The sequence below is a fragment of the Mytilus trossulus genome, chromosome 5, assembly GCF_036588685.1.
Source record: "Mytilus trossulus isolate FHL-02 chromosome 5, PNRI_Mtr1.1.1.hap1, whole genome shotgun sequence".
Lineage (NCBI taxonomy): Eukaryota > Metazoa > Mollusca > Bivalvia > Mytilida > Mytilidae > Mytilus > Mytilus trossulus.
Genome location: NC_086377.1, coordinates 14,305,929 through 14,378,017, shown reverse-complemented (window position 1 = coordinate 14,378,017; position 72,089 = coordinate 14,305,929). Strand labels below are relative to the sequence as shown.

Below are 72,089 nucleotides of genomic sequence, written 5' to 3'. Positions count from 1 at the left end.
TGATTCATCATACTGTACAGCTGTATAAGTCAAATAGCTGAATTATTGTGTCTGTACACTATAAATAAACAAACTGCCTTATTTTGTGAGTATAATATATGCATTTTCAATTTAATAATAAAAAAAATCTAACCGACAAATATTCCTTGAAAATCAACCTATCGTTCTAAAATTTTGAAAATTTGATAGAATATGCATAAAATTTCAAGTAATTTTCAAAGCTTTTTGATTTTTAGAATTGAATGTTTACAATTTCCACATTTTGAAAAGACCAATTTCGATCAAAATGCATCCCCATAGCCAAGTATTACTTGCCCTATGTGCCATAAGACATAGCAAGGACTAATCATCAATCATAGCAAAAAAATGTCTTGCCATAATTGCCATAAGGCAGGACTTATCATAAACCATAGCAAAGAATTCCTTGCCCTCTGTGCCATAAGGCATAACAAGGACTTATCATCAACCATAGCAAAGAATTCCTTGCCCTATGTTGTATAAGGCATAGCAAGGACTAATCATTAATCATAGCAAAGAATTCCTTGCCATGTGTGCCATAAGGCATAGCAAGGACTAAATAAATCATCAATCATAGCAAAAACATGTCTTGCCATAAGTGCCACAAGGCATAGCAAGGACTTATCATAAACCATAGCAAAGAATTCCTTGCCCTTTGTGCCATAAGGCATAGCAAGGACTTATCATCAACCATAGCAAAGAATTCCTTGCCCTATGTGGTATAAGGCATAGCAAGGACTAATCATTAATCATAGCAAAGAATTCCTTGCCATGTGTGCCCATAAGGCATAGCAAGGACTTATCATCAATCATTGCAAAGAATTCCTTGCACTATGTGGTATAAGGCATAGCAAGGACTAATCATTAATCATAGCAAATATCAAAACTTGTCCTTTGCATCTGGTCCAGTGTCATCACGTTGAGAAGAACATTTCAGTTTTAATTTGACCGCTATAATTATAAAAAAAAAAAAAAAATGATAAAAAAAATGATGCGTGTAGCCAATTGTTTGAGGAACATACAATGAAAGAATAGTTTTGTAAAATCATTTCAAAGGGAGTCAAATGGGACTTGAACTTCAACGTGTTGCTTTTACAACACTCAGTATATATATATAATGTAAAACAAATGGATTAAAGTTGGTAGTTAATGAATTCATAGTTTTGTGACACAATTTTGAATAACGCAAGAAATAACTGTGTATAGTGTTAAAAAACAACCCACTAGGTATGTATTAACTTGAGGCATAACTTGTTCGATCTCAATAATAATGTACTATTTTAGTGTCTTTTTACTATGCAGATGTATAAGTACGCTACCACGTTTATATATGTATATATTCTGGTTTTTAAAAAAAAAATATATTTCTTATTTGTATATCCATCTGATGAGTTAAGCCTTTTTCAATTGATTTTTATAGTTTTTTCTAAGTTGTACTGTTACACCACTGTCCCATGTTAAGATAAAAGTTTGCGCCTTTAAAATAGTTTGACCCGCCACATTCTACATGTGCTCTCCCAAGCCTGTAATTGAGTGATTTTCTTTCATTGCTGTATATCATATTTATTTTTCGTTCATTATTCTGAACCTAAATCGCTAGTTTTCTCGTTTGAATTTGTCATTTTGTAGCCCTTTTTCTATCTAACTATGCGGTTTTACACTAGTAACTTTGGGGCCCTTTATAGCTTGTTGTTCGGTGTGAAACAATGCTCCGTGTTAAAGGCCGTGCATTGACCTAAAATGGTTTACTTTTATAAATTGTGACTTGGATGGAGAGTTGTCTCATTGGCACTCACACCACATCTTCCTATAACTATGCGGTATAGGTTCTACTCGATGCTGAAGGCCTAGCGGTGACATAGAGTTGTTAATTTTTGACTATGCGGTATAGATTCTACTCGATGCTGAAGGCCTAGCAGTGACATAGAGCTGGTAATTTCTGACTATGCGGTATAGGTACCACTCGATGCTGAATGCCTAGTGGTGACTTAGAGTTGTTAATTTCTGTGCCATCTGTCTCATTGACAATCAGACCTCATCTTCTTACTTTTATATTAGACTGTTTATAAGTGATCTTTGTACTTTCTCATTGATATGTGTTTTCTTGAATAATATTTGTATCAATAATACAATACCATACAGTGTCCTTTTGACATATGGGCCAATAAATGTCAATACACACACACACCTTTACCTAGATAAGATAAACAAAAGTTTACCATCAAACCCACGCATACAATATAGTACGACTGTTATAGAATCTGCTTGTCAAAACTATGGTCAATTATATACAGATGATAGTATAAAATGCTAAGTCATATCAAAACGCTAGTTCATACCGACGAGGAATTACAAACAAATATTTGTTGTGGCATCTTTTACATATTGTGACTTGGATGGGGAGTTGTCTCATTGGTCTCTATACCACATCTTCTTATATTTATGTCAGGCCCAATAAAAAATTGAGACAACAACCCGACTACAGAGCAGAACAGTCCGAAGGCACTTCAACTCTTCAACGTATCAAGAAATCACGCACTCAGAGTTATCTGACCTTAAACAACATTGAATATTAATTCGGGGAAAGAGAGAATAACCCGACTACAGAGCAGAAAACATTCCAAAGCCACTTATGAATGCACTTTATCTCTTAAAATTTAAAGCCTAAAAAACACAATAATTTTGATTAGTACTGATAAGACACTGAAATAGCCCGATTTACTAGTATATTTGACTGATATTCTACTTTATATCTGCGACAAATATATTGGTCCTTGTCTAATTAATGAAACAATTATATGAATTTATAGAAATTGACGAATTCATTATTATTCTGTACATACACATTTTCGTGGATTTCGTGGTTTTACAAGTCAACCATACACCAAACGTTAAACGAAGTGCATATTTTCGATAGGCTTGAAAGTAGACTTTTGGTGGCCTTCGGCTGTCATCTGCTCTTTGGTCGGAATGTTGTCTCTTTAACCTATTCCCCATTTCCATTCTCAATTTTATTATGTAAAACTAGGAAATCAAATATCCACGTAAATACAATCTTTTTTTTTTAGGCCTTTTTAACTGTTTTGGATTCGAACGTCAATGATGAGTCTTTTGTAGACGAAACGCGCGTCTGGCGTATATACTAAATTTAGTCCTGGTATCTTTGATGAGTTTATTTTCCTTATCCACGAAAATTGGTACCTACGAAAATTAACGAATTCACAGTACTTCGTGTTTCATTTGTTCCCACCGAAAATATAATCACAATCATGTTGATCGATATAACATCATGTTTATCATATTTCTTACAATATTGTCGAGTTTTCATTATGTTTCATTATGTTTGTTTGTCAATGTATTTGCCACAACCAAAATTGTTTTTTGTATGTTTTGCAAATAAAGATATATAGTAATATAACCAGACGCCATGTCAAATTATTTATGCAAGAATTTATTGATATTTTATATACAACGTGACAAGAACGTGCCTGATAGACTTATTTTCATGATATATTTATAATGATCATTCTGATGTTTGGAAAAACTCCCTATTCAGTCATGATCATTCCGGAACAACGATAATTGTTCACCAAAACTTGTTACTTTGTTATTTACAAATATTCAGAAATATTTACCATTCACATTCGTTAATCATTTTTAGCTAAAACTTTATATCAAAAGTTTTATCGAAGAAAGTATTGTGTATAGTAATATTTTAGTACATTGTTTTATAATATGCGTTATATTTTTTTTTATTAAACTGTCCCATAAGTCAGTAATTTGTCTAGGTACCAATATTTTAATTGTAATATTTAATAACTTTTAATTGCATATTATGTAATTATGTATTTATTGTGTTTTATATTGGCATGTGACACTATAACATAAATTATTCTGATTCTGATTCTGTTAACCGAAACGAAAGAAGGAAAAAAAAGTATTGATTTAAACCTTTGTAATAAGATAAGGAATGTCTCCAGTAATTATAAGTTAATAAAAGATTTAGTTTATATATTTGAGGATTTTTTATAAGTTTTTATAATTTTTTTTTAAAATTATTTGTGTTTTTTTCTTTTCTCTTGAAGATATATTGATTTGGGTTTCAGTATCATTGTTATTGTACTACGAACTAACATAGAAAAGGCTTCCGTTTAGAAAATACATCATAAAACTGTCTAAACTAACGAATTTCTCATTAGACATCATATGTCCTAATCTTTTCCTCTTCCAGACGTTTTACAATTTCTTTAACTCACTCAAGCTGATACTGTTGTAAAGAAATCATTTCAAGATGCTTGTATGTTGTATGAAAAGAATAGGTCCATAATGTATGAAGAGAGCAAATAAACAAGGGCTTAGAGGGGGGTCTTTATTGTTTCTATTTCTACATTTTTAAAGTTTTAGACCATTTTTTTCTTAATTCTTAATTTGTTATCCGCTTCTATCTGTTCTTTATATTTTAGCATGATGAATTGGTTATATCTATTGACGTGAGCTCCCTTTACTTTTTTTTTTGAAATTTTAGATTTTCCGTTTCCAAGCTTTGGAGTTTTATTCATAAAAAAGGGGGATTTTCAAGTTTTGGGACGATATCAGAAGTGCTTTTAGTAGTTTCCATTTAACTTTGGTGACGAATTTATATCTATTATAAGATAACCTCCCATAAGTTTTTTTCTATACAAATATCTGATATGACATTGAGAATTTATTGAACTTTATTTTATGAAAATGAGACGGGCGTATCATGCGCCCATGGAGCAGCTGTTAATTTTATACAGATTAGACCGTTTTCCTGTTTGAATTGGTTTTTACTAGTAATTTAGGGGCCTTTTATAGCTTGCTATTCGACGTGATCTAAGGATACGTGTGGAATGCCGTACTTCGACCTATGACTGTTTAGGATTAATATGTACCCTTCTGTTGATTCAATGCTAAACATATGGAAATTTATAGAAAATCTACAGCCTTTATCCTTGTTCTATTGTATTTGGCAGTTTGATGACTGATAGATAGAGGATTATTGCATGCACGATTATTAATGTAGTTATTGGTTAAAACAAATAAAAATATGGACCAAATCAAGTACTCCATTTAGGGTGCTCGACTTTAGTGACTCGGCACTTAACAGGTTGGTTAGAAATTTGAAAAAAAACCACTAGCACATCATAGAAAAGCAAGTGAGTCATCTATGTTTCAAATTTAATAACAAAAATTTCTGTGTTTAAGGCTGTGGATTTTCTATAAAAATCTTGGTTTATTTGCCACAAAGTACACTCTTCTATTAAATGCAACGAAACAGTAAATAATGCTTTGCATCAAGTTTCCTCCTAGTATATGTAAAAAATAGCCGGTCTCAAATATTCATTATATCTGCAGTACAAAACGGCTACAGAAGGGGTCATACACCTTTTTATATATTGTGACTTGGATGGAGAGCTGTCTCCTTGGCACTCGTATCTTGTCTTAATATACGAAAGCCTAAATAGACACGACAAGACACTTACAATGATATGCGGTTTCGTGTAACATAGAACAGCACAATATCTAACTAATGTCAATATATTGTCATTCACTATTTAAGCATTTAAGCATGTAATTCATGGTATTATTGAGTTAATGTCAAATGTATTATTAACAGTTATGGTGATAGCACATACATGACTGATTCTTCCTCTCGCAAAACGACCATCGCCATTTAACAGTTTCCCATTATCATGGTCACTTATGGTAATTATTTTAATGCAGCAAACACGTTTCCCGGTTCTCTGTATGAAATGCTATATATCTTTTCACAGGGAAGTGCTATCCAAAGTTTGCACAGGTGGATAAAACAGAGATACCAGGAGACAACTACTGACCCAATCTCCGGCGCAGAGATCACATATCCGTTCCGTTCAATACTTTGTAACACTGCACTCAATATGTGCAGTATTGCGGAGCATGTATGGAACGCAGATGGAACGGATTTATGAACTCTACGCCGGAGATTGCTACTGACCTACGACAGGAAAACTGACAATTCTACCTATTTAAGATTTGAGTCAAACCTTGCCACGAGTTTGGCGCTTCCGCTCTAGTGATCACTGTAGAATAACCAGCTTTAACGCTATGTTAGCGAACTACCTTGGTTAAACAGATTTTAACACAATACTTAGTCTTGAATCGGATATACACTGTTAAAATAAGACTAACGAATAAAGATATTCCCCCCTTACGGTAGCTAAAATATGTACGATCTAATGATTTATACGAATAAGTAATTATTAAAATAACAAGATGTGGCATGATTGGTAATGTGGCAAACGGACCATCAGAGAACAAATGACATACCTTCATCTAAAAGCCACCGTGCATCCTACTTTGAAAAAAAAATCATAAGGGTTCCGCGGAAACCAGTGTATCGCCTACTTTTGCCGATATACACAGCCTCAACAAAAAAGGGGTAAAAATATTAAAAGATTTCCTCTTGGTACTACCTTTTGATTGTGAGAAGCTTCTATCCAAGTTTGGTAAAAATCCAATATGGTTTATAAATCTAATAAATATTTATTGACAAGAGTGCACACACTGATATGTCTCGCCTTCTTTACTAATCATTGATATTATGTTGATAGTCCTAATAATAAAGCTTTATTACAACTGTCACATAAACTTAACATAAACCATAAACATTGACCCTTGAACCATGAAAATGAGGTCAAGGTCAGATGAACCATGCCAGGTAGGCATGTAAAGCTAACAATCCCCCATACAAAAAATAAAATTGACTTATTGCTTAATGTTTAAGAAAAACAGACCCAAACACAAAAGCTTAACACTGAGCAATGAACCGTAAAAAATGAGGTCAAGGTCAAATAAAACCTTCGCGACTGACATGTAGATCATGAAATATTTCCATACACCAAATATAGTTGACCTATTGCGTATAGTATTAGAAAAAAAGGCCAAAACTCAAAAACTTAACTTTGACCACTGAACCATGAAAATGAGGTCAAGGTCATATGACACCTCTCAGGTAGAACTGTACACCTTACAACCATTCCATACACAAAATATAGAAGACCTATTGCATACAATATAAGAAAAACAGACCAAAACACAAAAACTTAACTATAACCACTGAACCATGAAAATAAGGTCAAGGTCAGATGACACCTGCCAGTTGGACATGTACACCTTACAGGGCTTCCATACACCGAATATACTAGACCTATTGCTTATAGTATCTCAGATATGGACTTGACCACCAAAACTTAACCTTGTTCACTGAACCATGAAATGAGGTCGAGGTCAGGTGAAAACTGTCTGACGGGCAAGAGAACCTTGCAAGGTACGCACATACCAAATATAGTTATCCTATTACTTATAATAAGAGAGAATTAAACATTACAAAAAATCTTAACTTTTTTTTGCAAGTAGTCACTGAACCATAAAAATGAGGTCAAGGACATTGGACATGTGACTGACGGAAACTTCGTAACATGAGTCATCCATATACAAAGTATGAAGCATCCAGGTCTCCCACCTTCTAAAATATAAAGCTTTTAAGAAGTGAGCTAGCACTACGGGGCGCCGAATGGGACTCTTGTGGTTTTGTACAAAATTCAATTCTGTCATAACAAAATCATTTTTGTCTTACAAAACTATGTGCTACAGACTTGTTTTGTGAGAACTTCAATTTTGTGATGACAAAATTCCTTTGTGTAGACAAAATTCATTTTTGTAGACAAAATTCATATTTGTCATGACAAAAGTCAATTTTGTCTTAAAGGTATGCAAATATAAACATATTTGCATACAAAATTGACTTTTGTTACCTGATATGGAAATTAAATCACAAAAGTCAATTGTGTACGGTAAGATTCAATTTTGTGAGACAAAATTGACTTTTGTGAAACAAAATTAACTTTTGTGAGACAAATTTGACTTTTGTGAGACAAAATTGACTTTTGTGAGACAAAATTCAATTTTGTCATTTTTGTTGAGACAAAATTCAATTTTGTCATTTTTGTTGAGACAAAAGTCAATTTTGTCATTTTTGTTGAGACAAAAGTCAATTTTGTTAATTTTGTTGAGACAAAAGTCAATTTTGTAAATTTTGTTGAGACAAAAGTCAATTTTGTTCATTTTGTTGAGACAAAAGTCAATTTTGTCAATTTTGTTGAGACAAAAGTCAATTTTGTCAATTTTGTTGAGACAAAAGTCAATTTTGTGACGACAAAATTCATTTTTGTGATGACAAAATTCAATTTTGTAACAACAAAATTGACTTTTATGAGACAAAATTGACTTTCGTGAGACAAAATTGATTTTTGTCATCACAAAAATGTAAACACCGCCGCTACGGGGCGCCGAATGGGACTCTTGTGATTTTGTACTCAAAATTCAATTTTGTACGGACAAAAGTGACTTTTGTTCAACAAAAATGAGTTCAGTTTAACAAAATTTGTATCATACTACAAATTTAAAATTTTGTCATACAAAATTATCTATCAGCGGACAAAAGTCACTTTTGTCATGACAAAATTCATTTTTGTTACACAGACTTGACTTTAGTTACCTAATTTGAAAATTGGGCGACAAAAGTCAATTTTGTATTCAAATTAGTATAGTTTGGTTTCTGTGAACTAATTTGCATACAAAATCGACTTTTGTTACACAAATTGACTTTTGTGAGACAAAATTGACAAAAAGTGACAAAATTGACTTTTGTCTCAACAAAATTGACAAAATTGACTTTTGTGAGACAAAATTGACCAATGTGATCAACAAAATTGACAAAATTGACTTTTGTAAGACAAAATTGACCAATGAAAATTGACTCACGAAAGTCAATTTTGTCTCACAAAAGTCAATTTAGTCTCATAAAAGTCAATTTTGTTGTTAAAAAATTGAATTTTGTCGTTAAAAAATTGAATTTTGTCGTCACAAAAATGAATTTTGTCATCACAAAATAAACTTTTGTCTGAATTATAAATATATCCTGCTCACAGGTGATTTTAACAATTCCGATAATGTTGTTGTAGATTATGCTAGTTGTTTAAATCAGTTTAACATGTTACTTAAGAGATGTAGTAAAGATGTAACAAAAAATTCATATGGTAACCAATTACTTGATATGTGTAAAAATAATAATTTATTTATATTGAATGGTAGAGTAAATGGCGATAAAGAAGGCATGTTTACGTGTAGACAGTCAAGTGTTGTCGATTATTTTATTTGTACATATCCATTGTTTCATCTTCATATTATTAGGTAGTCTACCTTTACAGAAAATTACAATTTTACTTTTTTGTACATTCACTTTCAGTTTCCACAATTTACAGTATTCAGATAAAGTATCCAGTTGCTTTTGTAAGTCAATCTGAGACTCTGATAACAAGACTGTATCGTCTGCATATAATATAATAAAAAGTTTAAGATAACAATCTAGTTCAGTTTCTAATTCATCTGATAGAGATTTCAAACCATCTATGTTCTTTTCTATTAGAAAATCTTCTAGATCATTTACATATAAAGAAAAAAGTATAGGAGATAAATTTTCCCCTTGCCTAACACCAACATTACATGGGAAAAATTCAGAAAGTTCATTACTATAAAAAATTCTAGATTTTATGTTACTGTACATATTTTTAATAGTATTAAACATTTTACCATTCACAGAGTATTTAAGTAGTTTTGACCAAAGTCCTGCATGCCAAACAGTACCAAAGGCCTTTGCAAAATCAATAAAGGCACAATACAGTTTTTTCTTTTTCTGTTTTAACAGTTCAAATAATAGATGAAGTACAAAAATGCTATCGGTAGTAGAATATTTTTTTCCTAAATCCAAACTGGTTTTCCTTGAGCAATAAGCAATTCTCTAAAAATGAGCTTACTCTAAGATTGAGTACTGAAGTAAAACGTTTACCCAAGCAGCTTAAAATAGTGATGGGTCTATAATTTTGTGGATCACACTGATCTCCTTTATTCTTGTAAAAAGGTACAATATTTCCAATAAGCCAGGACGTTATAAAAAAATTCAAAGAGAACACAGATTGTGCAAAGTTTGTAAAATTTTAGATGAGGAGGAACACTTTTTCCTTCATTGCCAAATTAACAGTAATGTAAGACATTTCCTTATAAATGCAATTAATACCCATTATCCTAATTTTAACCAGCTTGACTCAAACTCTAAACTTAAAACTATTCTAGATCCCAATAAAGATATTTTGTCTAGTGTTGTAGACTATATAAAGCAATCTATGGAATTGCGAAAATAAGGTCCACATTGGTCAATTATTATAGATTTATGTTATTAAGGTAGCACAATACAAAGATTTTTTAACTTCCAATCAATAACCTTTGAAATGCTGTAACTTGCTAATGGATGCATAGAAAATAATAAAAGAGGTATATATAGATAGATAAAAGATTAATCTTTTTAATGAATGCAATATTTTTATTATGCAATCATTATGTAATCAATTATTATGTAATTAGTGGCAAAATCTGGGTAAGTTCGCTTAAATGAATTTAGCTCTATCATCTCTATAACTATACAGAAAATTTTTACGAAATCTTAATCGACACATCATGGGCTTCAAAAGGGTGTCTCAGATTGTCTCTAAGGTATTTCATTCTCTCATAAATCTCTGATTAGTGTAAACATCCTAACCACATAAAAGACGATGGGACGATAACGTTTAATTAGGTGTAAAATTTGTTCTATACATTCTATCTGAAATCTGAGACACCCTTTAATTGTAGATAATGGCCATAGGAACAACATATAATAAAATCAACCCTCTAGGGATACCGATGCAGAAGCTAATTTCATTTGAAAATGGAAATTAGGTGAAAAATATTTTTAGACACATTTAAAATTATAATTGGTTACATAATTGTTGTATAATACTAACTTTGCATTAATTTGAAAGAGTAATATGTTAGCTATTCAAAACTACTTCTTTTATAATTTTTCAAGCATTATTAAGGAAGTTACAGCATTTTAAAACTTAGCAGTTGGAGTTCTAAAATCTTTGTATTGTGCTACCTTAATATCAACTTCACTTTTTTAAAACATTTATCATGTATTATGTTTCTTGTCATTTGTGTATATAATGTACTATGTTTGCATTTTAACCCGTCAGGGTTTCATGTTTTTTTGCAATAAAGTTATATTTTAATGTTCCGTCACCGTGCCAGATATAATTGATACCATCGAGTCCAAACATTTTTGCCTGCGATAGTTAAGACACAGTGGTAAAGTGACTGTTCTTGTTTTTCACAAAGTTCATATATATTCAAACGGGATAAAGACGGGGTTTACAGGCAAGAGAATATTGGACTACAAACAGAATAGTAGAAAATGGAATAATAATAAAAAACATAATAAGGGGAATGTAAAAGGCGATGAATATAAAGAATAGAGAATAATTGGACAAAAAAGATATAGAAAACTTACCCATACGAAGAACTGTTATTGATATATATATATTGCATTACATTAAAGGGCAAGTGTTGGTGTGTGTGTGTGTGTGTGTGTTTGGGGTGGGGATATGTCTTTTTTATCGGAGTCAGAAAGAAGCGCGAACAATTTTAGTTTCTCAACGCTATCAATCAAATTATTTTGTGTGAAACTTAACTCTATAAGCTATGGGTGAAATTTGGATTCAGATTGTTTTTCCCACTTCAACATGATACCCCCCCCCACACACACACACATTTTTCAAGTTATATAATCGTTCCCTTATACCAATTTTTATTAACCACGCTAATATTTTGTCTGACGTTTTGGTTGCGCATGTGTGCAATATCATTTATCAACCCATTGTATGCCACACACCCCAATTCAAACTATGTGTATTGTGTTTGCTCACGCATTAATCACATATAGAACCGTTCTGGTCGTGTATGTTGTCAGCCTTAATGGAATCGTAATAACTTGCTAAACATGTGTGTTGTCACCCTTAATGTAAACATTATTACATGCTTAACATGTAAGTTGTCATCCTTAATGTAACATTATGGGTGAATAGTTGACAAAGGTGCAAAATAATGTCATGTAAACTATCAATTACATGTGTAAATTGAATCGCATGTTGAGTGCAGTGATAATATGTAAGAAATGCTTGCTACGAAGGAGCACAGTTTATGCTATTTACAAGTAGCAGGGAAATCAAGCCGTTATCTCTAATTATGTGGCAGTTTAACCCTTTCCGGACCCATTTTATATATATAAAAAAAAACAATCTCAAAAGATGATTGGAAGAGTTTACGGGTCATAACCTTTATCATCTCACTGAATGATTCAAACTGCTCGAACAAGTGTTAATGATATTGACAAACCTTGTGGAAGGCATTCGAATGAAATTTCGTTAATTAAAATTGAAATTAATTTGGTAATCATTAAAGAAACGGATTCTTTCAAATGCACTCGTCGATTATTGGATCTATATAATCTCGATAGTTAAATTGTCAAGTTTAACAATGTCGATTGGATAAATACGATAATCCACTGGTACCAATGTGGGAATCTACATGTATCAAAATTCTGTGTACTTGTAATGTCTATATTTAAGTGGTATTAACCTTTTTACGCAATAATGTATTGGAGCATATGTTTATTTTATTCATGCATATCATATTGTTTGTTTGTACTATCATGCCTCATGTGAGTCATTTATCGAAAACTTTTTAATGCAACGTTTTCTGCTTTTGGAAAAAGTTGAGATTTTATGCATGATCATTTGAATGAAACACAAAGATCATATAAAATTATAAGACATTATTTTAGACAACAACAATAAATATATGTTTGAAAAGCACATGGCGCTTATTTCAACAATTTTAAGGTGGTACCTAACACTACAGGGAGATAACTCTGTAAAATCAGCAGAACGTTTTAATGACGTTGTGTTCATAAGGGAATATAAAGCTTCTCAATGATCAAAAAGGTGTTTGTCAAACTGCTTTATAACCATTGTAAGTTTTCTGATTAAGCGGTTGGTTCAAATTTCTTGAAATTCTTACATTTTTGTCAAATTAAAGGTCAAAGTAAATACTTTGTCAAAATTTTAAGAAAATTAAACGAGCCAAATTAATTTTAGTTAAAGTGTTAGGTACCACCTTAAGGAGCAGGAATTGCTAACCCTTTCTGAGCACTCAAGTTCACCACGGTTTTGTGGGAATTTGTGTCGCTGAATGTTGTTTTTTTTTATCTTTTGTTTGCATACTGATGTCGTCAGGGGTTCTATCGAATTGACGTATATCCAACAGGTTCATCTGTACTTATTTTTTCAAAGATGCGCATTGAAATTTTTCTAATTTTAGATTGAACTGTTTGTTAGAGGATTTCGTTATTTGTGGTAATTATGAAGAGTTTCTGTCATATTCATAAACTTCTATCTCATTTAATGTGTAATAACATGTCGTGATTAGCCGTCATTGCATATTTATGGGTAGCCTGACACCCGTAATACAATAAAATGGATGTACCATTGAAAAAGAGATAGACATGACATGTGCTATACAAAACAATTGCACAAGTATATGTCAATCACAGTTGTACTATTAAAACTTACACGACATAATTGTATATAATGGAACTCTAGACATCAACTGTCCGTGAATGCTGCCCATTTCATAACTTTACATTATATTTTCCATTAAATGCTTAACTCAATTGTTTGGAATAACGCATATATAAGTAAACCTAAAAATTTAAATATTATTATTCATTATTTTTCTTTTTTTAGATATGAGTAAATACATTATATATGCATGTATATGTTCCAGACCATATGAGTATTTGGACCATACGCGTATGATCGGACTATATGACTATAATAATTGTTTGGTTATCAGCGGGCCGGACCATATGAGTTGTTAGACCATTCAGGTTTTGTTTTCAAATTACCATCTAAACATTATAAACGTTTCAATAATACAAAAAAACAATGATGGTTACATGACAGTTTGTTAATTTTATAATTAAACAAGAGTGCACACACTTAAATGTCTAGCCTTCTTTACTAATCATTGATATTATGTTGATAGTCCTAAATATAAAGCTTTATTACAAATTTCACATAAACTTAGCTAAACAAAGACCAATGAAGCATGAAAATGAGGTAAAGGTCAGATAAACCATGCCAGGCAGACATGTAAATCTAACAATGCTTCCATATTACAACAAATATAGTTGACCTATTACTTATAGTTTAAGAAAAATAGACCAAAACACAAAAGCTTAACACTGTGTAATGAACCGTGAAATTGAGGTCATGGTCAAATAAAACCTGCGGGAATGACAAATGGATCATAATATATTTCCATACACCAAATATAGTTGACCTTTGGCATATAATATTAGATAAAAAGACGAAAACTTAAAAACTTAACTTTGACCACTGAACCATGAAAATGAGGTCAAGATCATATGAAATCTGCCCACTAGACATGTACACCTTACAATCATTCCATACAACAAATATAGTAGACCTATTGCATAAAGTTTGAGAAAAACAGACCAAAACACAAAAACTTAACTATAACCACTGAACCATGAAAATGAGGTCAAGGTCAGATGACACCTGTCGGTTGGACATGTACACCTTACAGTCCTTTCATACACCAAATATACTAGCCTATTGCTTATAGTATCTGAGATGTGGACTTGACTACCAAAACTTAACATTGTTGACTGATCCATGAAATGAGGTCAAGGTCAAGTCAAAACTGTCTGACGGGCATGAGGACCTTCCTATTACTTATAATAAGAGGGAATTCAACATTACAAAAATTCTGATTTTTTTCTCAAGTGGTCGCTGAACCATGAAAATGAGGTCAAGGACATTGGACATGTGACTGACGAAAACTTCGTAACATGAGGCATCAATATAAAAAATATAAACCTTTTTAGAAGTTAGCTAACGCCGCCGCCGCCGCCGGATCACTATCCCTATGTCGAGCTTTCTGCAACAAAAGTTGCAGGCTAGACAAAAATTACGTAAAAATTGAAAATGATGCCATAGTTAGTTTTCTTCGCTAGTTACATTCTTGCATGTAGGCTTGGAGTGACATTTACTACCACACGGTATCGTGGCTTTTTTGCATTTGTGAGTCTTGGTAGTGCACGATCCTGTTCAGTTACACCTTTTGTTTGCGAGTAAAGCTAGCATTTTTGCAGATGCGTACAGTGATACCGAGGTCTTTGGCAATTCTGATCTCTACGGTGTTTTTAATAAGCTCCCACTAGATCTCAAATATCGAAAAATGACTGCAATGCACCATACTAACAAGACATTTAAAATAAACTATGTTACTTTCCTGTTTTAAAAGAGTAATTGCCGCAGTTTGCGAGAGAAAAACTTTGAACCAATTGTTTAAAATACGCCGCATCTAACAATTAAAATACTCATTAATATATAATGTGTTCTGTTAATTTTTCATGTTTGCCAATACATTTATGTTTCTTGATTGCTGTAAAATTATTCATATTTGTTGTATACTTTTATAGATATAAAATATGTTTTTGTCACACACATAAATTTATTTATATGACAATAATGATAATCACCGGTCATGATCGGTTAATATTTACTATGTTATTTATTTATTTAAGCATCAAATAGAACTAAATAAGCAAAAGTCTAACATGAACAATTTTAACCAAAACATTGATGAGGTAGAAAATGAACTTATCATACATACCAGGACTAAATTTAGTTATACGCCAGACGCGCGTTTCGTCTTCAAAAGATTCACCAGTGACGCTCGAATCCAAAAAAGTTAAAAATGCCCAAAAAAAGAGGTTGAAGAGCATTGAAGACCAACATGCCTAAAAGTTTTGCCAAATACAGCTAAGGTTATCTATGCCTAAGGTAGAAAAACCTTAGTATTTTAAAAATTCAAAACCTTCGATTCATTTTTTTTTAACTTACTTTCGATACAAAAATTTACCAAATCTGATTATAAAATAAAGATCGTGTGACTTGGATATGAAAAACCCCATTACGTTTTGTGTTAAAGATTTTTTTGTGATCTTCTGATATTATGCGATGAATACACACTTTCAAAATTGTAAAGGCTGAACTCCATTGACTGATGTAATAATCACAAGAACAGAAAGTTTAACGGAGTGCAGGGTCGGATCAAGTCATTTTCAATAAGAGGGGGGGGGGGGGTCCCAACCCAGGATAAAAGGGGGGTTCCAACCATATGTCCCCATTCAAATGCATCGATCGTCCAAGAAAGTGGGGTTATACCCCCTGGAATCCTCCCTGGATACGTCACTGGCGTGACCCCTGATCTATATTATAACCTTATTACAACCAGACGTTTTATCGAAAGCTGTGCACACAGGATGTCATGATTCTGGCTTCATCATGAACTAATGAACATATAAGAGATGAAGGAACGGACAACCTTGTCCTATACCATATATCACAAATAAGTTACGTTTTGTTAGTGGTTAGTGTCTATTTCTTATTTCGTCCTGAACTTGCAAGAAATATTTGCCACCGGACGTTAGGCAAAAAATAATCAATATATTTCTAATTATTTTGTAGTGTTAATCTTCCAATGGATATCTTCCAATAAATAAAACACGTGAAACGTATTGGCGAAATACCAAGTTTCATTGGATAAAATCATGTGACTAATGAAATAGCGGGAGATATTTCGACATACAGAAACTGTTTTAGATTTGGTACAGAAAAGAAAGGTACATGTAGTGGGCGTCTTGTCAGTTTTATTCCAAGACAAGAGTAATTCACTGAACAAGGAACAAATCAGTCCAGAGAATAGGAATAATGATTTGAATTAATTATTTATAGTGTAACATCATGATTGCCAATGAGTGATGGATGACCGTCCAGAAACATAGACATGTAGTTATCATTTTATAGTTATTCGTCACTGTACGACAAACAAGGTTAAAGTATTGTCCGCCTTGGGATTTCCGACACACTACAATGGGAAGAAAATATCAGTTTCTAATATGAAAATTCAATTCTGAAAAATGACGAATTTTGAATGTGGATAAGATATATACTTTACCCGTATTTAAAGTGAATATTTTCGTATTTTCATATGATTCAGACTTGTTATGGCCACTAAGTGGACATTAGTAGTGGTGTTTACAATATTAACTATTGATATCACATATTCCCGCCATCTTTCTCATTTACGAAGGACTCAAAACGGAAATGCTAATTCTCTTGATTCTAGGAGTAGAACCAATTCAAATGGGAACTCTCGGAGAGGGAATATAATTTCACAGGTTTGTAATTATAAATTGTTAACATAGAATTTATGTTTAAAACGTTTTCTATCATCGGTTAACTTGAAAACATTATGTAATATAGGAGTGTTAAATTGCGTAAAGATAACTTAGTATTTTTAAAACGAAAAAGATGAATACAACAAAATCTTTTAATGGCCATACAAAAAAATACAGACAACTGTTGAATTTTACCCCCTACATGATCGCAAAAATCAATTAAACCATTTGTTTATAAAACTATGTATATTTTTATTATATAAATAAAAAGTAAAATCACAAAAATACTGAACCTAAAAGGAAAATCAATTCGGAAAGTCCATTATAACATGGCAAAATCAAATAACGAAACGCATTAAAAATGAATGGACAACAACTGGTATATTCCTGACTTGGTACAGCATTTTCAAATGTAGAAAATGGTGGATTAAACCTGGTTTTATAAAACACTGTTACAGATATTAGACATACATGTATAAACAAAAGTCCATTCCAATATATCGGAATACTATATCAGGTCCATTTTAAATTTATTTGATTAAAATAAATGAACATTTATAATCAAGGGCGACTGTTTCATTTTTTTGTTTTGCTAACGTAAAACCATTAAATCTACACAAGTTCTCGCAACATTAGCCACTTATCGAATAAAATCGCCAATCTAGTATTCTTTTAAGGTCGATACTGATTTAGGGAGTAGGTAGTGGGATATCAGAGTGCACCTTTTTTATGGCCCTACAAATATATGGTTAAAGTTGAGACTAAACTATTACAAGTCTCACTCCTTACATAGCCCCTTTTTTCAAAATTAAAAAGTAATTGGGTTTACCAACTAAAATTGTCGAGAGATGATACCAAAAGAGGACAATTTTCACGTAGTGTATTTTCCATGTGATTATGGACTTTCCGAATTGTGCATTATATTTGTGATTTTAGTTTTTCATGGTATATTTTTTTTTTTTAAATAAAGTGCATATACCTTTAAAACATATAGAATTGCTTTACACGCGAGTTAAGTTTAATTGCAGGTCCCGAAACGTGTTAAGACACCAACATTAAGGTCCTTCCGTTAGAAACACACACTGATAAGCGGAATGAGTGAGAACCATTGTTGAGAAAATATGGCGGGACAATGAGAACGTAGCTTCTTGTTCGCATCCGTTTCAGACTCGGGGCAATTTATAGCAAAACACATTGTACAGACACTTGTGCCGAAGCTACTTAAGGAGGCTCGATGGTTTAAGATTTTCAGAAAAAAAATAAACATTTATTTTTCATTACAAATTTTATTAATTACCTTTAGAAGTTGTTACTTTATCATATAGTACAAAAATCATTCGAAAACAAAAAATTCGTGTTGGCACCAGGTGACTTTTAAAATGTGGATATCAATGAAAAAGCTCTAAATTATCTCCCTTTGCTGCAACAATGCCATTTTTAGACATTATAATTGAAATATCTTTTTTAACTCATCGGTGACCTATATTTTTTATTGTTGTTTTCGAATAAGCTGTACATAAACTAAATAATTGTAAAATTTTAGCGATTTCTGTAATTTAGTTGTTTTTTATTTCGATATTACCTCTTTTTCTCCTATGAGTTCAACAGAAAATAAGTATTTTCACAAAAATGTATGCTTCTTTCGAAGGCAGATTGTGAGCGTAAATGGACGGTGACCCCATTTTTTTTTATTTCATTTTCTATTTAGTATAAGATAAAGTTAATTAAAGCACTGAATACATTGAATATGCAAACTTCATATCACTGATATCAATTTAGAATAACAAAGGCTGACGTAACACCAATATCTACATTAGTTTACGATTGAGTACCTCTGTACCTAAGCAAAGATGATTTATGGATGGAAATTTCAGAAATATTTATTTTCGATATTTGTTTAGATAAAAAGTTCTACTGAAGGCTATACTTTCTGATTAACCCATGTTCATAGAAAAAAGGAATTATATAGAATGCACTATGAAAATGATGTAAAGTTGGAGATAACTCCATGATCTGATGTGTATTCCTGATTTCTTAACTTGCAAGTCAAATAAGATCCATGAACAGGCAGAATAGTACCATTTTCGTGATGTTCTCACAATAATTAGTAAAATAACATAGCTTACACTCATGCCCGATTGTAATCCCTTACTTTAAAAATAATAAAATTGCATGATTGTTATGAGGGATGATGCAATGGCGGATCCAGAACTTTCTATAAAAGTTTGGGGGTTACTGACTGCCGTAAGAGGGGAGGGGAGGGCGCCACATACATCAATGATCCTTGATATTGTCAACAAAATTTTTCCCACAAAAGTCGGGGCCCGTGACCCCCAGCCCCCTTTTAAAACGCATATGTTGTGCTTTATTATTCTGATAAACACTTCTGTGTCTGCGTCATATTTATTTGCTTTTGGTCAGTTGTTTTGTTCTGATTACAATCTGGCGTAGACACACTGTGCAATGAGAATAAAGGTGTAATATACGAAATGACCTAGAACCCATTAAATATTAGTGACCATCATGTACATAAACCTGACATGAACCATATATCATCCGTCAATTTTGATCTTTTTATTACACATAGTGTTAGGTTAATGTTTATTCTAATATATATACTCTTTTATCTTACTATGGGCTTAACACTTTTATAATAAACATAGGTTTGAAATATTATTTTGTTGACCCGGCCGAAAACTGTGACATACTTATAACATTACAATTTTATATCAAAGAAACTAATTTGTCTCTTTTCCAGAATGAATATAATTTAGTGTCATATAAACACGGATCATGGAAGACATTTTGGCATAACTTTGCATTCTTAACAATAATCGAAATCGGCTATGATTTCCGTTTATAAGTTCTTCTTTGCATGATATTGGGTTGATTAGCTCTTGAAAAGTAGTTCTTCAATTAATACTATAAAAACTATCACCGTTCCGCCAAAAAAATATTTACACCTGGAAAGTTAAATCATACGTTTGTCATAAAAACTAGTTTGAAGTCATTCATTTGTGGTAATATATAGATCTTCTAAGATATTGGTTTATAAATAAGTGATACACTTCTCTTTTGTCTTATTGAAGTATTTTTTGTTTGCAAGAACATATATATATATGTTGAACTGTTATGTTTGCTATCTGATCTACATGTACACCCAACTCTCTAGATTTAGATGAAAAGTCTAGTTGCACATTCAAATTATCATTCTGTGAAATGATATAGTTTTTATTCGGCACATATAATAAAACCCTGTGAACATCCGTAGTCAAAAGGGGCAATTCTTAATTAATGCTGCTTGCTTTATTTAACATTCAGTGGCAAATAGGTCATGCATATTTAGGTCTTATCTAAAACATTTGAGCATTCTGACCACTTTCGCAAGCAGCATTAATATTTATTTTACCCATAATGAAGTAGCCAATGTTTGGTAAAATAATTAAACTGATGTACTAGTGATATTTGAATGTAATTTAAATAGAGAATATCAAAAACAAATAATCGAAAAAACGTAGCGATAAAAGAAAATACCTGCTTCCAGGGAAAATCATTTTTAATGTATATCAAATATAGTATGTGAATGTATAAATCATTAGGGACAAACTGGTCAAATACAATATGACTGAAAGGACAACCCAGTTATGTTCAGTTCAATTTTGTTTGCCTTTGTAGCAAGTTCTTGCACTATCCCTTTGTTTGTTTAATCAAAGACAAAGAATGGGAATTATAGCATAATTATTACCATGTAGACGTTAGGATGTAGTGAGGTGAAATTAAAAAAAAATGAAAATAATTAATAAAAAGATCACAAGTTAAGTAACAAAAAAAAGCAAAACATTGATATGTTATGGATTTCCGTTTTGAGATATTTAGCTTTTTGAAAATGACAGCAAAAGACTGACTCGGACCGTTACCTCATATATTAAGCATTTACCTCATATATTAAGGCATTATTTGGCTTTCAAATTGCAAAAAAAAAGTTATGTAGAATCTGCTCAAATGTGGGTAAATGATCTTTTATGAGCTATTGAAGTCTTATATAGAGAAAAAAGTGTTTGCTATAGGACAATTAAAAAACGTACATGCAGTAAAATAAAGATGAGGGAGAAAAAAACCCAACAAATATGCAAGAAAACTGAACACAAACAGGCGCGATGCGCGATATCATACACTAAGATGATAGAGAGATCAATAAATATGAAAAACCTCAAGAATATGGCAGAATAAACATTTAGTTGTCAATCAAATAGGAACTATAATTACGACATTAAATATGTGTAACTGGCCTCGTGTGTTACCATATATTTTGTTGATACACGAAATATATATTGATGACAACTATTATAAGATAAGGGGGAATATGTAATAGAACAAACACAAAATAACCACGTGTTCATAAATAAAAACAATGATTTAAAAACTCTATTATTACCATCGTTACGACAGATGTAACATCTAAGGGAGCTACCATTTGACTTAATTGGGGCCTAGGTCGAATTTTAAAAAATAAGGCTAGACAGGAGTTTTGAGTAAATAAAAAGGCAGGCCATGATGGTATACTTTGCAAACCAAAAGGCAGAATGACAATTTAGCTAAACAAAAGTCAGGGTAAACCAATTAAAGAAAAGGCAGGAACGAAAAAAGTAAAAAAGAAAGGCAAGACATTTTAAAAATAAAGTAATATGCAGGACAATATTTTTCATCCTAGTCACCCCCTTCCTCTAAATATTAAATTGTACCTCCCTAACATAGATCATGCTTTACACGATAGCAAAACAATTGTTTTGAATATCAATAGGGGACACAACAGTGATTTTCATATCCTTTAGTTCAAATGTTTTCTGCGGCGTTTTACGTTTCCGCAAATTGGCATTACTTTTCCGGGAAAAAAATGTGACTTTTCCGCCAACAAAAAGTTTACATTTCCGCAAATACATATCTTACTTTTCCGCAAATAATTAAGGAATACCTGTTGATCGAAGCAAAGTCATACTAAAAAAAAAAATATTTATTAAGTTAAAGGTCATCATTACATGCCAGCAAAACTCGTCATAAAACGTATGAACACGTATGTTAAAAAGACAGCCCTAATCCGATATATTGACCTATAATGGTTTTACCTTTTTTTTAAATTGTTATTTGGATATAGAGTTGTCTCATTGGCACTCACACCACATCTTCATATATCTATATCTTGATATGTATGAGTTCATAAGCGAGATATGTCAGAATCCATGTATGTGTAGCCATTAGGGCCAATACGTCGCAGTAGTACATTCACTGTTTACAAGTTTGTATTTAATTGTTCAAGAAGGAAGACCTTGTCCATCTTCTTCTTCTTTTTATATTTCCAAAGGGTTGTTTTTACGGTTAGATTTCTCATCTGTATGTAAGATGTTCCAGTTTCAATAACACATCGACAAAGACAAAAATATTAGGATGGCTAGCGTAAAACTGCTCGTTTAGGTGTGCATGAAAGACTCGGCACCATTCGTTGTTCTCTTTTCCTCGGGGTCAAGAGGTGTTACCTTATTATCTAATATGATATATTCAAATATTTATAATTTACCAGGTAATTTTTCGGAAAAGTAATAAATACAAATTGCGGAAACGTATACTTTGAATTTGCGGAAACGTAGTATTTGGACTTTGAAAAATTAGCGGAAATGCAATACGCCCGTTTTCTGGGCGTCCATTGTTGTTTCACTTAACGACCTTAGCCTCGATTTGATTCTATAATCGTTTTTTCATGATCCTAGCTAAGGGTGCTATAAACAGTTTCGTATAAAAAACTAGGGGTTATTCCCTGACTAAAAATAACCATGGAGGGAAACCCCTGTTTATTAACTCAATTGGTGCAAAAGTATCATGTTTTTTGTGTTTGATTGTAAAAAATAGTTAATTAGCTTTCAATTAAAACAGGTTGAATGATTGAAATATTTTTAAAAATTAAATTAACTTTACATGTTTTGAGGGGAGACAACTTTGTAAACATCCTGTTTTTTTGGCAGTGAAAATTGAAAACTTATTTGCAGCCACTGTAGCTCTTTTACGAGCAGGAAACCGTACCCTGAAACAAGATTTTTTTGAAAGGCCAGGTAAAAACCTACAAATTTCATACAGTTTTGATTATGAAAAATGTGCATGGATCATGTCTTCATGTCTGTGCACATGACCTGGTTTCAAGTTTTTTCTGTCAAAATTAGAGCTTTTTTCCCCCATGTTCATTGGATGGAATGTTTTTAATATATTAAAAGTACACATTATTTTTATTTCATTATAAACTAGAGAACATTCTGATTCCAGTGATATCAAGTTTTATACAAGTATCTTTATGAATCAGTCCACCACTAAGGGTCACTTATGCATGGTCCCTAAAAATGTGACGTCATAGAAAAAAAAATGTTGATTGCACCCTAAACAATGGAATTTTAAGTATTGCATGCTTCTTTTTGTAACTTAATGGGGGTGTAAAAGCGTTGACCGAAGTAAATTTTGTATGAAGCGCGGAAACATATTATATACTAAACATTAATGAAATCAGAGTTAAATATTTTGTTTAAGGTAGATTGGATTTTGGTATGACATGCGAACATGAGATTAATAATTTTATAAGCTGCATTGCAATGTTTAGAAAAAAGTAAAATCACAAAAATACTGAACTTAGAGGAAAATCAATTCGGAAAGTCCATAATCACATTGCAAAATCAAATAACAAAACGAATCAAAAACGAATGGACAAGAACTGTCATATTCCTGACTTGGTACAGGCATTTTCAAATGTAGATAATGGTAGATTAAACCTGGTTCTATAGCGCTAACCCTGATGGACTACGAAGTTTACATTAACACATATGTATGTGCTTAGAAAATGTATTTAATTATTCTACTTATTTTTCAGAATGCAAGACCAGAAACAACAGGAACAACACGATCGACTCAAAGCGATTCTCGCCGTAATAGTATTCGAAACAGTATTTCGGCAGCTGAACGACAAGCCACGCGGCCAGTTCCAAAAAGAGATGTTGATAAGACAATGGATGGTTTGGGATCTATTGGAAATATGTTGCCTTCGCCGATAAACCAGTTCATTAAAGATCTTCGATCGAACATGCCAAATTTAAGTGTTGGCATTGGTGCGAGTTTTGGCAAGCGAGGACAGACAAGAGAGCCCGAACGGCAAAGTAGGAGACAACAAAATTTCGATAGGCGTCAAGATTTAAGTGAAAGGCGACCTAGAAAGACAATGAACAGTTTAAGATCTAGGACACCAGATCCACTTATAGATCTTAGAGACCCGTTTCCGGTTGAGAATAGAAATACAAGACAGTTTATTGATAAAGTAGAGCCTCGATTTGACAATAATAGGAATCGATTACCTGACTTTACAAGTGGATTTGGTTTAGATAATCAACAAAGTGATCCATGGACACAATCTGGAAATTTTATGGACAGATTTGCTCCGGAACCGACATTTCTGTTATCCGGAGGAAAACAACCAGCCGCGCCATCATCAATATCATCTCCAACAAATTCAAATTCACTGAACAGAATAACACAAGATCAGAGTCTAAATTCTAATAGAGGAATGTTACCGAATAATAATAATCAGTTAGTGGCATCTCCAAATGTAATGACTAACAATCAAGGTCAAGGTAATCAGGGAGTACGACAAGGTCAAGTGGTGACAGGTCAAAATGCAATGACAAATAATCAGGTTCAAGGTAATCAGGGTCAACTGGTGACAGGTCAAAACACAATGACAAATAATCAAGGTCAAGGTAATCAGGAGATACTACAAGGTCAAGTGGTTTCAGGTCAAAATGCAATGACAAATAATATGCAAATGCAAGGAATGATGACGAACAATAGAAATAATTTACTTCAAGGTCAAAACTTGATAAATAACATGCCACAACAAACTGCAGGACAAACTCTCAGTCAGGGTTCAAATCTACAAGGTAGCACGCAAAATATGAATCAGATGGTTAACCAACAAAATCAAGTCCCAATGGTGCAGAACTCACCCGTTAATCAGATGGTGTCACAGCAGAACCAAAACAATTTACCCGGAATGCAACAGCAGCAATTACAAAGTCAAAGTAATGTATTAACACCATCACAGAATAACATGAATATGGCCTCACCTGTAAATACTATTCTTAGTCAAGGACAGATTCAACAAAATAGTGGCGGGCAAATAGTTACCGGTCTAAATGCGCAGAATCTGAATCAGATTCAGGGTCAAAACACAATCCAGAGCAATAACCAATTACAACAGGGACAATTGCAGCAACAGCAGAATCAACAGGCTAATAATCAAAACCAAGATCAAAACCAACAAACAACGTTACTTACATCCCTTCTGCAACAATTACTTGTTCAACTTAACGACGGACAGAGTGGTAGTAATACTATTAATTCAGTGCCACGTAAAACTCTCAACCTGCAACCAACCATGAATCAACTACCGAACAGAGGACAGTCGATGTCTAATAGTCCAGTACTTGGACAGAATGTACTACAATCTAACATTTTACCAAATCAGCAAATGAGTCTGACACAAAATCAACAACAGAACAATCAACAAAACACTCAGACCTTAATTCAACAACTTTTACAACAGAACCAACAGAAAACACAACAGTCTTTACAGCAACAACTAATACAACCATCATTGCAACAGCAGTTGATACAACCACCGTTGCAACAACAATTGCAGCAGCAACAGCTACAACAACAACTTCAGCAACAATTACAACAACAACAACTGCAAAATCAACTGCAACAACAATTGCAACAACAAAAACTACAAGAAAAATTGCAACAACAACTCCAACAACAAAAAGTACAAGAAAAACTGCAGCAACAACTGAAACAACAAAAATTACAAGAACAACTGCAACAACAACTGCAACAGCAAAAACTACAAGAAAAACTGCAGCAACAATTGCAACAACAAAATCTACAACAACAGCAACAGCAACAACAGCAGATTATTCAGCAAAATAATTTACTTCTCGGACTGAATGCCAAAAACAATGTTCAACCTTTACAACAACAACAACAACAACAACAAGCTATTTTAAATAATCAACAAGTTGTTGGTCAGAATGCTCAATCTCAAAGCAATTCAATCTTACAAGCCTTGCTTGGCATACAAGGTTCACCCCCAATGACAAGTATGCCTGCGAGTACACAAAGACAACACCAATCTAACACAAACAGTGTTATACCTGGAAACAATAATCTGATTGGAAATACTGGGACTCTCCAAGCCAATCCAGTAACAAATAATTTGCTTCAGCAGCTCGGATTAAACGGAAATAATCTTAATCAATTAAATCAATTAAATCAAGGAACAAATATAGTGTCTAATACTGTAACAAAACAACAAACTCTACCACAACAACAAATAGTACAACAACAAACTCTACCTCAACCGACACCAGCTACGCCTTTTCAAGGAAATCAAGCAACCATTAATTTACTTAAACAGCTTGGATTGACCAGTAATCTTCAGCTTACTAACCTGTTAAACCAAGGAACACAACAAAAACAGACGCTTAATACAAACCAACAAGTTCTACCATCAGTTCAACAATCACAGGCTGTGTCCACAAACCAGCAAATTCAACCATCAATTCAACAAACACAGGCTGTACCTACAAACCAGATAATGCAACCAGTAAACCAGCTAATGCAACAATCGAACCAGCAGACACAGGCTGTGTCCACAAACCAGCAGCCCCTGGCTGTGTCTACAAACCAGCAAACGCAACCATTAAACCTTCAATTGCAACAATTGAACCAGCAAATGGAACAATTAAAACAGCAAATTCAACAAGCAAATCAACAAACACAAGCCGAATCTACCAACCAGCAAATGCAACCAGTAAACCAGCAAATACAACCATTGAACCAACAAACACAGGTCGTGACAACAAACCAGCAGCAAATACAACCAGTAAAACAACAAACACAGACCGTACCACAAAATCAGCAAATGCAACCATCGAACCCACTTACACAAGCCGTATCTACAAACCAGCAAATCCAACAAGTAAACCAACAGATGCTACCATTGAATCAGACCTTATCTACAAACCCACCAAATCCCATGGAAGCATTGGTTAGTCAACAACTTTTAGCACGAATTCTCGGTCAACAAGGAATAGGAACAATGGTCATACCTACTCTAAACCCTATTCCACCAATGGCAGCAGGGGAAATAGAAATAGCTCCACCAATCACGTTGCCTACGACTGTCAGTCCGTTAAGCATAATAAACAAAACATCACAAGGGTTCGATTTACCCTTACAGAGACAACAACAAGATCAACAGCTCATTTTAGCCAATAACCTCCCTTTAGAGGTTTCGGGTAACTTTAGTCTTTCTCCCGCCGAGACAGGAGTTACCCAGGCAAAAACTTCATTTATGCAGGATTCGACTGTAGCATCTACAACTGTAGCATCTACAACTGTAACAACAAAAGACAACTTAGTAATAAGACTAAATCAAACATCAAAAGGTATTCGATTAATTCCAGACGGAAGGGGTGGGGTACGAATAATCAATTTAAGAGCGGCAGTGAGTACAGAGACACCATGGATAGAAAGCGGGACAAGTAATTCAACAGTCTTAACTGAGGCCGAACCCCTTCACAGATTGGCATTGCTTAATCCCACCAACGAAACCTTACGGAAATTAGAAATAACAGATAGACTTAACACTACCGATATACCGGAAGAAATAGAACTCCCAAATGGTACAAGCCTAGATGGACCAGGTCCAACTCCGGCTATGAATTCAGTATATAGAGGTAAACCTACTACCCTAACACCTACAGTATCAGTTACCATAAAACCTACAACACCTACTACCATAAAACCTGCAGCACCCACTACTGTTGAACCGGAAGAAACAACAATTCCAATAGACTTTAGCGAATATGATATTGAACCTGAGGAAGGGATGTCTACCACTAGTAGCGAGGTCGAACCGACTACTACTAGTACCACAATTGCACTGAAAGCAACAACGCGTTTAAATAATTCAACATCTACCTCAGTGGGACCTACATCTGTTATTACAGTGAAACCTAAAACCATAACAACTACTACAGCGACAATTGTAACAGTAAAACCTACTACTATAGAAAGAACAACACCCAAACCAACAACCATAATTAAAACAACGGTTCGACCAACTACCATAAAAACAGTAACGATTCGACCAACAACTTTAAAACCACCAACAACGCAATTCATACCAATAACTACTCCACAAACATTTATACAATCTGCGTTGGGTTGGTTGTCTCCCTTCTCTACTACACCTGCATCTGACATTATAGCATATGGTGGTTTCTTAAACATGGTGGATCCATATATGCAAACAAAGGCACACGAGCCTGCTTTATACGATATTTTGAATGAAGTTATGCTAGGTAAATTAAAAGGAATGAAATGATGTTGTCACGTGCCAATTCGTCGGGGTAACAACCAGCTGAAAGTGGAATAATACATTTTTAATGAGTATATAATATGAAAGAACATTAAATACGTAATACCTAAATTTTTAAATTAGTAATGTATTCATCTATAGGTACTGTAACCCGAATAATACATTCGTTAATTCCGCACTCGTCACTTCTCGGTCGATACCGTTACTAGCGGATTCATCCGAGGATTGCCGATTGGTTAATTCAACTGCTCTACGATGGTACAAGTTGGAGAGTCAAAAACGGAGAGGGACTGAATTATTCGGGTTATTAGGAAAAGTGAATTTATATGATAGAATAATGAAAGTATACAACGTGACTAGTGCAGTTTATTTATATGTAAATATCTGTTATAAGATACTAGTAGATAATGTGGTTCAAGCAGTAGTAGATGTCATCAATCAGTCTTAATAAAAATGAAATATAAGACCGAGTTTTGTTCAGTCTTTGTTAAACGTTACCAATATTGAAATTGTTGGTATGATTGCCAATGGGACAAATCTCCAAAAGAGAGCAAATGGCATAGACGAGTACAACTATAGGCCTTCGTTCGGTCTTCGATAATGAGCAAAATCCACACCGCATAACCAACTATACAATAGTTATAGGAATATGTGGTATGCGTGCAAATGAGACAACTCTACATCCAAGTAACAATTTATTAAAGTAAACCATAATAGGTCACGGTATGGCCTTTAACACGGAGCCTACAAGTCTATTTTATGTTTCCAAATCGTGGTTAATGAAAAAAATATCGTTTGCTGAATCAACATTGTTGTTTCCGCTTTTCTTGGATAGATGAAATGAACTCAATAAGTCACGTGGTTGTCATTATTTTCGATCATAATAAAGTATTCTTTGTTGATTATTCCAGATCTAGATTGGCCAAAATGGCTTTAATTTGATATATATATGTCTGTCTTATAATTGATTTGTTTTTTAGTGTCTTTTTGTCGCCACTTTTATGCAATGCATTTTGGCTATTTGTCTTATGACCTTAGCATACATTATGTCTCGTATATCTGGATATATTGAATTGCCTGCATATGATTTGCTATGATTTATACTGTTTACTGTCTATGATGCATTCAGACTCGTGTGTTATCATGTCTTTAAATTGTCACACCATATTTCATTTGTGCTGATGTTGCGTAAAGCAACCACCAACCAATCAATCAATCAATCAATTACATCAGAGAATTTTGATAAACACTTATTTGTTAACTTGTTCTAGGAGGTTAGAAGCAGGGTTTGACTTCAGCAAACACTTTTAACGCCGCAACATTATGTATGTTCATGCCCCATATCTTGTTTCAGTGTTGTATGTTGTCTAATATGTCTGCAAGGTACATGCTTATTTAGTATCATAAAAATTCTCAACACAAAACTTTCCTAAATTCATTTTTGTCAATCTTTCATGTAACTAAGCGTTTTCAAATACCACCAAATATTCAGTGTGAGATTTAAGACTATAACAATTGAATGGCACGCTTGGTTACTTATGTTGTACTGTATAACCTTTGTAATGGTTCATTCTAGATTATTTACTATTGCCAGGGAGATAACTGTCCCCTAGAGTTCAAATAAAGTTGATTATAGCAATATAAGTTCACAGTACAACAATGTCGTAAGAAACCCCATACCATATAGTCAGCTATAAAGAAGATATGACGCAAAGTCAACCATTGAATTGCATGTCGAAATGTACTATTGTATTGTTTATTTGTGTCCTTCTCTGTCCCGGATGTTCTTGCATTTATTTTTACTGTATTTCTGTCATGCAGTGTTGTCATTTTATTGTTATATTTAACATTGCCATAAAAGCGCGAGGTTTGGCTAGCCACAAAACCAGGTTCAACCCACCATTTTTTTTCTAATAATGTCCTGTACCAATTGGCAGTTGTTATCTTATAGTTAGTTTCTGTGTGTGTTGTATTGCCGTTTATTTTTGTTCTACTTCCGTGTTTCTGTTGTTATACGGTATACTACTGTTGTCATTATTGGTATACGCACATATAGAATGTGTGGAGGTAAAATATGTTTTAAATCGATTAACCCTCTTCTGGCCTGTGAGTTAAGCCGCTTTACCAGCAAAACAAAAAAAAAGAAATAAACAGAAAGAAAAGAAACAATTAATTAGAGGTAAGCGACCAATTCGTTTCTTTTTCCTTCGTATTTCATCTTTTTTCTTTCTTTCTTGTTTTCCTTTTTGCACTATATTTGTTTGTTTGGTTGGACTTTGTTTATTCTTATCCACAAGTTTATTTGTGATAGAAGTAGATTGGCTTATTGTAAATTGTTATGTTGATTCTTAAACTGTTAGCAAACTACGGCTATGATAATAGACTGTCTCTACAAGATAAGGAATAAAGGTCATCTATGTTCATTTAGAACAATCCATGACAATATATCATGTTTGTCAGTTAAAGGCCAAATGATTAACATGCAGTGAAATGTTTCAAAGTCAGTTTCAAAGTGTATTAGAAACAGAAGTGTTATTTACCAAAAACATAATTACACACAATATATGTACATGTATATGCATCAAATTAAGTGTCGATATATGTTAGTCTTTGTTAGTCTTGTAGCCTTTTTAAGTCTTGTATGATTTTTAATTTCAGTTTCTTGTGTATAATTTGGAGTTTAGTATGACGTCCATTACCACTGAACTAATATACATGTTTATTGAGGGGCCAACTGAAGGACGCCTGCAGGTGCGGGAGTTTCTCGCTGCATTGAAGACCTATTGGAGGCCTTCGGCTGTTGTCTGCTCTATGGTCGGGTTGTTGTCTCTTGACACATTCCCCATTTCCATTCTCATTTTTTACTTTCAATCTACGTTTTTTCACCATTCCATTAAATAGACACAAAAGATACCAAAAGGACATACACATACATAAGTCCAAATAACACTGACCACACCATTCATGGCTAAGATAGAAATATATCAACAAACAAACAGAAGTCCACAAAACACAACATAAAAAAATCATAATATTTGTCAATTAGCATACTAGGTCGGGTTTAAAGTTGTTTTTAAGATATTAAGCATAGTACATCTCTGTAAAATGATACATAACCTATTTACGCATATGTCACCCGTCATGTGAATCCATACTCTATCAAAATATTTCAATCAGGAATAGGCATTCGGCAATCCTCGGTAGAATCCGCTACTCTACTTATATTAGATGAGGGCACGGAATCAGCCGAGTTATGACGAATGTGGGAATAGGACAGAATCAGTTAATTTACAGATCAGATACGAGTTTGTACAGATCATCATGGTGTGATGGTGACTGTAATATTCATGTAGTTTAATTTCAGCTATTCCTTCTCATTACTCTGTTCGAGTAGTTTTGTTTGTGTAAGGAGCACACTTTCGCCGTCTCTGACCATTTATTTTAACAGATATCTCTTTGGTTAGTGCGTTTCCGCCGAATTGTCTGAGTACTTCCTCCGCCATAATGATAGATTTCAGAGGCGGATTTAGGGGGAGTCCCAGGGGGCCCGGCACCCCTTTTCTGGGAAAATATGTGTTGATTACATAGGAAATCACTGAAGCATGACCTAAGTGGGCCTCCTCAGGCAATCAGTGGGTCCCCACTTATGGAGATTTCTAGATCCGCCCTTGGACTTCACAATTTCGATCAGTTTCCTTAGTATTTACATGATCCTATTGTCATTGAGTGTTTTTAAAAACTCAAAACTCACTAGGATTTAAAACATTGATAACATTTTCATTCAAATTAATCGAATTTATGTTTAGCTCTAATTTGGCTATATTGAGGACATTCAAGAAAGAAATGTATCTCATTTTCTATTTGTGCTGTGCAAAATAAAAAAAAATATAGATCCGAAATACGGTAAATACCAAAAAAAATGCCATCAAGTAAGACAAATGACGTAAATAGATATAGGAAGATGTGGTGTGAGTGCCAATGAGACAACTCTCCATCCAAATAATAAATTTAAAAAGTAAACCATTATAGGTTAAAGTACGGCCTTCAACACGGAGCCTTGGCTCACACCGAACAACAAGCTATAAAGGGCCCCAAAATTACTAGTGTAAAACCATTGAAACGGGAAAACCAACGGTCTAATCTATATAAACAAAACGAGAAACGAGAAACACGTAAATATTATATAAACAAACGACAACACTACTGTACATCAGATTCCTGACTTAGGACAGGTGCAAAGATTTGCAGCGGGATTAAACGTTTAAATGGATCCAAACCTTCTCCCTTTTTCTGAAAAAAATAGCATAACATCACAACATAGAAAAACACACGATAAAATATCAATTGGCAGACTTAACTCAATCAAAAAAACGTATGATTACACAATGAACGAATAAATTTGAACTGCGATATCTGAATACAAATGTAAGCCAAAACATATCATTGGTCACAGTACGTCCTTCAACCCAAAACACATATCGTTCAGTCAAATACAAAATTCCCTGACATAACAAAAAAGAAAACTACTTCACAAAAGAAAACCAACGACCTTCTGAGTGTACAGGTCAAATTAACAATATTAAACGATAAACAAATATAAATATATAAATGATAACATTAAATGTATGTTTCATGATAATACATCATTTTGATTGGCTAACAACAATTTGGCGTCATTCTGAAATTAACCTTCATTTCAAAATGAAATGCAAGATTCATGATGATACAAGCTTTCACAATAAAGTATACATGTAAATAAAATAACAACTTGATAAACAGCAACCAAAGACAATCACTTAATCACTGGCTACTGACATAACTTGGGACAGACACACATTTAGGAAATATATATTATTAATTTGTTTGGCCTTTACAGTCAGAGATCATTTGACCACTAACCAGTGAACGTATTATATATAAACCTTGAGATCTTTCTTCACTTGTCAAATAAATTATCAAACCGTATCAGTGATCGAAAACAATGAAGTTTCTGTTTCTAACTATTGTCGCCGCTTGTTACATAGGTGAGTTGACCATAATCATTCTTTCTACGCGACCATTTTGTATAGGATGACAAATGTTTTAAAACATATTTGATTTTTGTATCATGTGCCCACTTTTCCTACATTTCATTACAGTTTAGAAATACAATCTAGCAATCTATTGTTTCAGATTCACTTCTTTAATAATAGCATGGAATTACTCAAAAATAAATTTATTATCAAAGGGAAAATCCGCGATTTTTTACTTATCATCTAATAAGTTTGTTTATCTTAACATGAAAAACACATTCACAAAGTTTATTTCAATTGAAATGAATTGTTTTCCCCCCTTTGTCTTAATAAGTTATGCAAAATAACTTTAAAAAAATAATGTTACTAAGTGGTTAATTAATGAAATACATAAAAGAAAGCCCATTTAATTTTTTGTTTCATACCATATCTATAATCAAGGGGAGATAATTATTTAAAACCTTTAACACGTCCATCCTTTACCGACACGTCAGCAATTGAAATTATAAACGGTCAAATGCTTGAAGAACCAACCAAAATTTTCAAATGCCATTCTCCTTTCTTCTTTATGCAGATCCTTCCAGCGTTGGAGCACAAACAACTATTCATTCATTCATATTTTTATTTCCTCTTTACAGAGATTACATGAATTATATTATCATGAACAATACATTAAAACATCAATAGCAGAACATATAAATGATATAAAGTTGTAAGCAATACGCAATATATACCCTCAACGGATTAATTTTAATTAATTTAAGATTTATATGTTGCAGCTTACTCTATCAGTGAGAAATGTCAAGGAACAGATACTGGCCCTTGTATACACACAATTTGTGACAATACAACCGCTGTCCAGTGTGTAAACGGATTGTGTTCATGTGAACCAACGCTGAACTTGAGTATGTGAATTTAAAATTTGTTACGTTAAAAAAATGGTTATCCTTCCGTAGCACCTACATGAGTGTGTCACTGCTTTTATGATGTTATTGGAAGGTTGTATCATTCGGGAGCACCTGAGAGTGTCAGGATGTTTTTTTAGGGTATTTGAAGGTTTGATAATTCGGGAGGATTTGAATATGTCAGGGTTTTTCTGAAGATATTCGAAGGTTTTCTCTTTCGGGAGCATGCACATGAGAGGTTCACAATGTTTACGCGGGTATTCGAAGGTTTGATCATTCGGGAGGACCTGCATGTGCCACGTTTTTTATAAAGATATTCGTAGGTTTTGTCCTTATAAAAAAAATGGGTATCCTTCCGTAGCACCTACATGGTTGTCTCACTGCTTTTATGAGATTATTGGAAGCAAGGTTGTATCATTCGGGAGCACCTGAGAGTGTCAGGATGTGTTTGAAGGTTTGATAATTCGGGAGGATTTGAATGCCAGGGTTTTTATGAAGATATTCGAAGGGTTTATCCTTTGGGAGCACCTGAGAGGGTTAAGATGGTTATGCGTTAATTCGAAGGTTTGATCATTCGGAAGGACCTGCATGTGTCACGTTTTTTATGAAGATATTCGTAGGTTTTGTCCTTAGCTCGAATATCGTCATGGATTTTAATAGGGCTATTCGAAGTATTTATATTTCAGGGGTACACCAGTATGTCACGGTGTTTATGTTGTTTTTCGAAGTGTTTATCCATCGGGAGCTCATAAGTGTGTTTATGTTGTCACAGTGTTCATAATGGTTATTCGAAGTGTTTATCATCCAGGGTACATGTACAACATAAAATTGAGAATGAAAATGGGGAATGTGTCAAAGAGACAACAACCCGACCATAGACTGACAGACAACAGCAGAAGGTAACCAACATGTCTTCAATTCAACGAGAAATTATCGCACACGGAGGCGTCCTTCAGCTGGCCCCTAAACAAATATATATTCTAGTTCAGTGTTAATGAACGCCATACTAAACTCCAAATTGTACACAAGAAACTAAAATAAAAAATCATACAAGACTAACAAAGGCCAGAGGCTCCTGACTTGGGACAGGCGCAACAATGCGGCGGGGTTAAACATCTTTATGAGATAGCAACCCTCACCCTTTACCTCTAACAGTATTTAGTTGATGAGTTTATTTGAAGTGTTTGTCCTTTGGGAGCACCGGCATATTGCTCAGTTGTATGGGGCTATTCGAAAGTGTTTAATATTTTATGAACAATTGCTTGTCTTTTTATCTCAACTATTTTCCATTCACCAGGAGGTTGTATGTACTTTTTTTTCATAATTTCTTACGTACGCGGGTATTTTTAAAACACATTTATGCCTTAACCTTGCACCGTTATAATCAATTATTGCTAAACAAACATAATTTAAAGAGCAGTACTATGATTTCTGTGTACACAGCGGAGTATACTAAAAGTATGGAAAAACACCAAGAAATAAGTGTTCTTTGTATGTCATAATGGGATATTCTGAAGATGCTATCATTCACGGAAATCTGACATTGTTTCATCAATTTGACGTTGTTACATTATTTACCAATTTAGAATTATTAAATAGGACATTGTTTTGCTTTTGTCGTTTATTTGAAAAGTGTTGTGTTCTTAACTTACATTACTTATCGAAATAGTGAAAACAAAGTAAATAAATCAACCTATAAAAATGAAATCGATGTCCGCCCACCTACACTAATGTATTTTCGTATAGTCCCTTGTGTATATACAAATGTGTGATTGCTCTGACCAAAAATAAGCAAGTAACTAAACACTTTCCATTTGAATTGAAGCAAATTCTTTAGCTGTATAAAAAAGAAGATGTGGTATGATTGCCAATGAGACAACTCTCCACTAGAAATCAAAATGACACAGAAATTAACAACTATAGGTAACCGTACGGCCTTTAACAATGGACAAAGCCCATACCATATAGTCAGCTATAAAAGACACTGTAAAACAATTCAAGCGAAAAAACTAACGGCCTAAATTATGTACATAAAATGAATGAAAAATAAAAACTTCTTTTCAGAATGCGTGACGATGCAAGATTGTTTGAATCTGGGTGCTACATGGAACTGTGCTAAAGAAAGACGTCACTGTATCGATAACATGTGTACATGTATTAGACTTCCGGCATAGGATGATCAGCCACAATTGACTTTTTTTTATTATCATACGAGTTGTATTAATAAAAACAAAGCCACCATTCTATATTTTACAAATTTATGTGTTATTACAACGTAGTATTCTCGGATACAGCAAAATAGTATCCTATCTGGAGCCAGTATACTAAATAACAAAAAGGCCGAAGTACATTTTTTACCGACTCTTAATTTTTAGGTAGAAAAAATACGTAAACTCTTATAAAAATGAAAGAATTAATTTTAAATAGTTATGTTCATGCGTTATTTACAAAAGCAGAATAGAGAAGAGGTATAGCGCTCTTATTAATGTGCTTCTCCTTAAAACAAAATGAGACCTTTAACACGAAATAATCGCTTTATGTGAAAAGGGATATGATTAAGCGTCTTTGAAAATAACCAACTACACTTAAGTTAAAGCTGAACACATCTGTTATATTTCCTATTTTGCGAATTCGGAATATAGATATATTTTGAAATTCCGAATTCGCAAAATAGGAAATTGAATTGAAATTCCGAATTCGCAAAATAGGAAATATAACAAATCTACAGTCGAATATATGGTGTTCAACTTGAGACAAATTTCTACACCACACATCAAACAACCCAGTAACAATACATTCAAAGATTATTGAAGGTAAACAATTTCTTTAAAAGTAAACTTGTCTTCCTTGTATATATATATATATGAACAAAACATGTGGTATGATTTCCAATAAGACAACTCTCCTCAATAGACCTAAATGACACAGGTATTAACAACTATAGGTCACCGTACGGCATTCAACATGTTCAACAATGAGCAAAGTCCATACCGCATAGTCAGCTAGATTAGACCCCGAAATGACAAGGTAAAACAATTCACACGACAAAACTAACGGCCTTACTTATGTACAAAAATAGAACAAAAACAAATGTAACACATAATCAAAGTTTAACGACAACCACTGTATACGGATTCAATGAGATCCATAATGGTAGCTGAAAGCGATCAATCAAATTTACAATTTTGGCAAAATTAAACCATAATGGTAGCTGAAAGCGATACATCAAATTTACTATTTCACTTTCGTTAATGATTGAACAAAAACAAATCATATTTTATATTTGTTATATATCTATTCGTCTGTTCTTGGATATATTAATAAAACACTGGTATTCTAGGAAAGATAACTCTAACTACCTAAAGGAATCCCAATCTTGTGTAACTAAAGTAGTTTTTTGTGCATTATTTAGCCATACTGTTTCTGCCTATTGCATTAAGGATGTATCTAGGTGATCTAAGGTCAAAATAAAAATATTGATAGGTCATGGAGCTCCTTTTCAAAATATTTGATTTATAAAATATTGCGGGAAAAGGCTGACTCGGACGTTTTTCCTATTTTTTTGCATTGGTATTATTTGTGTCTCAAATTAAAAGAAACAAAAATCAAGAATCTGCTTAAATTTTGTAAAATGACCTTTTATGAATTATAAAGTCTTATGTTAAAAGATAAATACTAGGTGTTATGGGGCAAAATAATTTTACATTGTATCGTATGAAAAACACTGAGGAGTCCGAACATTTGACACTTATTCCAAAACCTCACCTATAAGTTCATCCTTAAATGAACGATACGATAAATGTGAAGGACTACTAATGCTTATAATGATTAATGACTTAAAAGCTGCGAATACTCAAAGATGTACGCAGTGTCTGTTTTTTTGTTAGGATGTACAAGTACCCGTCCACATCCACTCTGTGTTTTTGTTGGGATGTACAAGTACCCGTCCACATCCACTCTGTGTTTTTGTTGGGATGTACAAGTACCCGTCCACATCCACTCTGTGTTTTTGTTGGGATGTACAAGTACCCGTCCACATCCACTCTGTGTTTTTGTTTGTCTGATGGTCTTTTCAAATTGATTTTATATTTTGTTCTTATGTTGTACTGTTACTCCACTGTTCCAGGATAGGGATGGTCGGTGTCTTCAAATTAGTTTAACGTCTTTAGTTTATAGTCTAGTGCGAGGAGGAAGGACCAATTTCATCTGATTTTTTTTCACACTATGTCAATTTGAAAAAGGACTTTACTGAAATGTTTGAAATTCAAAATCATTGATTCAAAAACTTGCGACACTATTCGTTATGCCTGCAACTCTTTGACAGTAGATTTTGAAAACAAATTAGAATTAAATTATCACATACACAGCTCTACTTTCGCGTAGGTACAATTTCTGTACTAAAAATCTGTAGGACTGAAAATTTGCTTTTAATATTCAGTACTATTTTGTGACTTTAAAATTATTGTAATATTTAGGTACCTGTATTTTTTTACTTCAAAAGTAAGGTACTTCAGAGTTTGGTTATTACCGTTACATTTTCAGCATTTTGAAAGTTTTTCTATTTCAAATCTCTTAAAATTATGATTTTCAAACATGGAATATTGTATTATTTGTGTACCAAAATATTTAGTACAAACCAAGTACTGTAAAATACAAGTACCTAAATATTACAATAATTTTAAAGTAAAGAAATAGTACTAAATATTAAAAGTAAATTTCCATTACTACATATTTTTAGCACAGAAATAGTACCTATGCAAAAGTAGCTGTGTATCAGGGAAAGGGATGACAATTTTAACCAATTCAAACTTTCTATTGGAAGTGTTCCTTTAGTCTTTTTGTTCTTTCTATATTTATCTATGTATCTGATATTCAGTGGTTGCCGTCTGTTTATGTGGTTCATAAGTGTTTCTCCTTTTTCGTTTTTATATAGATTAGCCTATTGGTTTTCCCGTTTGAGTGGTCTTAAATCAGTAACTTTGAGGGCCCTTTTAGCTAGCTGTTCGGTATGAGCCAATGCTCCGTATTGAAGGCCGTACATTGACCTATAATGGTTTACTTTTATAAATTGTTACTTGGATGGAGAGTTGTTTCATTGGCACTCATACCCCATCTTCCTATATCTGTTATTACTTGGATGGAGAGTTGTCTCATTGGCACTCATACCCCATCTTCCTATTTATATTTATTTATTTAAGTTTCTGCTCATGTTTCGTTTATTTTGTATTCTGTAAGTACCACCCACACCGTCATCCTAAATCACTGAAAACACATTTCAATGTAATGTGTATAATATTGTAAAGGTATTTCTTTTAAAGAAATGACAAAATTTCAAAAATTTCAAACACGAAAAGTTTATTAAATCTTTCAGTTTCAAATATTAGAAAAAGTTAATTTAAAGTGATAAATTCAAAATTTATAGTTCAGTAACTCATCAATAAAACATTTATCATCAGTTAACCTTTTGACCTTAAGTGACCACCTTGGTAATATATATGTTTGTATACATGTTAAAACAGGTACAGCAATAAACCTGCCTTTCTCATCAATAACAACATGTCTATTTTAGTGTTTAAACAAGTCAGTTGGAAAGTACTCTGTCATTTCAGGTACGAAAAGTGCAACAATACACAAAGTTTTTTGCTGCCATCCATGATTTTGTGGTTAGAAATGAACATGACTCTGTTGGTGTTTTGATAGTTTCATATAAAAAGAAAAAAGTAATATATTTTACGTGAAGTTAAATCAATTTATTGATGATTACATATAGAATGTGCTATGCATATACATATGCATATATATAAAACTGAGAACCACCTCCGTGTGCGGGATTTTCTCGCTGCATTTAGGACCCATCGGCGGTTGTCTGCTCTATAGTCGGGTTGTTGCCTCTTTGACACATCCCCCATTTCTATTCTCATGTTTATAACTATGATTTGTTTTACAAAAAAGATGCAAGTTAGTCCAATAAAGATTTCATATTGATTTTCTGTTAATTCGTTTCATGTTGAATACGTGAATATGACCAAGGAGACAACCAATAAAAGAAAAATCGAAGAAAACAAATGATGCCATGAACAGATGAAAAACGAAACAATATAACCATTCTTTATTTTTTTAACGAAACACAAATTCCTTCATTGAATTATGATAATGTTATTTAAACACAAAAAAACCTTCGGTTTTCTTTCGGGTCATGTGATAAAAGGCTATAAAACAAATTAAGGATATGTATCATATACAAAATACTTGTAAAGGTTAAACATGTTTATTGTTCAGTGTCATGTGTATATAAAATGTCGTCTTGACAATTAATTGAAAAAAATGGTTGTTTCAATGTTTATGAAATTTCTGAGTAACTTTTCAGTATTAAGAGTCGAATCAAAGCACATACATGTTTTTTCTACATTGGCTAGAGGAATATGGGGAGGGTTGAGATAAAAAAAAAAAAAAAACATGTTTAACCCGTCTGCATTATTGCGTCTGTCCCAAGTCAAGTGCCTCTGGCCTTTGTTAGTCTTGTTTGATTTTTTTATTTAGTTCCTTTTATATATTTTGGAGTTCAGTACGACGTCCATTATCACTGAACTAGTATACATTTTTGTTTAGGGGCCAGCTGAAGCACGTCTCCAGGAGCGGGATAGCCTCGCTGCATTAACAAGAGTGCACACACTGAAATGTCTCGCCTTCTTTACTTATCATTGATATTATGTTGATAGTCCTAAATATAAAGCTTTATTACAACTGTCACATAAACTTAACATAAACCAAGAAAACTAAACATTGACCTTTGAACCATGAAAATGAGGTCAAGGTCAGATTAACCATGCCAGGCAGACATGTACAGCTAACAATTCTTCCAAACAACAAAAATAGTTGACCTATTGCTTATAGATTAAGAAAACAGACTAAAACACAAAAACTTAACACAGAGCAATGAACCATGAAAATGAGGTCAAGGTCAAATAAAACCTGTGTGACTGACATATAGATCATCAAATATTTCCATACACCAAATAAAGTTGACATATTGCATAAAGGATTCGAAAATAAAGACCAAAAACTCAAAAACTTAACTTTGACCATTGAACCATGAAAATGAGGTCAAGGTCAGATGACACCTGCCAGCTAGACATGTACACCTTACAATCATTCCATACACCAAATACAGTAGACCTATTGCATACAGTATAAGAAAAACAGACCAAAACACAAAAACTTAACTATAACCACTGAACCATGAAAATGAGGTCAAGGTCAGATTACACCTGCCAGTTGGACATGTACACCTTACAATGCTTCCATACACCGAATATACTAGACCCACTGCTTATAGTATCTGAGATATGGACTTGACCACCAAAACTTAACCTTGTTCACTGATCCATGAAATGAGGTCGAGGTCAAGTGAAAATGTCTGACGGGTATGAGGACCTTGCAAGGTACGCACATATCAAATATAGTTATCCTATTACTTATAATAAGAGAGAATTTAACATTACAAAAAATCTTAACTTTTTTTCAAGTAATCACTGAACCATGAAAATGAGGTCAAGGACATTGGACATGTGACTGACGGAAACTTCGTAACATAAGGCATCCACATACAAAGTATGAAGCATCTAGGTATTCCACCTTCTAAAATATAAAGCTTTTAAGAAGTGAGCTAACACCGCCACCGCCGCCGTAGCCGCCGCCGGATCACTATCCCTATGTCGAGCTTTCTGCGACAAAAGTCGCAGGCTCGACAAAAACCCATTATTGGACTTCGCCGGACTGCTATCTGCTCTTTGGTCAGGTCATTGTCTCTTCGACCCTTCCTAATTTCAATTCTCAATTGTATTTCATACTTTTAAGCAGTATATAACATTCATTTGAAGGCCGTACATTGACCTATAATGGTTTACTTTTTTTGTTATTTGGATGGAGAGTTGTCTCATTGGCACTCCTACCACACATTCCTATATCTATTTGTGGCACGAAATGAAATTAAGTGGTATGTCGGTACTTTCAAAAGAATGGAGCAAGAACAATAAGTAATATTAACAAAGATATACAGCTATAAAACGTGGGGTGCATGTCAGTTAAACAGCTATAAAACGTGGAGTGTATGTCAGTTAAACAGCTACAAAACGTGGGGTGCATGTCAGTTAAACAGCTACAAAACGTGGGTGCATGTCAGTTAAACAGCTACAAAACGTGGGTGCATGTCAGTTAAACAGCTACAAAACGTGGGTGCATGTCAGTTATACAGCTATTTTTTAATTTACTTTATTTTGATTGAGTTAAGCCTGCCAATTGATATTTTATCGTGTGTTTTTCTATGTCGTGATGTTACGCTATTGTTTCAGAAAAAGGGAGAAGGTTTTGGTACCTTTAAAACGTTTAATCCCGCTGCAAATGTTTGCATATCAGTCAGGAATCTGATGTACAGTAGTTGTCGTTTGTTTATGAAATTTATACGTGTTTCTCGGTTCTCGTTTTTTATATAGATTACGACCGTTGGTTTTCCCGTTTGAATGGTTTTACACTAGTAATTTTGGGCCCTTTATAGCTTGTTGTTCGGTGTGAGCCAAGGCTCCGTGTTGAAGGCCGTACATTGACCTATATTGGTTTACTTTTTAAAATTGTTATTTGGATGGAGAGTTGTCTCATTGGCACTCACACCACATCTTTCTATATCTACAAAACGACAAAAAAAATAGTTCTTAGTCATGGGTAGTTTATAGGTTGCATGCATGCTAGACTAGTTCCCGGTCGCAATATTCAGAATGTTACACATATACCAATCTTCGTGAAAGAGTATGGCTAATTGCTTATACCTGGAACGTAGTACTGGGAATACACATATACCAATCTTCGTGAGAGTGTATGGCTAATTTCTAATACCTGGAACGTAGTACTGGGAATACACATATACCAATCTTCGTGAGAGTGTATGGCTAATTGCTAATACCTGGAACGTAGTACTGGGAATACACATATACCAATCTTCGTGAGAGTGTATGGCTAATTGCTAATACCTGAAACGTAGTACTGGGAATACACATATACCAATCTTCGTGAGAGTGTATGGCTAATTTCTAATACCTGGAACGTAGTACTGGGAATACACATATACCAATCTTCGTGAGAGTGTATGGCTAATTTTTAATACCTGGAACGTAGTACTGGGAATACACATATACCAATCTTCGTGAGAGTGTATGGCTAATTGCTAATACCTGGAACGTAGTACTGGGAATACACATATACCAATCTTCGTGAGAGTGTATGGCTAATTTCTAATGCCTGGAACGTAGTACTGGGAATACACATATACCAATCTTCGTGAGAGTGTATGGCTAATTTCTAATGCCTGGAACGTAGTACTGGGATTACACATATACCAATCTTCGTGAGAGTGTATGGCTAATTTCTAATACCTGGAACGTAGTACTGGGAATACACATATACCAATCATCGTGAGAGTGTATGGCTAATTGCTAATACCTGGAACGTAGTACTGGGAATACACATATACCAATCTTCGTGAGAGTGTATGGCTAATTGCTAATACCTGGAACGTAGTACTGGGAATACACATGTACCAATCTTCGTGAGAGTGTATGGCTAATTGCTAATGCCTGGAACGTAGTACTGGGAATACAAATATACCAATCTTCGTGAGAGTGTATGGCTAATTTCTAATACCTGGAACGTAGTACTGGGCATACACGTATACCAATTTTCGTGAGAGTGTATGGCTAATTGCTTATACCTGGAACGTAGTACTGGGAATACACATATACCAATCTTTGTGAGAGTGTATGGCTAATTGCTAATACCTGGAACGTAGTACTGGGAATACACATATACCAATCTTCGTGCGAGTGTATGGCTAATTGCTAATGCCTGGAACGTAGTATTGGGAATACAAATATACCAATCTTCGTGAGAGTGTATGGCTAACTTCTAATACCTGGACCGTAGTACTGGGAATACACATATACCAATCTTCGTGAGAGTCTATGGCTAATTGCTAATGCCTGGAACGTAGTATTGGGAATACAAATATACCAATCTTCGTGAGAGTGTATGGCTAATTGCTAATACCTGGAACGTAGTACTGGGAATACAAATATACCAATCTTCGTGAGAGTGTGTGGCTAATTGCTAATACCTGGAACGTAGTACTGGGAATACACATATACCAATCTTTGTGAGAGTGTATGGCTAATTGCTAATGCCTGGAACGTAGTATTTGGAATACAAATATACCAATCTTCGTGAGAGTGTGTGGCTAATTTCTAATACCTGGAACGTAGTACTGGGAATACACATATACCAATCTTCGTGAGAGTGTATGGCTAATTGCTAATACCTGGAACGTAGTACTGGGAATACACATATACCAATCTTCGTGAGAGTGTATGGCTAATTGCTAATGCCTGGAACGTAGTATTTGGAATACAAATATACCAATCTTCGTCAGAGTGTATGGCTAATTGCTAATACCTGGAACGTAGTACTGGGAATACACATATACCAATCTTCGTGAGAGTGTATGGCTAATTGCTAATACCTGAAACGTAGTACTGGGAATACACATATACCAATCTTCGTGAGAGTGTATGGCTAATTTCTAATACCTGGAACGTAGTACTGGGAATACACATATACCAATCTTCGTGAGAGTGTATGGCTAATTTTTAATACCTGGAACGTAGTACTGGGAATACACATATACCAATCTTCGTGAGAGTGTATGGCTAATTGCTAATACCTGGAACGTAGTACTGGGAATACACATATACCAATCTTCGTGAGAGTGTATGGCTAATTTCTAATGCCTGGAACGTAGTACTGGGAATACACATATACCAATCTTCGTGAGAGTGTATGGCTAATTTCTAATGCCTGGAACGTAGTACTGGGATTACACATATACCAATCTTCGTGAGAGTGTATGGCTAATTTCTAATACCTGGAACGTAGTACTGGGAATACACATATACCAATCATCGTGAGAGTGTATGGCTAATTGCTAATACCTGGAACGTAGTACTGGGAATACACATATACCAATCTTCGTGAGAGTGTATGGCTAATTGCTAATACCTGGAACGTAGTACTGGGAATACACATGTACCAATCTTCGTGAGAGTGTATGGCTAATTGCTAATGCCTGGAACGTAGTACTGGGAATACAAATATACCAATCTTCGTGAGAGTGTATGGCTAATTTCTAATACCTGGAACGTAGTACTGGGCATACACGTATACCATTTTTCGTGAGAGTGTATGGCTAATTGCTTATACCTGGAACGTAGTACTGGGAATACACATATACCAATCTTTGTGAGAGTGTATGGCTAATTGCTAATACCTGGAACGTAGTACTGGGAATACACATATACCAATCTTCGTGCGAGTGTATGGCTAATTGCTAATGCCTGGAACGTAGTATTTGGAATACAAATATACCAATCTTCGTGAGAGTGTGTGGCTAATTTCTAATACCTGGAACGTAGTACTGGGAATACACATATACCAATCTTCGTGAGAGTGTATGGCTAATTGCTAATACCTGGAACGTAGTACTGGGAATACACATATACCAATCTTCGTGAGAGTGTATGGCTAATTGCTAATGCCTGGAACGTAGTATTTGGAATACAAATATACCAATCTTCGTCAGAGTGTATGGCTAATTGCTAATACCTGGAACGTAGTACTGGGAATACACATATACCAATCTTCGTGAGAGTGTGTGGCTAATTGCTAATACCTGGAACGTAGTATTGGGAACCAGGATACAGTTATCTGGATGATGCTATTTTGCACAAAATCTCACTTGATACATATGACGTGAGTGTAGCTATAAATGAGAAAGCTACCATACAACAAAAACTAAAATAGAAAAAACACGTCTCGAGTTTCTATAGTTTATACGTTTTTTGTTTTATTGGATTCTGTTGATACTATTTTAATGAAATTCTCTCTGATTCATATACAAAATAATAAATTGTACAAATTAGAAAACAAATAAAATAGAAAAGTTAAAACTTATCACTCCAAGAGTGACGTCATTCGAAAACAAAAAAACTTTTGAAATTTCCCTTTCTTTTAATTTTCTTTTAGTTTTCAAACCGGAGTTTGTTTACGCTGTCGACTGTGACCCACAAAATATTATAGCAAGTTGTTCAACTGTGACCTACAAAATAGATAGCAACTTGTTCAATTCAATTAAATTCAATTCAAAGCTTTATTTATAGTCGGCATGTCACATAACTATACATAAAGCTTTGAATTAAATTGGACAAGTTGGTATATAAAATATATAGCAAAATATATAGCAACTGGTTTAACTGTGACCTACAAAATAGATAGCAACTTTTTCAACTGAACTGTTTCATAAAACACATTCAAACTTCAGTTTGCACGACATAGGAGAAGGTCCGGTAAGGGCCGTTAAGTGCCGATTTTGACCTCGAATTTCAGGTTCATCTGCTAAACGATTTTAGACACTTTTTAAACACTAATGTGTCGACTTCAGTCGATTCAATTAGTTTATGTGAAAGATTTGAACTGATTTAACCATTAAAGACGCTCAAGTTCAAGCTTAAATATGAAAAATCTATCAAATATGCCATGATATGCACATATTTATATAGCAGAAGTATTCTACTTTTAAATATCCAGCTTAAGTTTTACATTTGAATAATTTTGTAATACTTCCATATTTAGGGACAAAAAAGTGGCGCACTTCTTAACTCTTTGGATTTGTTTCATCAGACTTTCAAATATTCGGCATTTTTATAGAAGTTTTTGACGATTTGTTTTATCATATTAAAATAAAATCAACTATAAACTCGTAAAATAAAACATGCAGCAAACGTGTAGTATGTAAACTCGTCAAATATACCAGGATTGAACTTTTGTATTTGCGCTAGACTCAAAGACTCATCAGTGTGGCTCGCATTAGAAAAAAAGTTTAAAGTACAAAGTTGAAGAGCAAAAGTTTTTCGAAATACAGCTAAGGTAATAAGTATGTTTTATTGGTATTACACATTGTATATTCTTCATTACATTAAAAAAAACTGAAAAAAAATCTTACTAATCGCCCCCCCCCCCCCCCCCCCCACAAAAAAAAGGGCAGTAATATTTATAAGCAATGAATGAATTTCTCTTACTATACAAATAACATAGTTATAGAGAATATAGTTTTACCTTAATATCAAAATACAAACGAACAATATTTGTTGTTAAAAAGCCACAAAACACAAAATAAGTACATGTATACCACCATTTGATCGTTTTCTTGGTTTTCATCAATAAACTTATAAAAACCCATAAAATATGTACATGTACCACACATTAAAACAATAACATTAAATATTAAAACACATACGAACAATATTTGTTATTAAAAACCCATAAAATATGTACATGTACCGCCATTTTATTCGTTCCCTTGGTGTTCATCGATAAAGTTCTAATTAGACAGTCATCATTGATAAAGCTATGTGACATTCCGTTAGTTTCGGATTTTTGTCATATTTTATGTGCTTGTTTGTATAGATGAATGAACATGTCAGGTTAATCATAATTATTCTACTATTTTATATTCTAATCAGAACTAGTGTCCGTTTCATCTGAAGTGCTGGTTGTCTTGGGCCATTTCAATGTCCAGTATTGCAGTTTAAAAAGAACGAATTTTAAAAATGAAATTGTTTGGACTTTTGATGTTACAGACTTTAATTTTTGTTATAGAATGTCATAGATTAAGACCAATTAGCAAGTCATTTTATCGTAGAGTTTTGAACAAATATGGTCAGAGACGAATACCACAGCCCTCGTATAATTGGAACAAACGCGGACGTATTGGAGAAAATTTCAACAATTTGAGGAAATTCGGAAACATTCCTGGAAATGCCCCTGCTCCATACGTGAGTATTTTACATTAATCTTTAATTATCAATAATTTTTTGTAGATAAAAAATATTACTTCATTGTTCAAACATAACATATTGATTAATAAATTGAGAATGGAAATTGGGAATGTCTCCAAGAGTAAACAATCCGACCAAAGAACAGTTTATGATACTTTCTTTTACATTAAAATACAAGAAAAATCAAATAAAAATTGGAATACTAGTAAGCGTTTATCCATCTCTGCTTGTTTTACAAAAAAAAAATTGTCTGCTCTTTGGTAAATAATGCTAACCCCTCCCCAACAAAAAAAACAAAAACTTATGTGTTGTGTGTCCAAGAGTTAAAATCTTATTTTATCTATAAAGACATTGATAATTTTGAACCACTTATATCTGAAAAGGAAGTACAATGAACACATATCTACAGAAGTTTTTACAATTTTACGGGGGGAGGGAAGGGTAGCACTATTTATTTTATTTTCAAACAGAAACTTGAAACAAGTTATGAATTTTATTTACCTTTTACGCACTTTTTTTTTGCAGTAGCAAAACTGAAGAATCTTGTATAATTAATTATTAAGTAGATAATTATTATATTTTCGTGCAAAAAAACTCAATAATTTTTTTTTAAAATACCGAAATTAAAATAAACAGCACATAAAAAAATGATGACCCAATAACACTGCAGAATAACACAATTAATTTGAAATGCGTTCGATTAGAACATTAAATCATGCAAATTAAAATCTATGACTTAATTCTTTTACTGTGAACTTTCATCACCTTTTAGTTATTCCATGCATAAAATACGAAAAAATAAATTGGGAAGAATTTAAAAAGTTATACATTGTTCACACTAGGGAGTTCATTTTGGTACCAAAGGGCGATAACTGTGTTATTGGTAAACAAAGGCAACAGTAGTGTTCAAAACTCGTAAATCCATGGACAAAAAACAAAATCGGGATAACAAACTAAAACCGAGGGAAACGCATTAAATATAAGAGGAGAACAACGACAAAACACCGGAACGCAACACACACAGAAACGGACCAAGCATTTGACAAAATCCCACGAGAATAACAAATATAACATCTAAACCAAATACATGAATTTGGGATAAACAAGTACCGTGCCACGTCTTATCTTAATATCTCAAAAATAAGAGAAAACAAACGACACAACATTAAAATGCAACACACACAGAAACGAACAATACTATAACAATGGACATCTTCCTGACTTGGTACAGGACATTTTTAAAGGGGAATAAAAATGGTGGGTTGAACCTGGTTTTGTGGCATGCCAAACCTTCTATAAGCGTCTTCCGAGCGCGTTCTGGTACAGCAAATGGTTTTTCGTTTAAAAATTGATTAAAACAACAATAATTAGAACAAGAATGTGTTTAATTCAAAGCTTTGTGCAGTCTTAAAATATACCAGGCCTGGGACATAAATCAAAATGTATCCATTCCTATATGATTTATAATAAGAAGGTATCTGGATTTTTTACACTTAAACATCAAATGAGACATGCAACTCTTTTTGACTCAATACATATCGTATCCAATTATATACTACTATTCAAGTTTGTCTGGTTTTTAATAGCATTAGGTTTTGTGCAGACGCATATATATGTTACTGCATACAAGCTTTCTGTAAAAACATAAGAACCATTTGTGATTAAGGAAATGATCTACAATGCAATTCTCTGATTTCTTGGCCGGGTTTGTCTATTATCCCGGTCTTTTTAGTTTTATAAGCTCGCCAACGTTTGCACCCGGTTTTAGTTTTTGAAATAGTTGGTCTCGAGAGCATATACATTACATGTAGATCTAGTGTAGTAAAATTGTACAGTTTAATGTTAGTGAACATTTAAGTTTAATGGTCGGTAAGAATATTTGTCAGCTAGAACTTATCTAACGTGAAATCTGTAATTATATGTTGTTTAACACACTTTACTCAGTCACAGTAAAACCCGAGCTGTAACCTAAAATTCAAACTTAATCTGTTATTGCTTTGTTAACAAGATATGGATTTTTATAATTGTTGAAGGCCTTACGGTGACCTCAGAAACATATAATACTAGTACATGTATTGAATGTCTTTGGTGACCTATGTTAATTAATTTAGGTAATTTGGTTTCTGGCGAATATATGTCTCATTGGCAATCATACTGGGTACTACATCTTCATATTGTAAGTTAAATACAAAATATGCAAAAGAAGATGATAAAAAAGGGAATTAAACAATCTGTTTTATCGTTGAAATTGTCATCAAATATTGTAATCAGATCAGAAGTCGGTCAAATGAAACTAAACTTATACCGTCACATATTATGTTACTCGACTATTTCAAATACTATACAACCTACATGGATGTACTAACTCCTGATTACAATAAAGCGTGGAATTACGTACATATAGGTTCTTAGTATATATATCCTCGCTTACTGACAGCGTGATAAATAAAAACGATTAAATAAAAGCAAGCGCAAATATAAACGTGTCATTTTGGATATTTTTACAACATGTATATATAATGTCAACATGCGACCATGTTTATTGTTTCGTCTTCCTATATAAATTTTATATATACCACAAAATGTTGACATTCGAAGACAACAGGACAATCATACTGTCAATCTGGTATTAACTGGATCACACCAGTAAGGGAAACATCATTTAACTCTTAAAAAAGGGGGTAATTTGATGAAAAAAAATATTGTTGTCTAGCAGATGACAACTTAATATTCTGAACGCATTTTTTCCAATACCTAAGTGTTTTTTGAAGAAAAAAAAAATAATTTAAATGAAAGCGTCGAATACCTCCTCTGACATTAAAATTTTAAAACTATAATGACTTAAGACAAACCCGGTTTGAACTAATTGAAGGAAACTTGAGTTTAAAAGGAGGAATTGGCTGTTCTGTTTGGAAATTATTAAGGCAACGGTTTGTGCTATTCTCTTTGCTCCCCTCTTTTTTCAGATACTTTCAAACTTTTGGGACATTTCTCAACCGGAACCTTTGGTCTGAGGTTAACAATTAGTGAATATTTCTTAGTGGAAAAAAAACCTTTGCATTCTTCAAAAAAAAAAAGCAAACATTTAAAATGTGTTATTCAGAATCCAACCGTAGTGTAAATTCATCGTAGGAAATGTAGAAAAATCCGTCCATTCGGCACAAATCTTAAGTCAATCAGTGTTATTCATATCAGCCCAGGTCTCAGACTAGTTTATTACCGGAAGTGAGTAGACACTATGACATAAGACATTCATAATGATTTCGTTTACATAGTCCATTATGTGTGGTACTCAATACGGTTATGAATTTAAATTACCTTGGCTGTACACAAGCACCTGTCTCAGAAAAAAAATCCTTTATTTTTTTTATTAAAATTATTAAAAATATTCGTCGGGTGCTTGTCCCTGTGACACATTCCCAATTTCCATTCCCAATTGTATTTTGAATGAAGAACTGCCAGTCAAAATCTGAAAGCGGTCCAGACCAGAATAAGTCAGTTGCTAACCTTTTAAAGTTTTTATTATTAATTTGTGTTAATATATATAAATACGGCATTGTACTCGAGAACAGATATATTCTTTATAAGGAAAAGACAATAAATATTCTGGATAAATAACTGTCATATTTAAACCATCAAATGATCAGTTAAATAGTATTGTTGCTTTTAGGGGGTCGTTTGAATCTATTGTTGTCCAAAACAATATAAGGTTATTATGACACACCAAAGAATGATGAGTACATAGTTGTACTTTATTTACTGTTTATATCAATTTGTCTCATTAAATGGCGTAATTTATTTCAATTATTAAAAAATTGTCATTTTCTAAAATGTGCAGTGAGCCAAGGATCCGTATTGAAGGCCGTTCATTGACCTATAATGGTTTACCTTTTTTTTAAATTGTTATTTGGATGGAGAGTTGTCTCATTGGCACTCTGATTTCACATCATATCTTCCTATATCTATAAAAAAGTAATTCGATTAATATATTCCGACACTATGAATATTCATGTATTTTATTGATCTTTAGTCGATGAAAGCTGCAAACAAATAAAAATCAACAAGTAGCGAAACGTTGCTTTGTTTTTTCTGCTTTGCGATGCCTTACATGTTTTTTCGGAACAGAAGCTAAAAAAATTTCATAGAAATGATAAAATATTATTCTTACTAAAAAGTTGATTATGTTTTTGTTCTTTTTCTTTTCAAAAAATTGCAGACGTTTATCATGGGTTCCAATATTTCAAATAATTATGACGTCTTGAAAGGCTATTATATTTTTTTTCTTTGACGTAAGGCGTCAAACAAACAAAAATATAATAGCCTTTTTTAAAAGACGTCATAATTATTTAAGGCGTCAAAGAAAAAAATTTATTATAGCCTTTCAAGACGTCATAATTATTTGGACTAGGGTTCCAAAATCGAAAGGGCGGAGTCAATATTTCTTTGTCTAACTGAACACTTGCATGATAAGTTTTGAATGATATATGAGAAGTCGAGATTGATTTTCTTTATATGATATGCGATGTGTGTATCAAGTTCTTTACACATATAATAATATACACCTATTGACTGGGTGTGAGGGTAATAGCAAGTTTGTTGTCCCTGAGGTACCAACTATTGCTCGAGGCGAAGGAACAACAAACTTGCTATTACCCGCACACCCAGTCATTAGGTGTTTTATTATACTGAACAACACAGCCATTAAGTATTTTATATATATACCAAATAACTAATTTTCTAAAAGTGTATTTATATCATCTGAAAGAAAACAAAAATGTCACATAACTTTATATGCACATGATGAACTATACTTTTTTTTATAATTCGTTTTGTATTAATAAATATTTCATTAATTTCAATCAAGACTAGAAATACTTGTGTTAAACTTATTGTGCATATTAAAAATTCTAGCTAAAATACACCAAATACAAATTCACTTTTAATATACGGAGAGCGAACCCATATTAAGAATAAGGTACTATATTTTAGATCTTTGAAAAATTCCCCATGAAGATTTTGTTTTCTTTTTTATAATTGCTTCTTATAAGTGAAATTACAATCAACACAAACAGATTCCACCGTTTACAATATTAGCGGGAGTTTGACGTTGCAAAGCATACGTAACCAAGCAGAAGTCAATGACATCATTTTCGTCCAATGAAAAATAAGCATGAAAAAGTACGGGAAAGATGATTATGAAACTATTCACCGGGGCAATAGTCTTTGAAACTATTGACTGGCAAATGGTTCCGTGGAATGAAATAGCACAACTATTTCATTACTTTTTATATAGAAAAAACACACTGAAGTATAATAATAATAAGATATGATCTATTCAACATCGGATTTGAAAAGTATTACTACAGCGTTGCGCATTTATTTGGTATAATTATTACACGATACAGTGTGAAAGTACATATATATATATACAGGATTTATATATTTTAGTATAACACTATTTTTTCTATTTATTTTTCAGCCAAAGATGAAATTGGACGGCGTCAATGCACGCGTCATTCCTATACAGGTCGCCAAAAAGGCCATCAAAGTTTGGAAAGAAACGGAAATTAATTTTGATTACAGTAGACGTCCAAGAATGTGTCCAAACAACTTCATAGCTAAATGTCGAGAGTTCCCGTATTACGTTCTCAACGGGAAACCAACGAGAAAGTGTGTGACATTGTGTAAAGGGAAGCCATGCTTTAAACCTTGTATCTGTGAGTGCCTACCCAAGGCCAAGGTCAAATTCTCTAAAGCTTTAATTCCGCATTTGTTGATACCAGTAGAAAAACAACAGCTTATACCATTTTGTAATAAACATCAGACTGTGTCCTGCACAGCGCAGATTTATGGCGAATCTACAAACTATTTATGTGCCATTGGCTGTGGTGAAGGGGTATGTCCTTTAACCTGCAATTGTCAATGTTTAGCCGACAGACCAGGAAGAACCTTTATAAGTGAAGTTGTTGGCAATTCTAACAGTTTGAATTTAAGAAGAGAACTCAATTTAAATGAACAACACAACTTTGACGCGGCGCTCGGACTTGGAATGGCTGCTGGTGGACATATAGACGGAGGCATTATTGGAACTGTTGGTGAACATATAGACGGAGGCATTTTTAGAACTGGTGGTGAACATATAGACGGAGGCATTCGTAGAACTGTAGGAGAGCTGACTGATATCGGAAACGGAATAGTTTTTGATGGCCCTGAGTTAGGCTTAGGAGGCAGTAATGGTGCTGTAGCTATTTTTGACGGCGTGCACCTTCCCTTCCCTAGACCCAGTAACCATGGTAATGGGGTTCTGATATCTGAGGGAGGAAATATTGTAGGAGGAGTTCAAAATATTGGTGGCGATAGAACAGCTATTTGGGATGGACCAGATGGAGTTCTGCTCGACAATGGACTTCCGGTAATTGGCAATACATTTCCTCAACCGTTACATGGTCTACAAGGTGATGCATTTGGTGAACCAATAAGACTAGTCTCGCCCATTGATGGTTCTGTAGCAGGTCCAATACAAGCACACGAGCTGCCAATCGCACCTCTTCAAGGTATCGAAACTGAAACAGTACAAGTGAAAATCGATGTCCACAGTCCTGCAGGTCCAGGACAGGGACTTGGAGCAATTGACGGTCTAGGTGGTAATAATGGTCACGGTGGCATTGGTGGCATTGGTGGTCAAGGCCACGGTAATGGTGGTCATGGGCATGGTCACATTGCTTCACATACAAATGGTGGCAATGGTCATAATTTAGGAGCTGGCGGAATACCTGTAGGCAATCCTTTTGACATGGCCGGTGGAAATAATGGCGGTGTAGGCAGTCATGGAGCAGGAGGGACTAATATGGGCCATGGTTTTATTGATTTTGGTACAGTTAATGGCAATGGTGGAGGTCATGGTAATGGTGGAGGTCATCTTGAAATGGGCGGGGCTGGAAGTCATAGTAATGGAGGAGGTCACACTGGAACAGGTGGGAATGGTGCTCATGTTGGTGGTCATGGTAATGGTGGAGTTAATTTAGGAAAAGGTGGGCCTGGAGGTCATGGTAACGCAGGAGGTAATTTTGGATTGGCCGGGGCTGGAGGCCATGGTAATAGTGGAGGTAATGGTGGAAATGGCGGAGTTGGAGGTCATGGTGGAAATGGTGGGACTGGAGGTCATGGTGGAAAAGGCGGAACTGGAAGTAGCGGTCATGGTGGAAGTAAAGGAGGACCCGGAACTAATTCCGGGATCGGATCTGCAAATAACTTAAAACTTAAGATACCCGGATCTGGCAATAAGCCTGGAGGAGCAATCAACCTTGACCTGAGTGGTATACTTGCCCAATTACCAGGTATGGGTTTTGGTGGTGAAGGAAATGAAATATTAAATGCAGTTGGTGGAAATGGAATTGGCGGGAAAGGAGGTATAGACTTGTTTGGAGGTAATCAAATGACTTCCACTGGAACAGGGTTTGATCTTTTTAGTGGTTCAAAGAGGTCTGACACTTCACCATTTGGTAAATTAGGAACACAGATGCCGTTTGATGCTTTTAATCTGGGATCAATGTCCTCAACCGGAACCGTTGGGAATACAGCAGCAAAGGGGACTCCTGCTATGGAAGTCGGAATGGCTTCACTCTTTTCACAAATGATGGGAGGCGGAGCAGAGGAGAGCTGCTTACCGGGAACTGTTCTATCTTGTACCGTAACACCGGAATGGAGTCATACTCCCGGACTTCTTAAATGGTGTAATAACAATTGCCCTAAAGGCGTCTGTGATAGAGAGAGATGTAGTTGTACATGTATGACACAAGATCAAATTCTACTTTCTAAACTTATGATCTAACTCATATCTTACTTTTCTATGGAATTATACATTCCGTTTAAAAATACCATTGAAAGTTCATTGTTCGATAAAACTGCCATACATTTATTATCAACTCTGCCACTCGCTTTTAAGGTTAAAATAATGGCTGTGAAATCGATCTCGATCGATCATATTGTTTATATCAATTTTTGTCCATTGTGGGGGAAAATGTATGTATTGGGATACTTCATTTCATGGTTTTTTAAAGTTCTGCATAAAACAAACAATTTTATTTTCATTCTTATCGCTTGAACAAGTTAAATTCTTAGTTCACATATACCCGCGAAATCCTGGAAATAAGTTCATCCATGAAATCCAGGGAAATAAAGACACTCACGAAAAACTTTGTACAATAACAAGAAAGAAATTTGGAATGATTGCCCATGAGACAAAGGGCCTAATTGACTTTGATGAAGTTAACCATACGGACCTTCTACAATGAACAAAACGCAAAAAATTTAACAAGTCAATAATATGTTATGTATAGATTGACCGTAATTTATACTTAAATGTTCATAATGAAGGAGTAGTTTTACAAAGAGTCACTGTCGGAGTTGTTTTGACGTAAGGTTATGAGAGGTACTTGTATATGATAGACAAAAGTACAAAAATAAAATTTGGGAAATATATTGTTTTTGAATCGTATACATTTCCATTTCCATTTTTCATGTATTAAACTTTCGGTATGTATTTATGTAATAAAAGAGGGACGAAAGATACCAGAGGAACAATCAAACTAATACATCAAAAGTAAACTGACAACGCCATAGCTAAAAATGAAAAAAAGACAAAGAGACAAACAATAGTACACATGACCCAACATAGAAAACTAAAGAATAAGCAACACCAAAAACGAGGGATGATCTCAGGTGATCAGGAAGGGTAAGCAGATCCTGATCCACATGTGGCACCCGTCGCGTTGCTTAAGTGATAACACATTCGGTAAACAGACAATTTCGGTAGGCCACCCTGTGCAAGGCAAGGGCTGAAAAGCAGGTCAAGGTCGTTAAATAATTCCATCATCATCAACAGTTAATAAAAACATTATTTTAAGTGATATCTGGATTATGTATAATGATAAAAAAAGTTATCTGGATTGTGTAGTCTTTTCGATTAATTATAAAGTCATGATCTTTTTTTATTTTTTAAATTTAACTAGAAAAGTATTAATCTAGAAATTAAGTTCATAACAACTTTCTGCTCCGGATACGAATTTTACCAACACAACAGTATAAAGCTAATAGTAGGCAAGGTTTTCGGCTCTCCGAACTTATCCGAAGGCATGTCTGTTGAGTTTATGAGCCTCGGTCTCTGCACCGGAGAGTTGCAACAGTACATAAAACCATGCCAATCACTAACGCCAGACTCGTTCAAGAAAATAATCATACAAAAAAACACTAACAACGACGAAAAGCATTTTGTCAAAGTAGCCAGTCTTTGTACATGCACATGTAGTGGTGATGCCCAAACAGTTGCACACAATTACCCCATTTGCCTTTTTTTTATAACATAAACTAGAAAAATAATACACACACTTCAAGACCTCCACAAGATACTATCTTTTCCGTTATGATCGAAGCCAAAATACTAAATTAAGTTTTATTTTGATTTGAAAATAAATAAATAAATGTAACCAACCACAGACATAAAAGAAGAGTAAAAAGGTATACATGAGAGATACATTTCTGAATATAAAAGATTTCCATAGTTTCATCGATGCATATTTGATAAAACATAGGGATAGAATTGCACAAAAAATGCATAATTCTGTCAAATAACAATGTAGATTTTCAAAGTCAGAAAACGCATCATTGATTGTCCGATGTCATATCTTTGATGATGTTGTTTAATTTTTTTTTGTGTTGATATCAAATTATTCATTATTTAAAAGATTTAAAACTCATCAATTAGAGACGATTTAGAGATTGTGTTTGTATAGACACCTGTATTTTGTTGAATATAAAATACGAAGATGTGGTACGATTTCCAATGAGACAAATATCGGACATCACGTAGATTTAAGCAATAATATGTTTCCATACGACCTTTTACAACGAGCAAAACCCATACCCTATAGTCAACAATGGGTTTCCGTACGACCTTTAACAACGAGCAAAACCCATACCCTATAGTCAACAATAGGTTTCTGTACTACCTTTAACAACGAGCAAAACCCATATCCTATAGTCAACAATAGGTTTCTGTACTACCTTTAACAACGAGCAAATACTATATATATTAAAAAGAAGATGTGGTATGATATTCAACGAGACAACTGTCCACAAGAGACAAAAAATGACAGACAGTCACATTAACAACTAAAAGTCACCGTACGGCCTTCAACAATGAACAAAGCCCATACCGCATAGTCAGCTATAAAAGGCCCCGATATGACAGTGTAAAACAATGCAAACGAGAAACCTATAGTCAATACTAGGTTTCCGTACATTTACATTAATACTTTATGTTTTCTGTATATGTCTTTCATTAGTTTTTGTTGTTTGATTGACGTTTTATGGGCGTTATTTCACATCTTATTATAATCGTACCAGGTACAAGAATATAAACGTTTATAATGTAAATCATAGGTATTATGTTCTTTGCGGTAGAATTTTCTTATACTTTGCCAAAATGAAGATTTTACTAGGCTCATTTCAAAAATATATTAAAAAGGATGGATCACCTTGCTATTTTTCAAGCTATGAATCGTTGAAAATTGTCTAAACTTGCTTAAAATGATCATGAAAAAGCACATTTAAGGGCATAAAAAGAAATCAATTAGATAAAATTTTGAAAAGATAGGCTTTATAATAGGCATTTAGAAAACAGAAATAAAAAATGGTGTCACCGAACTGGTTTTCTTGCTACAAGTAAAAATTAAAACAAATGCCTATCAGTCCAGTATATTTTTTTACTAAAAGAGTCATCTCTCATTAAATGGCTCAGTTGAAAAACTTGATTCTAAAACACAAATGTTTAGTATTTGTTTAAACATTTTGGATACTGCAATAAATAATCAAGTTTTCTGTTTATAAATAAACAGTCTAACCAATACAATTGCACATCTGTTTAAACATTTGCAGATTTGGGCAAATAACTAGACTGATTGTGTACTACGATAGTACAATCCAAGATGGCGATAAACCACGAATCTATCTTCAGTCAAAATAATCGAATTCAAATGAGCGACAATATGTTTGATGAAGAGAAATAGCGTTTTCTTCTGAGCGTGAAGCGGAGTCCAATAATCTCGATGGAAATGACATATGCCAATGGTTATACAACTGCATACAAAATATCATTAACATACCACTAGTGGTTCCGTCAAGCGAGACCAAAAATGACAACAGACATCTAAAAACAATCTGAAGTATATACATTATGGGATTTTCTCATGTTTGAAGGCTTTAAAGCAGCATATAATTGCTAATATCCAAATTTTTGAAATTTTATATTTTTGTTAAGGGGTCAAAGTAAATACTGTGTCAAAATTTTATCAAAATTAAACGAGCAAAATTAATTTTAGTGACAGTGTTGGGTACCACCTTAAAGAGAAATTGGAAATTACATTGATTTCATTATGTGTATAAGAATTGTCAGTTTGTGTTGATACATCAATAGTTTTAGCTGAATTACCACATACTTTTCCTAGTCATCTGTGTGCAGGAAAGTCATGTTGCCAATTTTGGACATAGTCTGAACCTCGACCTCGACCTGCATTACCCTGGAACTGTTTTTGACTTTGACAGTCTTTAGCAGCATGATTCATTACAGTTTTTCGTTTAATCCAGCATGAACTACAAAAATGTTCCTCCAATAAACCCAGAGTATTTTTGAGTAATTCTTTTTTGTTGCATGAACCTTTGTTGTAAGCTGAACAATAAAACCTAGGATGAGACTGATACAAGCGACGTGCTTTGCAAAATTCAAAATTGTCATTCCATGAAGCACGACCACTTTCTATTTCTCGTAGTACATCTTTGTGAAATGCAAGCACATCAGACCATATAAATTGTTCACTATAAAACATAAGCTGTGTCAGATGTTCAGCACGTTTGTCTCTATATTCTGCGGGTTCAATATTATGTATAATGTAATTTTCTCCTCTGACAAGAGCAGGCATACTTAAGGACATGAATTCGATATCGTCACTCCCGGCAAACTCATGAGGCCATGCGATATGAAAAATTGCCTTATCACTAGATTTTCTAGACGAACCAGATTTTGAAAGGTTTTTATTCTTTTTGAGTTTGAATTTAGGATAGTTAAGTGTTTTGAATGTTTGTGTGAAATGAATCTCACCTTCTGATTCTGTATCACTATCGGAATCATCAGATATGAATAATTTGCTCACTAATCCTTTCTGTTTTTCTGTTATTTTCTGTTTCAAGTCTTCGTCTTTTCTCAAGGATTTTAAATCAATTTTGTTAGTTTGGTCCTGTTTTTGTTTCACGTTAAAGTCCGTTTGCTTAGGTTTCTTTTTCAGAGTTTTGTTCTTTTCGACAAGTTCACGCAATTTAATTTCTTCTAAAAGTTTTTCATTCTCTTGCTCTAGAGCTGACAAAGTCTCGTCAAGGCTTTGTTTCGGGGTTTTGGGTACATTACCCGCCATGGTTTCCAGCGCGCCATTTTAACTTTTATCGGGGGTGGAAGAATGATTTTCTAAAGACATAGCATTAGCACCCTGTCCCTGATTACGTGTATCAAAAGAAAAGTCATAAGATATATTCTTTGGACATCTGATCCCCGTTGGTCCTCTATGATCAACAACTTTGATCCCACAAAAGCTACAAATCCTTTGGGACATAAAAACGTGGTTTCCAAATTGGATCGATAATTGATGTGCTAAACTTATCTCTTTTAAGAAAGAGCTATATTGGTGAATCTAAAACATGGAGTACGCCCCGAACAAATTAAACAAAATGACTAGCCATTTTTAACCAAAAAATATTCCAGGAAGAAAAAATAATCAAACGGTATGTGATCGACCCTTAGTATAATTATGCGGAGGAAAGATGTAACTGTTCATCGTAAATGAGCTCTAAATTAATTTGTGTGCAACAAATCACTATTCCATTGTCAGTTTGTTTGAATATCCCTTTGTAAACTTGTCCCTCTCTACGTTGTATTAAAGAAGACTTGGAACAATATTCTGTAATTTACGGAAGCCGATAAGGGCCATTCAAAAAAAATATTTTATGTCGTTATTACGACATAGCATGTCGTAATTTCGACATAACATGTCGTTATTACGACATCGCTACATTGTATGTCGTAATTTCGACATAACATGTCGTTTTAACGACATCGTTATGTCGTAATTTCGACATCACTATGTCGTAATAACGACATCGCTATGTCGTTATAACGACATCGCTATATTTAAAAGAATATGTATTATGATTGGCAAGAGACTAAATGAAAAAGAAATTAACAATTATACGTCATCATAATGTCCCCGATAATTATAAAAGCCCCCGCATGGTCAGCTATAAAAGAGGGAAGAAAGCTACCAGAGGGAGAGTCCCCGAAATGCTGTGTGGCAGGCAGTGTTATCATTTACTCATTAGCTCCCTTGGTAAAACTCCAAATTTCATATTAAATGTATTCTATTGTTAAATAATTTACATGAAGCTTAATAAGTATGTATTTGTTAATTGCATAGCTTTTTCTATTTGAATTCATTGGTTAAAGATATTTATTCATATTGTAAAGTTTAATATTTGCATCGTCGCAAATTCTTTGGTTACCTTCTTTGGATACCTTCAGTGAGAAACGTATATATGTTATAGATACCAATTTAGATTAACATGGCCCATAGTGCTAGGGCTATATATACATACAGTAAGACAAAGTCGTTTATATTAAAAAGTTACCGGTCATAGAATAGTTATGCAGTCACACATGTTGGAATATTGAAATGTGGAATTATTAGAGGACTGAAATTGTACAACCAAGTCAAGCCAAGCTTTCCATCTCCCTTTAAATAAGCGCAAACTACATGGCTTCTTGGTATAAGGGTGTATTGAAGTATTGATAGCTCTATTTCTACTTTCAAACGTTAGGCACGCGCGATGTTCCTACAACCCCCAGGATTTAAAACAGAATCTTCGAAATTTCATCCGCAAAACAAAATAAAATGTTAGAAAACACGAACCAATATTAAAACAAATTCAATTTATGTTTTGAATTATGTTTTTACAGCTCTTGATCATCTCCTTAGTAATATCTAGTATATTTGAGGATTAAAAAAAGAAAGCTATGTGAAAAAAACGGATGTCCCCATCCAACGTTACATTTATGAAAAACTGTTTTTACTGTTATGTATAGTGATCCTATTTCCTATTCTCTGATCTTCTTGATTCTTGACAGGAACAACGACATGTGTCGGTTCTTTGTGGCGTTAAAGCCGTTATTTTACTAAATTTCATTTGACTCGACTGCATATTATAGTAGAAAATGAATAAAAATAGTAAGCCAATAATAATATCTAACAAAAGTACAAATATTTGCCTCATGTGAGTTCAAATATTGCTGATTCAATAAAATCTTCTCTACACAGTCGTTTTTCAAACGGTAGCCATTTTGTCCAAGTTGATATTTCATTTTTCAAAGCAGTTAAGGCGTATTTTTTAATAATTGATCAAAACAAAAGTTAGATATACGAAGAGTAAAAAATGCAAAGATTCTTTCCTTATTAACTTCATATTTGGGTCTTAAAGGAATAAAATGCTTCCATACATTACAAAACGGTAGCCAATTTTTCCAAATGTCTTAAAACGTCTAAAATCCTAAAGACGCTAATTTCCGACGTTAAATGTGCTAAAGTTTCAATTAAATGTTTATGATAATTAAAACAAATCGTGTTAGGAAATTTGGAGAAAGATGTTAATGATTGCTGCCGAGAAAAAAAATAGTGCATGTTGCTAAAGACTCCGCCCGGGGAAATAGGTTCGACACAGGTTAAATTTTGCAATTTTTATTAATTGTATAGCTTTTAACGATTTATTTAAAAGAATTTGGAAATGGGAGGAAAATCCCATTTTATAAAATAAATTGAAATTGATGTTACGGAAGTACTCCGAAATAGATCATTTAAAGTCGTCACTTCAGTTATATGCAGTCACCAATATCAAAACACTTAATACCAGTTCACGGAATGTTTTACTTCGCGATTTGTCCTGCTATTTCGTGATGAAAGTAGTTCCTGTACTAGCGAAGCCGGAACTTTTCGTCAATATAAACTTGTGCATTAAATGGAGGTAATCGAAAGACGAATCCCAAACAGCAACGAAAACCGTTTCATCGAATTAAAAAAAAACGGGATTATATTTTTATTTGCCGTTTTCGCGGACGACCCAGGAGTAGATTACTATATTTTGAAATGTATATATCTGAAGATGACTTGGGAAATAATTCTCAAGCCAAGGTTCAAGTAATTGAAGGGGTGTATTTCGGCAACTTATGTGTCAGGGAAAATACAATTCTATCCAAATTTAACCAAGGGTAAAAATATTCGATTTACTTGCAGAGTGTCAGATATATTTGTATTGGGGATGAATTAAGATATAGAAATTTTACAATGACAGATGATATGCAACTTGAAAGTTAAACATCCTATGATAAAAAAAGATATGAAAACCGTATACATGTACCTCCGTCCCATCTTTCCTTCCTACATTACTTGCGACAGTACTGCATTTTAAGTTGAAATAACTTAAAGGGTAAACATTATTATATCGATTTCCACAACTCGAGGTAATTTTTTGATAAAATGACATCACAAAACGAACAGAACCAGAATCAACCAACAATATAAAAAACGGAATAAAACTTGCAAAAATTAATCGAAGTCAAAGACCCTCTTCGACGTCGCATTTTAAGTGTAACGTGTTGTAGGAATATCGTGCCCAACGTTTGTAAGAAGCATTAGCGCAATTGATACTTTTATTCACCCTTTCTACAAGAAGCCATGTAGTATGCGCTTATTTAGAGGGAGATGGGATGCTTAGCAGGAGAGTTAGGCTCGATTTTAAACATAGTTTTATCTACCTAATCTGAATGTGCAGCCGTTTAACATACGTTTAGTTATTAACCTCAATTGTGTTTTTATAAAATATATAATTTTCTCACTGAAGGTATTCAAAGAAGGTATCCAAAGATTTTGCGACGATGTAAATATTAAACTTTACAATATAAATAAATATCTTTAACCAATGAATTCAAATAGCAAAAGCTATGCAATTAACAAATATATACTTATTAAGCTTCATGTAAATTATTTAACAATAAAATGCATTAAATATGAAATTTGGAGTTTTACCAAGGGAGCTAATAATTGAATAATAACTCTGTCTGCAACACAGCATTTCGGGGACTCTCCCTCCGGTAACTTTCCTCCCTCTTTTATAGCTGACTATGCGGGGTCTTTTCTAATTATTGGGGGCATTCTGATGACGTATAGTTGTTAATATCTGTGTCATTAAGTCTTTTTGCAATCATAATACATATTCTTTTATATATAGCGATGTCGTTATTACGACATAGCGATGTCGTTATAACGACATGTTATGTTGAAATTACGACATAGCGATGTCGTTATAACGACATGTTATGTGGAAATTACGACATAGCGATGTCGTTATAACGACATGTTATGTGGAAATTACGACATGCTATGTCGTAATTACGACATAAAATATTTTTTTGAATGGCCCTTATCGGCTTCCGTAGTAATCTAATATGACGCCAGACTGTACGAATTGACTCCTACATGCTACTACCATTTCATGGTTCCTACTGATAAAAGACTTGGGGGACAATATTCTGTAATCTAATATGACGTCAGATTGTATGAATTGATTCCTACATGCTACTACCATTTCATGGTTCCTACTGATAAAAGACTTGGGACAATATTCTGTAATCTAATATGACGTCAGATTGTACGAATAGATCCCTACATGGTACTACCATTTCATGGTTCCGAACGATATATTTCAACAGATTATTCTGCAAGTTAAAGAAAAAAATATTTAATTAAATGCTATAGTTTATTAACTAATAAACAAAGAAATAATAAACAATAAAAAAAAACAAAATGAGAAATGATATCAACATTACTTTGTGTACAGTGACAGACATTTTTGATGTTTGTGATCATTATATGCATAATCTACTGTGTATGATGTTCTTAATCAAAATTAAACTTTGTCTTTATATTTAAATATTGAACTTTTTGGTTGCAGAATGTCAGTTCGTTGCCAAATACAAAAAAACTAAGTTATAAAACCAATGTCAGTAAAAGGAGAAGTAAGAATTAAAACCACTTATTTAAAATGTTAAACCTAAGGGAAAAGATACCCGCGAGGATACTGTCTAAGGTCATGATTAAGTATACTGGGACTTGAACATTCGTAATCAAATTAATTATATATTTTATAAAGAAGACAACCTCATTGTGAAGTGTAAGTTTATTTATTACGACTCATTATATGGCGCAAATGCTAAGTCGTGTATGGATCACTATATGAGAGCAGAAGACAACTTTAAATATTCGAGAACTGAATATTAAATGGTGTTATACCCCAATCCCCTTTTAGTATGCAATAACGTTCAAGTCACTTTCACCAAAGTACCCATATACAAGTGTAGGCAGTTCTTTTTGTAACAATTGTGTAGAGTTGCGGACATCCGGGACCACCGCCCTAGTCTTCCACAACGGAGTTATCTTATAGTGTCGGTGACTGAAACGTCTCAGGGAGGCTCTGGTTGACCTCCATATGAGAAATATTCCCCCTTTTATTCTCATATAGTCGAGCATGCGCACGCCGTCGATCCCAGAGTCGATGCAAATATTTACCAAACATATTAACACTTATTATTTGATGATGTTTTATATTTAATGATATTATAATACAATAAATCCACAATTTTTTTTATTGGAATTCGGCGCTCCATACCATTGAATCGTTTATGATGTTGCTGTGAAATCGGAAATGAGGCCGCCTCTTGTTGCGGATTTGTTTTCGCTGTATTTAAGACCCATTGCCGCCTTTGGCTGTTTACTTCATTTGGTTGGGTTGTTGTCTTTTCTGACACATTCCCCATTTCCCGCATTCTCAATTTTATGACTCTCGCATTAAAGCGGACGAAACCTTTTTTCGTCGCTTTTATACTTATTCTTGTTTGTTTTATTTGAAATAACATAGGACTTTAAACAAAAACACAGTTGGTCGGTTGATTTTTTGTTGCTTTACGCCCAACAGCAAATATCTTATGGATGTTCATGATGCGAAGAACAAATTATCATTTAGTCAATGATGACAGGTCAGGGATAGGTACTAACAGTATGACAGGTCAGGAGAGCGATACTTTAAGTATGACGTTTCACGGGATAGGTACTTACAGTATGACAGGTCAGGAGAGCGATACTTACATGACAGGTAAAGGGATATGTACTTACAGTATAACAGGTCAGGAGAGCAATACTTTAAGTATGACGTTTCACGGAAGTTGTACTTACAGTATAAAAGGTTAGGAGAGCGATACTTAAATGATGACACGCCAGGGATAGATACTTACAGTATGACAGATCAGGGGAGCGATACTTACAGAATGACAGGTCAGGAGAGCGATACTTACATAATGACAAGTCAGGGGATATGTACGTAGTTTGACAGGTCAGGGGAGGGATACTTACATGATGACAGGTCAGAGATTAGGTACTTGCAGTATGACAGGTCAGGAGAGTGATACACATAGTATGATAGGTCAGGGGGTGGATACTTTAATGATGACACGTCAGTGGATAGGTACTTACATGTTATAGGTCAGGGATGCATACTTTCATTATGACAGGTCACAGTGAAAGGGAGTGGTACTATTGGTACCATAGGAACGGGACGGAATAGTTACAGAATCAAAACAAATACTTTCCGTATAATACAAAATCAAGGATATATGGATATTTAAAACATGCATTATAACAAAAAAAACTAAAGAAAGCAACGGAACAGCGTTTTATTGCTGTTCTTTATTTCAAAGTCACACAGTTAGGCACACAAATTGGAGCATTGTATGTAAGTCAGGAAAGGGATACGTACAGATTAACAGGGAAGATGAACAATAAGGGAGTGATACTAACATAATGACAGGAAAATGGATATTAACTGTATACTGTATAGCAGGAAGGGAAGAAATTAAAAACAGGAATGGGGAGGGATACCTACGGTATCACAGGGAACAGTTATTAACTGTATGATAGGAAAGGGAATACTTACTGAATGACCGGATACTAGTAATGGAAGAATATTAACAATATGACAGGACAGGGAACGTGAGTTTTAGTATGAACGGAAAAGGGAAGGGGAAACTGAAAGTATGTAATTAGGAAAGGGTAGAGCCAGAAAAAGGGAATGAAACTTACAGTTTCACAGGGAAAAGGTATTAACTGTATAACAGGAAAGGGGATACTTACCGAATGACAGGATAAGGGAAGAATATTAACAGAATGTTAGGACAGGGAACGTGATTCATAGTGTGACAGAAAAAGGGCGGAATACTTATAGTATTTAAATTATAAGGAAATGGGCGGAATACTTATAGTGTATAAGGAAAAGGAAGTGACAGGAAAGGGGAGGGTTACTTGCAGTATCACAGGTATTTACTGTATGACAAGAAAGAAGATACTTACCGAATAACAGGATAAGGGACGAATATCAACAGTATGAAAGTACAAGGAGTGTGTTTATAGTGTGACAGAAAAAAGGCGGAATTCTTATAATATCTAAGGCAAAGGGTGAGACTGGGAAGGGGAAGGATACCTGCAGTATCACAGATATTTACTGTATGAAGGGAAGGGGAGGGATACCTGCGCACAAGGATAATAGATACGCTGAACGGTGCCCACTGGTCACCCTATAAATAGTACTCTTCTGTGTAGTGATATTGTAGTTCTAAAAATAGAAAACTAAAAATAGACAATTCTTCTTTCTAATACGCAATATAACGTATACCGGAAAATGTAGATAAGAGTGGTATGTATGCATTTAATTTATTGTATCAAACATTTAATATTACGGCAACATACACTATGTTTATATAAAGCTGCAACTATTAATCTTTTTGAACTGAAAATTTGCAATCGTTTCTGGTTAAAAGGCTACTTAGGCTTGATTGAACAAATCATTTTTTGTTTCATGATTACCTTACACATACATTTGATTGTGGTAATTTTAACCAGAAATGGGATTTGTTAACCTCTGTTGGCCTTAATATGCTAGAATGAGATAACTTCTGGTCACCTTATTCATATTGGATTAGGTGACCTCTGGTCACTTTATGTAAATATTGGATTTGGTGACCTCTGGTCACCTTATGTTAATATTGGATTTGGTAACCTATGGTCACCTTATGCAGATTTCAGATTTGGTTATCTCTGGTAATTAACATTTACATACAACTAGTTAATGTTTTTTTTATCTCATTTGAAAAAAGTTTGAGACAATCAAAGAAAGAGAGAAAAGAAGAAGAACAGGTTTGATATACAGTATGGGTTCAACAAATATAGAATATTATTACATTAAGTTTGATATATCTATATCTATATATTACTATCCTCATCAGATAGAAAATGTAGATAAGAGTGGTATGTATGCATTAATTTATTGTATTAAACCTTTAATATGATGGAAACATACAAAATGTTTCTATAATGCTGCAACTATTATTCTTTTTGAACTTAATAATTGCAATCGTTTCTGGTAAAATTGCCACTTAGGTTTGATTGAACAAATCATTTTTTGTTTATTGATTACCTTACACAAATATTTAATTCAATTACATGTGGTCATCTTAACCAGAAATGGGATTTGATAACCTATAGTGGCCTAAGCATGCTAGAATGGGGTAACTTCTGGTCACCTTAAGCATATATTGGATTTGGTTACCTCTGGTCACCTTTTGATAATATTGGAATTGGTGACCTCTGGTCACCTTATGTTAATATAGGATTTGGTTACCTCTGGTCACCTTATTCATATATAAGATTTGGTGACTTCTGGTTTCCTTATGTTAATATTTTAATTTGGTTATCTCTGGTCACTTTATGTTTATATTGGATTTGGTTATCTCTGGTCACTTTATGTTTATACTGGATTTGGTTATCTTTTGTCACCTTATGTTAATATTGGATTTGGTTATCTCTGGTCACCTCATGTTTATATTGGATTATGTTATCTCTTGTCACCTTATGTTAATATTGGATTTGGTTACTTCTGGTCACCTTATGTTAATATTAGATTAGGATACCTCTGGTCACCTTATGTTAATATTGGATTTGGTAACCTATGGTCACCTTATGCAGATTTCAGATTTGGTTATCCCTGGTAATTAACATTTACATACAACTAGTTGATGTTTTCCATCTCATTTGAAGAAAGTTTGAGACAATCAGAGAAAGAGAGAAAAGAAGAAGAACAGGTTTGATATATAGTATGGGTTCAAAAAATATAGAATATTATTACATTAAGTTTGATATATCTATATTTATATATTACTATCGTCATCAGATAGAAAATGAAGATGAGAGTGGTATGTATGCATTTACTTTATTGTAGTAAATCTTTAATATGATGGAAACATACACAATGTTTATATAATGCTGCATCTATTATTCTTTTTGAACTTAATAATTGTAAATATTTCTGGTAAAATGGCATCTTAGGCTTGATTGAACAATTTATTTTTGTTTATTGATTACCTTACACAAATATTTAATTCAATTACATGTGGTCATCTTAACCAGAAATGGAAATTGATAACCTCTAGTGGCCTGAGCATGCTAGAATGGGGTAACTTCTGGTCACCCTAATCATATATTGGATTTGGTAACCTCTGGTCACCTTTTGATAATATTGAATTTGGTGACCTCTGGTTACCTTATGTCAATATTGGATTTGGTTACCTCTGGTCACCTTATTCAAATATAAAATATGATGACCTCTGGTCACCTTATGTTAATATTGAATTTGGTTATCTCTGGTCACTTTATGTTTATATTGGATTAAGTTATCTCTGGTCACTATATGTTTATATTGGATTTGGTTATCTTTTGTCACCATATGTTAATATTGGATTTGGTTATCTCTGGTCACCTCATGTTTATATTGGATTATGTTATCTCTTGTCACCTTATGTTAATATTGGATTTGGTTACCTCTGGTCACCTTATGTTTATATTTGATTTGGTTACCTCTGGGCACCTTATGTTAATATTAATTTTGGTTACCTCTGGTAACCTTATGTTAATATTGGATTTGTTTATCTCTGGTCACCTTATGTTACTATAAGATTAGGATACCTCTGGTCACCTTATGTTAATATTGGATTTGGTAACCTATGGTCACCTTATGCAGATTTCAGATTTGGTTATCCCTGGTAATTAACATTTACATACAACTAGTTGATGTTTTTCATCTCATTTGAAGAAAGTTTGAGACAATCAGAGAAAGAGAGAAAAGAAGAAGAACAGGTTTGATATACAGTATGGGTTCAAAAAATATAGAAAATTATTACATTAAGTTTGATATATCTATATCTATATATTACTATCCTCATCAGATAGAAAATGAAGATGAGAGTGGTATGTATGCATTTACTGTATTGTATTAAACCTTTAATATGATGGAAACATACACAATGTTTATATAATGCTGCATCTATTATTCTTTTTGAACTTAATAATTGTAAATATTTCTGGTAAAATGGCCACTTAGCCTTGATTGAACAATTCATTTTTGTTTATTGATTACCTTACACAAATATTTAATTCAATTACATGTGGTCATCTGAATCAGAAATGGAAATTGATAACCTCTAGTGGCCTTAGCATGCTAGAATGGGGTAACTTCTGGTCACCCTAATCATATATTGGATTTGGTAACCTCTGGTCACCTTTTGATAATATTGAATTTGGTGACCTCTGGTTACCTTATGTCAATATTGGATTTGGTTACCTCTGGTCACCTTATTCAAATATAAAATTTGATGACCTCTGGTCACCTTATGTAAATATTGAATTTGGTTATCTCTGGTCACCTCATGTTTATATTGGGTTATGTTATCTCTTGTCACCTTATGTTAATATTGGATTTGGTTACCTCTGGTCACCTTATTCGTATATTAGATTTGGTTATCTCTGGTCACCTTCTGGTTATATTTTTGATTTGGTTATCTCTGGTCACCTTATGCTTGTATTGGATTTGGTTACCTCTGATCACCTTATGGTAAGATTATATTTGGTTACCGCTGGTCACCTTATGTAAATATTAGATTTGGTGACCTCTGGTCACCTTATGTTAATATTGGATTTGATTATCTCTGGTCACCTTACGTTTATATTGGTTTGGTTACCTCTGGTCACTTTATGTTAATATTGGATTTGGTTACCTCTGGTCACCTTATGTTAATATTAGATTTGGTTACCTCTGGTCACCTTATGTTAAAATTAGATAAGAAGACCTCTGGTCACCTTATGTTAATATTGCATTTGGTTACCTCTGGTCACCTTATGCAGAACTCAGATTTGGTTGAGTCTGGTAATTAACATTTACATACAACTAGTTGATGTT

The 72,089-nt window shown here is 33.7% G+C and overlaps 3 protein-coding genes across 3 annotated transcripts; all 3 read left to right on the top strand.

Moving 5' to 3' along the window:
* Positions 1-16,724: 16,724 nt before the first annotated feature.
* On the top strand, positions 16,725-29,209 carry LOC134718561 (putative mediator of RNA polymerase II transcription subunit 26). The gene is made up of 2 exons (XM_063581163.1): positions 16,725-17,284; positions 24,189-29,209. Exons 1-2 carry the CDS (start codon positions 17,111-17,113, stop codon positions 28,758-28,760), a joined length of 4,746 nt encoding a protein of 1,581 aa, XP_063437233.1. The 5' UTR covers positions 16,725-17,110; the 3' UTR covers positions 28,761-29,209.
* A 4,411-nt stretch (positions 29,210-33,620) lies between these two features.
* On the top strand, positions 33,621-36,910 carry LOC134719431 (potassium channel toxin alpha-KTx 27.1-like). The gene is made up of 3 exons (XM_063582431.1): positions 33,621-33,778; positions 34,546-34,671; positions 36,736-36,910. Exons 1-3 carry the CDS (start codon positions 33,736-33,738, stop codon positions 36,843-36,845), a joined length of 279 nt encoding a protein of 92 aa, XP_063438501.1. The 5' UTR covers positions 33,621-33,735; the 3' UTR covers positions 36,846-36,910.
* An 11,311-nt stretch (positions 36,911-48,221) lies between these two features.
* LOC134718560 (uncharacterized PE-PGRS family protein PE_PGRS54-like) lies at positions 48,222-57,086 on the top strand. Its single transcript, XM_063581162.1, has 2 exons — positions 48,222-48,602; positions 54,085-57,086. Exons 1-2 carry the CDS (start codon positions 48,378-48,380, stop codon positions 56,434-56,436), a joined length of 2,577 nt encoding a protein of 858 aa, XP_063437232.1. The 5' UTR covers positions 48,222-48,377; the 3' UTR covers positions 56,437-57,086.
* Positions 57,087-72,089: the final 15,003 nt, after the last annotated feature.

Excerpts from the sequence above, each read along its gene's own strand:
- LOC134718561 (XM_063581163.1), top strand. The coding sequence starts at position 17,111 with ATGGCCACTAAGTGGACATTAGTAGTGGTGTTTACAATATTAACTATT. Across the intron at positions 17,285-24,188 it reads GAGGGAATATAATTTCACAG|AATGCAAGACCAGAAACAAC; the intron begins GTTTGTAATTAT and ends CTTATTTTTCAG.
- LOC134719431 (XM_063582431.1), top strand. The coding sequence starts at position 33,736 with ATGAAGTTTCTGTTTCTAACTATTGTCGCCGCTTGTTACATAG. Across the intron at positions 33,779-34,545 it reads TGTCGCCGCTTGTTACATAG|CTTACTCTATCAGTGAGAAA; the intron begins GTGAGTTGACCA and ends TATATGTTGCAG. Across the intron at positions 34,672-36,735 it reads TGAACCAACGCTGAACTTGA|AATGCGTGACGATGCAAGAT; the intron begins GTATGTGAATTT and ends ACTTCTTTTCAG.
- LOC134718560 (XM_063581162.1), top strand. The coding sequence starts at position 48,378 with ATGAAATTGTTTGGACTTTTGATGTTACAGACTTTAATTTTTGTTATA. Across the intron at positions 48,603-54,084 it reads GAAATGCCCCTGCTCCATAC|CCAAAGATGAAATTGGACGG; the intron begins GTGAGTATTTTA and ends TTTATTTTTCAG.